This window comes from Nuphar pumila, chromosome 13 (assembly GCF_984573655.1).
Source record: "Nuphar pumila chromosome 13, dmNupPumi1.hap1.1, whole genome shotgun sequence".
Classification (NCBI taxonomy): domain Eukaryota; kingdom Viridiplantae; phylum Streptophyta; class Magnoliopsida; order Nymphaeales; family Nymphaeaceae; genus Nuphar; species Nuphar pumila.
This window is the reverse complement of record NC_143261.1, coordinates 28211621-28283709: the sequence shown is the minus strand read 5'-3', so window position 1 is coordinate 28283709 and position 72089 is coordinate 28211621. Positions and strand designations below refer to the sequence as shown.

Here is a 72089-nt window from a genome sequence, read left to right as displayed (position 1 = left end):
ACAATTGTCTTGCAACCAGTTCTATAAGAGATCGTGATTTGTTTTTTAAAAAGGTGTTCCATTACGATCTGTACAACCATCCCACCAAAACCCATCAAATAATCGAGCTTTGTCTAAACAAATGATATGTTTCATCGTGATTTACACAATGACTGATTCATAAATGGTAGAAAAATAAATAAATAAATTGACACGATGTTTAGACTTAGTAAAGAACAAATCGAGTTAACTTCAAAGATACAAATGTCATTGTACAAATATGTCCTTTCATGATTTACACAATGACTGATTTATAAAAGGCGGAAAGGAAAAACAATAAACAAATTGACACAATATTTAGACTTAGTAAACTATAAATTGAGTTAACTTCAACGATACATTACAACCACATTCATTTACATGAGTATTTAGTTACAATGCATCATGACCAATGGTTTGGTTTAGATACAATACATAACCATCATCATCAACATCAACCACACGTCCAAACAGTAATGTGCTTTGAAATAGACATCATCATACCTTCAGTTTACTGAGTGGCCTTTGCTAGTCATTGGGAACGATAGAAAGCAAATCTATCTACCAATGAAGGTCCTTATCTCTTTGCAAGTTTTTTTTTGCAGCACATTTGTAACTCTTGATTATGCATAGACTTGTTCCCATGTGTTCCTCCTAACGTATAAGAGCTGCTTGAAGGATCTCTGGGTGGATCATGGAGAACTTTTGCATCCTTCTCTGTCTCATGCACCCTGCCACTTTTACCAAAGATATGCAACTACCCTTTGACATCCACTTCTACCAAATATCTTAACATCAAAATCCAAATTACCATTATACTTGAACACAAAAAATTCTCCAAATTATAAGGAATGTGTGATCATTGCAAAAATTTTCCTCTGGTTTCCTCTTTTCCTTCGCTTTCCCTTTCTAGCCTCTATTCCCTTCTCGAAAAGGAATAAAAGATAGAAAAGAAGAAGAGAAAATGAGAAAAGGAAAGAAAGAGAGGAACTCTTTTGCAAAAGGTCTCACTTGACCTTAATTTTGAAAATATTTTGAAATTACTCACCTTCATTTTTAAAAATTTATGAGAAAATGAAGATACAAGATTCGCTCATCGGTATAAGGTTCGACCCTTCCTGGCGCCTTTACCATGGGTAATTGAACCAAGGATCGAACTTATGCCTTTTGCTTTGCCTAAATATTGTCTAAGATTTTGTTTTAAGTCTAAGAATGTACAAAGAATCATGCTTGTGCAATGTAAATGCAAAGATGTATGCTTTGAAGAATAATTTTAGAATTTTTTTGTTTTATCCAAGTGATTTTGAAATAAGTTTAAAAATATTATGAAGAAATGGTTTTTGAGAGTTGAAGATTGACTTGGAAAAGTTAGATTTTGAATCTAGCTTAAGACTTGAAATAGATCTGGAGAAGGAGACTTCAAATTCTAAGTCTTGGAATAATCAGAGAATAGATCTTGGTTTTAAAGAAATGAAGAGAAAAGGAGGTTTGAAACTAAGATAAAATATTTGAAGTAAGAATAAAATTTTTAAAGTCAAGATGAGCTTTGATTTTGAATTTGAATCTAGAATTTTGAATTTTGAGATGAATTTTGAAAAGGAATTGAATTCCGAATTTAAAGTTTAAAATCATAATGGAATTTGGATTTTTAAGAAATCCAGATAAGATTTGAAAATGGAATTGAGTTTAGAATTGGAAATCAACTTGGAAAATGGAACTAGATTTGAAAGTCTGAATCCTAGATGGAACTGGATTTGAAATCTGGAATCCTAGATGAAATTGGATCCGAAATCTAGAATCCTAGATGGAATTGGATCCGAAATATGGAATCCAAGATGGAATTGGATTTTAAATCTGGAATCCAATATGGAATTAGAAGATGGATCTAGATATTGAGAAATCTTGATGAGATCTGAAGATGGATTTAAGCCATGGAAATCCAGAGGGGATTTGAAGATAGATCTGGATTTTGGAGATTTAGTTAGAATTTGGAATTGGATTCAAGAAATCCAGATAGAACTTGAAGATGGATTTTAGATTTATCACTAATCTTTAGAATTTCGATCCTTAATTTCAAAGTGATTTGAAGATTTAGAAACTCAAAAGATTTCAGAAAGAACTTGGATATTTTGAGAATTTGAAGTGAAGAATAGAAAACTTGATCAGGAGATGAACTTCAAAGTTAAATTTGAACTTTAAAATTCGATTTGAATTGATTTTGAATTTGAACTTTTGAATCTTGGAAATGAATCTGAAAATTCCAAATTGGGATATTGAAGTTTGAATTTTTGAAAATAAGATGAAATAGAAGGATGAATTGGGATTTATAGATAGGAATTGAAGATTGATTTGAGAAATGAAGAAGATATTTGAAGAATCATTTCAAAATCACTTGGATTTTTGAAGGAAATTTGAAATAATTTAAAAAATATGATGTAATTCTATCCTAAATGATAAATGAATTAAAGAATTTTGAAAATTGGATATTGAAAAATACATTTCATTCTTTAAATGAATTGAAATAAGATTGAAGAGATAATACATTCCTCACTATGGTCATAAAATGTATTATAAGATAATCTATATTTAAATGCAGATGAAGAATAAAACATATTTTGGTACCTTTATAGAGTTTGAAATGAAATCAACTCTCAATGTATCCTCACTATGGCCATTGATATATATTTTAAGTTAATTTCAAGTTAAACTCTGATAAAGGAAGAAAATATTTAGAAAAATATGATAATTTTTGAAGAAAACTGAGTGTGGATCCTGTGTTTTCTCATACAAGATAAAAATCTTAAGTATTGTCCACATTTTGACTATGGCCATCAATGTGGGTCATTTGCTTAGGATAAATTACCTTTTATTAGAATGGTGCACTTGTCATTCGTGTTTCACCATGTGAAATTTTGAAATAAAAGAGAAAATTAATATGAAACAGGTAATATTTATATGCACATACATTCTAATCTAATACAGGAAATATAAAATTCTCATTAACAACTAGCTATTACAACTTTGAATTAAATTAAAATTAAAATTTCCTAAACTAAAAGGGAAAATGGCCTTTTCTACATAATTTCTGCAAAATTCCAAGTTAGCACAAATAATATGGAGAAGGAATATCATATGGGAAAACTAACATGTATGTGTATGTCTAAGGGATAAATGGGGAACATGTATATCTGAAATACATGGGTAACATCTTAAGTTGATGGAAAATGGATATGATAATACCTATATAGTATGCTAAACTATTGACAATATATATATATATCTATTGAAGGTATATGCACATTAATTCCTAAGTTAATGAAAAACATACTTGGGAAGATGTATATGATAGTATATGCATGTAGGTGGGAGGCAATAGATAGGTAGCATAAAAATGGATGATATGCTAGAGGCATGGGTACTAAAGTGCAATTGCATTTAGAATGTAAGTGGGTGCTGTAGTGCATGAACATACAAATCATGAGAATGCTTAGACTAATGAAGGAAGGCACAATGGGTAAGATGTCATGTGGCAGATGCTCTAAAATGAAGTGATGGGTAATATCGAGTGTAAAGGGAAAGGCTAGCAGGTGGCGGCTGGTAGTAGGGGAATGCATAATATAAACAGAGCGCTGGAGTATAGCTGCAAGGGTATGTAGAGTTGCAGTAGAGTGGAGTGGAAGTCTTAATGTGCTGGGAACTATGTGATGGCTATGAAGATAGAGTGAGCAAGTAAGCCTTTGAGTGAAACAGTGAAGTGATATAGGTGTTGGGATGATGGAGTGTAGTAGGTGGTGGATAGCAGTGAGTAGTAAAAAAAATGATGTTGTGACAGATAAAGTGGGGTGTTGCTGCAATGTGGTGACAACAATGATATGCAACAATGTTGGTACGTAGCGGAGGTTGATGTTATGCAATATCTGATGCCGGTGAGTGGTGGAGGTACAACAATGCAAAAACGTGCACCTGCTACTGCAAATGGGACTGTAGCAGCAGGTGCACAAGTGTTGGGTGTCTTGGAGTGATAAGTGCTAGAAGCAGCAGGTGGTGCTGTTGTGCAGTAGAGATGGAGAAGGTGTCGATGGAGGGTGTATGATTGTTGCTATAGTAGCAGCAGTAAAAGGAAGGTAGCTGGAAGAGGGTGGCAGCACAAACCATTAAGGTAATAGTTCCAGTTGTTCTTTATCTATAAAAGTGGATGAACTACTGTATTTAAAAATGCCTAACAGGGTATATAACAGGAAACTAATCAGTAACTCATGCATGTGATATATTCAACTTAGTGAGGTTCATTCATTAACTGATCTTGGCCTTACAGAGTTGGACTACATTTCATATCAAAGCACTGTATACATACCTCTAAAGTCCTAGCAAGAGTGCACCAACTTCAACACTAGCTTGGTAAGGCAGTATCTCGTCTTTGGGTGCAGCGGCACCCAGCTACATACCGGGTTGGTGTTTGGGACCGGCCAGCACCCTGTGCATCTGCTATGCATGTGTGGTGCCCAGGTTCTGAGCACCCGAACCAACCCCCCTGCCATTGCGACAACCCCGGTGAATCGGGAAACCTGCTGTAGCCGTGGTAGGTAGGTCGGTCCAGTCCAACACGACCCCAGCCTGCACACCTTATGTGTCAGGCTAGCAGCATCACCCCTAGTTTGAGCCACTTTGGCTCAGACCAGGGTGTGGTCATTTCAGACCAGAGCAAGTTTGGTCCCACCTGGACCAGACTTGGCTCACCCAATGTCTAGTTGGGCGCCCAGACAGTCGCTGTTTGGGGCAGCCTCTCTGCGGTCCGCAAGGCAGCGGCACGACTGCCCTACAGCCACGCTCCTTTTCACCATTCGGTTGGCATCTTGTTAGGGTGCTATTGCGCGGCCTGCAGCAAGCCTGATCCCTGGCGTTGGTGAGCGTTTTGGCCTGCAAGTAGGGTTGCAGCCTCTGTCATTGCGTTAAAACATATAAGTTTTTCTTCTTGTGCTTTATAACATTAAATGCAAATACAAAAAGGCATACAATATGAGTTGCAAATGCAAATGCAAATGCTTGCTACAAAATAATCACAAAACATGATATGACATAAAAACATCAATGCTATAGCATGAATGAAAACTTGCCACTTGCACATCATGTCACTGAACTCGAATGGATTGATTGAATCATGCTTATATTCAAGTGTCTTATGATTATTGTTGAACTATGAATGTGCAATGTTACTGTTTGCATAAGTGTCTCAAATGGACTCTTATATGTTTCATATCACATAGATGTATTTGCATATTTGTCCCTTGACTCATCCCGAATGACAAGGGGACATGAGATTCACAGTATGGTGATGACACGTGTTTGTAAACCTAGATGCATGCTTGGAACTCCATGGTGAGTTGTGTTGGGCGTTGGGCCCACTTCGTGAGTAAAGCTCACTTGTGCTTGTCATGTCATAAACCCCTAAATAATAAATGTATGATGGTCGCATTCACATGCGAAGTACTCTTGGTGACCGTGTGAGGCTTGAGCACGTGAATGAGTGGGCTAGACTTAGTTGTGTTGTTAGTATTGCTCTGCGAGGAACACAGGGTCAGATGGGACTAAGTACCTCAAAATGAGGGAATGTATACTAACTGAAGCCCTAAAAAGATAAATCGCTCGGTCACCCATTCACAAAATGGTTCACCTTGGAGAGAGTAGATGGTATAACCCTGAGTGATCGGTCAATTTTATGACATGTTTTAAGGAGCAAAGACATCCTTTGACCTCTAGTCACTCAGAGTTAGGGAGTTCAAGGTGATCTATTGAGGTGCCTCAGCTACTGTAGTAGTGTGCATTACAATCCGTTACCTATGTGAGGTTTTCTCTCGGCCACAGGTCACCCGTATGAGGTTTACTTAGTTTGTAGGTACTCCGGTTATCACATAACATAAAATAATAAATGCAGTGGTATTTTTCATAGAATGCGAGGTTCCTTTGCGTACCCAAAGGAGTAATCAAGACAAAACAATTAAACTAACTTGCTAACTACTGACTTATAAATTAATGCTTATGTCATAGTTCATTGCTTAATTGCTTAACTGCTTACTTGATTGCATGCTTAATTTTATTATCTCAGTATGCTAGTTACTTAAGGATATCACCTATTGCCCCTCTTACTTACTGTTCTTTACTTGTTACATTTACACTTGTTTAATTATTGCAAATGTTTCTTACTGGTCCATCATGCTAAAGTTACTTGTGTGGTTATAATAATTAGCCATGTTTGTTGTTGAATATCATGCTATTACTGCTCATGTTTTCCATAAATGGATAGTTGTGGATATTATCTCACCAACTCACAAGAGTATTGAACTCGTTTCATGGGGATAAAGGTGATGATTGCTAGAGGTGCGATCGTGACATGCACGACAAAGATTTTGGACAGACGCGGTCTTGGCAGTTGGTTTTGGGGAAATCTCTAGTTTTGGGAGACATTTTGTAAATGAAATGATGTACATTTTATTTGGTCTCATTTTGTAAATCAACAGTGAAGGAAAGTTTCTTTTTGTTGATCATTCTGTAACTCGCTCGAAATTTCCAACTATTTTTCTCTTATGGTTTTTTCGCTTGCCCAATGTTTTCAAAAAAAAAAAATCTTCTAAAAATCTAAGGACTTTCTAAGTTGAGATTTTGGGGCATTACAATTTTGAGATTTACAGGATTATGATTTTGGGAATTAGAATTTAGGGTTTAGTCGTAAACTGAGACAATATGTAAACTAGATAAAGTAAAAATCGAGGTAACTTCATAAATATAAATCGATTTACAACTTGATACCGATTTGAGTAATAGTTGTAAATCGATTTCACTCTAACGATTTGTCATATAGTGATTTACGTTGACGAGCTTTGTCTATGTTAACGATTTGTTCTATCGCGATTTACACAATGACTGCTAAAAACAGAAAAGAGAAAGAAAAAATAAATCAACATGATGTTTATTGAAAAAATACAAATCTAGTTAACTTGATAAATACAAATCGACTTATAACCAAAAGACTTAAGTTTCATAATATAACAATATTTGTCCTATCATGATTTGTTATTACGAGCTTTGTCAATGTGAATGATATGTCAAGAAAAACATGGGACAAATCAACACGATGTTTAGACTTAGTAAACTATAAATCGAGACCTAGTTGCAAATTGATTTCACTGTAATGATACATGCTATCACAATTTAATTGATACGTTCTATTGCGTTGACTAGTTCTATAAAAGGCAGATGAAACAACATTTTTTAATTTAATTAATGCGTAATATAATTTATTTGCGCACATTTTTTGAAAACAAGCGGTATGTGAAATAACGTTTCTTTTATATATGAATGACATGTCACACAAGTTCAGGAGGGTGTCGCTTTGCTTTGCTTCGTGATTAAGGAACAGATAAACTGATGTTTCCTTTATAAATGATGTGTTCATGAATCGAGCATAAAACCTAAGTTGTATTTTGCAAAGGGGGTATCAATGTCAAGGAAGGAGACGACGATAGCTACACGGCCAATGATGGTGAGGAAGAAGACAACGACAGCTACACGACCAACGATGGTGAGGAAGGCATATATTTTCTAAACCTCATGACGAGTTTCTTCAAAATTAGTCTCTTTTATGGCATAAATTTGATTTATGTTGTGTACTATAGAAAGAAATTTCAATATCATTTATTGAATATTCTGCTAATGTCAGTGGAACATCCACAAAAATCGGTGCCTGAAAACTTAGCAAAGAGCTCCAAGATAACATCAAAGGGCTGCAAGACGAATTTGCAGAAAGAAACACTATCAATAATTTTGTACGTATGAAACCACTATCAGTTATATATTTATGTATGCCATGGGTATGTATGTTAACACGTGCATATTTGTTGCAAAAAGACTATATCTGATTTCGTCATGTATATTCAAAGCAACACAACAACCAATACTAGACGCGTCATCACCCCTTATTTCATGGTATATCGGTTCTCTTATATGTTTATTTTCTTTTTTGATTTACTCTTGTTTATTGGTGTTTTAACCTTACTATTATCATTGTTTCATTCAACAGAGTTTTGTCCGCCAAATGTCATACTTCATTGGATTTCAAGATAGACTACCATTCTGGGGTAACGATGGTCACTACGGAAACTTTTGATCAAGTGAAAAGGTAAGTGAAGAAACCTCTTGTCCAAGGTTTAGGCATAACAGTCCTAACATGATTTGTACTATCGATTTGTAAGATATTGTATCGATTTGCAGATATTGATTCCTACACCCAAACTGCTCAGCATTGGATCTTATACGTGATGAATTTACAGAAAAAATGACTATGGTGCTACAACTCATTGGACTTTCACACTGGTGTATAACGTGACGTTATGCATTTGGTAAGTTTCCATCTATAAGTGTATCGTATCATGCACGGTGGCTTAAAATTTACTTGCTTCTGCATTAACCACAGGAGGGATTCGTCAAAGATGTTTTTGGGTGTCGACATTGGCGAGTGAACGTTTTGCTCAACACACAGTGCTCCTTTATAAAATAATGGTGTCGATTGTAGCGTATTTGTAATGAAGTATATTGAAGCAATATACAATGGATGAGAACCTGATTTCGACGTTATATGCTCTACACTTAAATATGTTTTATTATCCTCTATTATTGGGGACTCAATTTATATATTGGTGTCACATTACCTTTTTGTTGCAGGATGATATACCTGGATTCCACATAGAACTATGCAAAAAATTGATGGAGTTTCTAATTGCGGAAGAGAAAAAAACTTAGCCAATAAGAATACCTAGAAGGCAATGAATGACGCAACCCCCCGGGAGTAATATGATGTACAAAGACTTCTAACCAATTTTGTAGACTGTATATACAAATTTTGTAAGACTGTGTATACAAATTATGTAAGTCTCTCTGGGTTGAAATAAAATTTCAATTTTAGTAAACGCGCCAATAAGTTGGAACCACACAATTGTAGCGTATTTTTTATTGTTATATTCTGTGTAAACTTTGATATACTTCATGACAAATATGCCACAGTCGTAGTCCCCTCGTTTGTTTTAGATTGAGCATATATAAGGCTTTGTATGCGTTCATGCCTGTGGGCTAGTGCAGAAAGCTTCGAGGCAGAGCTCATGAAGCTGCATAAGGTATGAATCTCAATAGGCAGAGAAGATGGAGCCCACACGACTGTAGCATATTTCTCATGAAGCATATCAAAGAAAAGAGGAAGAGAGGTTAAATATATTAGGGTTTTAGACCTGGAAAATGGGTCGGGTCGGTGATGGACAACCTGAACAATGTATTATTTTTTTAAAAAGCGTAAAACACTAGTGCCACTGAACAAATCATTGTAATGTTTGGCCTTCGTAAATGATAATCCTAAAAGTGATTAGCATTGTGCACAATGGAAATCGTAATTTGCTTTTACAGACTGGCTATTATGATTTACACAATGATTGATAAAAGGTTGAAACGATTTGTACATATGAAGGCTACGTGCTATCGCGATTTGATTTTACGGGCTATGTCTATGTCAACGATATTTCCTATCACGATTTACAAAATGACTGCTTCAACAGTACAAATTGATGTCCCATTTAGAATTAGTAAAGTACAAATCGATGTAACACTAGTGCCACTAATCACTGTATTCCTTTTTTAAATAGATTAGGGTTTTTGTCTTGGACGATACAATTTGAGTTAACTTCTTAAATACAAATCAATTTTATTTACAAAGACAAACAAAGACATATTGTTCTTGCCATAACTTTGTAACTACAAATCTACATGATTTACAACCACATTCATATACAAAAAATATTAGTATTTAGTTACAATACATCACCACCAATGGTTTGGCTTAGATACAATACATGACCATCATCATCAAAGAAAACAACTATCATCACCAGTATGTAACCCACGTCCAAATAGTGATGTGCTTCTAATGCAATCCCCATCCAAATAGTGATGTGCTTCTAATGCAATCCACATCCAAATAGTGATGTGTTTCTTAGAGATTCTAGAAATGGTGCACTCTTACGAATATGCTTCACAAACTTCAGCTTAGGCACTGTCCCCTTGAAGGAGCCGATGGGCTACATGATAAATCGCTTTTACGATATAGGAACAAAGCTACATAATGTATGGGATACGAACACGTGGAGAAGATGAAGCTCACAACATATTTGTCATAAAATATATCGAAGATTAGGCAGATATTTTTTTAACTGCGAAGTATGGTTTGTGAACGATGGAGGGTCTGACAGTAGAAATAGATCAAATAAATGGTCATCAACATCACCCCCTATCTATCATGCAGAATATTTGTGGTTGCTTCGGTAAGCTTCGATATACTTCATGACAAATACATCACAGTCGTATGTGTCACGAATATATCGATATATACACAGAAGATAACCAACATAATCATCACCAAATGAACACTATTTGTACAACAACAGACGAAGGTGGAGAAAAAGAAAAAGACGAAGGCGAAGGAGAAAAAATAAGAAGAAGAAGAAGTTGCATTGTCGCAGAAAAGAGGAAGAGAGGTTAAATAGATTAGGGTTTTAGACCTAAACAACGGGTCAGGTTGGGTAGGGTTTTACATAGATCTATATAAGGGTTTTACATTTGCAGGGTTTTATAAATGTGTACACAAATCGACATGATGTTTAGACTTAGTAAAGTACAAATTGATTTAAGTAACAGTTACAAACCGATATAAGTAAATCAACATATCGATATCGTTGTCGCGGTAAGTAACAGTTATGTTGGCGGTAACTTCATATTAGGGTTTTATAAATATATCGATATCATTGTCGTGGTAACTTCATAAGTATAAATCGATGTCCTGATAATTATTTTTGGGATTCTATAATTCTTAATTTGTTATAATTCTATAATTCTTTTCTGTAACGTAACATTCTATAAGTGTATAAATCTATTTTAATAAGTGTAGAACACAAATGCCACTGAACAAATCGTTGTAATAATCAACCTTCATAAATAAAAATTGAACAAGCGTTTACCATTGTGTACTGTGAAAATGTCACTGATTTGCTTTTACGAGCTGTGTTCCTATCACGATTTACACAATGATTGATAAATGGCTAAAACGATTTGCACAAACATTGATAAATGGCAGAAATTAGGGGTGGCAATCGGGTCGGGTTGGCAGGTTGGTGGGTCAACACACCTCAACACGAACCCGACCTGTTTATTAAACGGGTCAACTGTGGCAAACACGAACCCGATCTATTTATTAAACGGGTAACCCGACACGACACAGTTAACCCGTTTAATAAACGAGTCAGGTCGGGTAAACGAGTTGGCGGGTCGGGTCGGGTTCGGATTCATTATTGAGGCCTGAATGGAACATACTGAAGAAAAAATGCACATTATTTTATACGAAATCAAATTACCAACACCATGTCAAATATTATGGGGGCATAGTGCAATCATGACTGTTGGTTGTCCAAGAATCCAGATAGATAATCAGTATCAGCCACTAATCGAAGAACAACACTACGTCACCAGTAATGTGTAATGAGATTGACGTCGTCTGGATAGCAAACCAACGATCTAGATGTGATCCAAACCATCAATCCCCCTTCTTTTAAGAATGAAGGTTGATTTGGCACGCCAATCAGAGTGCTTTTGTCTCTTTTTTTAGACCCGCAGTTATTATTCAATCGTACCACTAGGCTTTTAAACCTGCAGCATCCCACCACAGGGAGACATGCACTGACAACTCCTTTTTTATTGCAATCGATGCTACTGCTACTCACTGCTTAAGCAAGACAAAGGTAGTAGTAGGTATAGACCATCAGATTTGGAAATCGAACCATCTAGATGCAAAGTTGTCCCAATTTTTAATGGATTGTTTTACAGAAATGCAATACTTAAACTGGTAAACGGGTTGGCGGGTCAAGTTCGGGTAAATGGGTTGACCTGCCTACCTAACCCGTTTATTAAACGGATCAGCCGGGTTGGCGGGTTGGCATACCCCTAACACGAACCCGACCCGTTTAATAAACGGGTTAGGCGGGTCGACTCGTTTAAGACACAAACCTGTTTAAGCCAAACTCGAACCTGGCTAAGAAGCGGGTTGGTGGGTCGGGTTGGCAGGTCGTGTCAGATTTTGCCACCCCTAGCTGAAATGATTTGCACAAACATTGACCATGTACTTTTACCGCAATTTGTACTCATGCACAGTACAATTTTCATCCAATTGTGGCTGACATAGATGTCATTGTGTAAATCACGATAAGACACTACATGGTATAACAAAGAAAGATACCAAATAAATCACCATAGAGGTGATTTACTAATAGTTTAAAAATTATGCTACAGCGATTTAACAACGATCATGCACATGTAGTAAATGTAACAACTTTTTGCTTTTAAGACAGTTTATTTATAGGATAATGTTTTGCGTAATGATTCAACTACAGTATATGTATAACAATTTGTATATGTGAAGGCTAGATGAGAACGATTTTCACTAATTGTATAAGCACTGAGCAACGACGATTTACCTATGGTATCAAAATTGTAGCTCTGTAGGCTAGATGAGACAACAATTTATACATGTGAATGATATATATTACAACAATTTATACATGTGAAAGATACATTATTAAACAAAATTCGCACGTCATTCCTGTGTTCCATAGCTTTTTGGATGAAGCCATTTTTATGAACGGTGATCCACAAAAATATTAACGATTCTATTTTTGTAGCTCACGATTCATGAAAATGGCTTCATCCAAAAACTTTTTCTTAATAAGACCATCCAGTGTATAAGCATATTCACCTACTATTTTGTTAAACTCTTAACAAATCCGACAATATGAAAATTGGGTCATGCAAAGAGGCATAACAACTAACTTTATGGTATGACTTAAACAGAATTCACACATGATTTATGTGTTCCATAGCTCGCTTTTGAATTGATCCGAGCCTATCATGAAACAGAACAATATAAGGCACTACATTAAGTTTCACAAGAAATGCAAACATCCTCCGAACATTAATTACATACCAAAAGACTTGTAAAACTAAAGCTATAGTTTCAAAAAAACTGGTCGGGATGATTGAAGGTTTCAACATTGTAGTGCACGTCTGTAGGGTATTGCTGCATGTTGGAAATTACACAAGTTAGATATTGATAAGCTGCACGTAAAGCAATTTACATGGGAAGCAATATAATGTATTACATACCTGTTCATGCGAAGGGCTTAGTTGCTTTTGCTTAGAGGTTGGTTGTTTCTTAGACCTTTTCTTGCCAACCAATTCTAGTACACCATTTGTCCTCTAACGACTGCGATCAGAGGCAGGTTTTCTATTGCTACCCTTCGTTAGCTGAATTTTTCTATCATAATCTACAATGTTGACTCCTGACTTGTTGAAGATGATGTTTACGCTTCAGCGCAACTTCTCATGAATGTCAAGGGAAGCATGTTTTTTACCTTCACTGTTCGCTCCTATTTTCTTGGACTGGTCTTCATAAGCTACAACAGACTGATGGTGAATTAACTGCACATTTTCAAGTAACTCTCTTAACACTTTTTTCATGCATACGTAGACCTCTTCACTTTTCGATGCCAAATCTGCAACATGCATAAGTGACCTACATAGTTGTTGGTAATGAGAGGCTATGTGGCACTTCTCATTAACACCAAATTGACTAACATTATCTGTATCTAGTAGTTCAATCTTTGCTTGTCTCATCCATCTTTGCATTAAATATGACTCAGGTATTTCTTGGTTCTTTTCTTGATTAAGTGCCTTTAATGCATGTCAACATAAAATACCTTTGAATTCATACATTTTATACGTGCATTCAAATGTTCTGTTGTCAACATTGTACATAACATGTGCTTCTTACCTTTTCAGATGCTCTTCGCCCTCCCATACAATATGGTATTTGTGCATATTCTCGATTTGCATGCATTCATCTATGTTGCAATTCATGACCTGTATAACCTCCTTCTTAATCCATTCAAATACATTTAGTGTATACAGATCTGCAGGTCGCATCAATATTTTTATACCCAAAGTTACAAGGTGTGTATTGAAGCATTTCACATCTTGTTCAAGCTCATTTTGTCTAAGACCATCTACAAATAATTCATATTTTTCCATGAAGCAAAATATTGTCAAACATGAATACAGAGTTTTCTTCAGTATGGCATGCATAGATTCAGCTCTTTGTGTGCTTATCATACCTGCACAAAAATATTGTCTTTCATATGCCAATGTCCACTTCTCTTTTTCTGCATATAAATTTTGTAACCACACACAGTCTTCAAGATTATACATCTGAACCATTTTCTCTCAATCAGACATAAAGGTGACCTCGTCTACGCTCTCAAGTACACACCTTGTAAACTTTTTGTCAAACTCTGTCTTCTGATTAAATATGTATCATATGTTCTTTGCTGCATTTTGAAAGATATGCCACAAATATAGGTGATGGTGTGCATCTGGCCATACATGAGACACTGCAGCCACAATTGCGTGATCACCATCTGTAAGTACAACTTCAGGTTGCTTCCCATTCATTGCCTATGTAAATACTCTGAACAACCACTCAAAACTTTTCTTGGTCTGATCATACAAAAAAGTGTCGCCTAATATATAACTCTGTGAGTGATGGTTCACTCCAACAAACTGCGCAAATGGCCATTGTTCAGTATTAATCTTCATTATCGTATAAAAAATAAACACATCATTGAAGCATTCATAATCAATTCTTGACCTTGAATCAGCCCAAAACATATTCACAGCATATCCATCTTCATCCAGTTGCATTGCACTAAAGAAACCAGGGTCAATGCTTGATTTCTTCTGTAAGTAATCAACCAAAGAACATATTTTTCCATTCTTCATGTTATCTGTCATCTTCATTCTCAAGTGGTTTCTTAGATCCATAGGTGTGAATGACACATTCTCGCGTCCACCATCTATGTGTGCGTACAAATTATATGTCTTGGTACAATATCGACGCTATCAGCAATTGCAGCATGTGCTTCAGTTACTTTATGATGTGACCTTAACATAGGAGTCATAAATGAAGCTGCTAAATCATGGTTATGATTATTGATTAAAGTACAGACTACATATTTCCCATTCGAAAGTCTTCTTAACACCATTCTCGTTGGACATCCACATCTTGAATCTGACTTGCTCCTTATTGGATTTTCATTCGACTTCTTCCAACCTTCCTTAGAACAAACATATGTCTTTCTCACCACGACACCCTATGCATTTTTTGACCAAGAATACCTTCTAACACTGAAGCCAAGTTTTAAGGCATAATCATTGTAAAATTTATATGTAGCTTCCTCATTATTAAACTGTATTTTTTCTACGGGAACAAAATCAAATGTACTATCATGTACATTCCCAGTGTTTGCACCTTTATCAAGTGTACTGTCATGATCGTCTACCTCATTATCGAATTGCATTTCTTCTGCTGGAACATTCAAGTCAATAGTGAATCCAATGTCTGCACCCTTCTTATCATGTACATCATTAGTTTACATATTCACTTCTTCAGGTGTGTTTACTTCTCCATAACTTTCCAATGATTGAGATAGATTTTCTTCACTGCAACCAGATGATAAGCTCACCATTGTCATAAGCAAGATATCAATTTGTGTTAGCCAGCACATACGTTTACTATGATTTATTCAAGATGCATATAACAATGGATACCGATAAGGTTAAGCAAGTCAAAGAAACGATTGAATGAATTATAGTATAAAAGCAACAACGGTTTGTTATTTGCTTATACTATGCATCGAGTTGTTACTTATCATGCCAATAAAAAAACAATTTGTCGTATATGTGTGTTGACGATAGCGATTCATGTGACAATGATTTAATTATGTCTACGATGCTGTGAAGCGATTTTAATGAAAATCGCTACCACAAGCGTGCAATAATGTATTTTTGCATGCACATGTTTTAAATTTTTTTTACAAATATCTTACAAATCGATATACATATTGCATAATATATTACAAATCGATATGACAATTCAGCATAATATCTTACAAATTGACACTACAAAACACATATCTTACAAATCGATACGGAAATTCAGCATAATAGCTTATAAATTGATATTAACAAACAAAACAATATCTCACAAATCGATAGTATGTTACTACAACCGTGATTTGTGATACATTACATATACTGAGTGAATGAATGATACCGAATGGGGTAGAAGCCATTCCTCGCATCTGTAAACAAGTATTCTTGTCAACAGGTCTCAACGTCTTACAAATATCTTTAATTTTCAAACCGTCGAAAATATAAGATCCACTTGCAATAACAAAACAATGCCTTAATGACACTCATGACGACATACGTTCTTCAACAATAGCATGATGTCATGAAAAGGTACTCACGATGCCTTAATGGCACTTGTTGGAATGTTTGTGTGTCATTGTTTTTTTCATACTGCCTAATGAAAATGAAAAAGAATAGAAGACTGTAAAAAGAGATGGCCAACAAAAGCCCCTATGATGCCCACCAATGAACGAATCCGGCAATGTGTTGTAACCCAAGGCAGGAACGAGAAGGCGACAATGTGTTGTAACACAAGTTAAAAACCAAGACTGGAACCTGGACTCGAGACGACGGCAAAGGCTTTTTCGGTGACAGCAGACGATGGTAAAGAGTGCATCGTCAAAGGGAGCTCCTGTTACAACATGAGCAGATGGTGCAAAAGTTTACTGCTTATGACAAAAACAAGACATTTGGACTTTAAAGAGTTAACATCATCCTAGACTTTATGGATGGAGGACATTTTTGTCCTTTTCTCGAACCGTTGTTTTCTTTTTTTGGATGAAAGACATTTTTGTCCTTTTCTCGAACCGTCGTTTCATGGAGAGAATTGTGAAAAAGGGTACTTAAGTCTTTGCAATTGCACCGAACTCCGATGCTAAGTGATACCGACACACACGGGAATACGAGCCCCACATTATATACATGGTGTTCGTTCAAACCCCGAACATGCACTGTAGCTTCAGGGGAGAACACGCAACACCCTCCCCCAACATATTATCAGTATAAGTACTGGTTAGACTATTCCAAAGTACTTTTCAACAAAAGGGGGGCATGGCTTGAAAATTGAATGTATCAAGACTCAAGCATCGAAGACTTTACACCAACCACTATTACATGGTCACCTGCAACACTTAGTCTATACCAACAACATCATTCATCATACAAACTTCAAGGATATTGACCTAATTACCAGGCCACCACTACCACCATTGTCATGGCCTCCCTAGCTCATTTCCTCAACATTGTTATTGTTGTCGCTGCGGTTTATGTATCAGTTTCAGGTGAGGACATGCTCTTTGCTGGCGATAGCCTTAACAACAATGAGTTCATAGAGAACAACCGCTTCAGCCTGATAATGCAGACTGACTGCAACCTAGTGTTATATGTTGACTGAACCAGGGCAGTTTGGGCTTCAAACACCGTCGGTAGCGGCACGTCCTGTCGAGCTAGCCTACTCAACGACGGTCGACTTGTCATTGTTTCCGGAACGACTCAGTTGTGGGCTAGTGGGTCAGCCTTGGGTCCAAATAACTACAAGCTTGTTATGCAGGCTGATGGGAATGCTGTGATCTATGGTGCACCTGTCTGGGCTACCAACACCGTTTAAAACTGAGTCTTGGTTGATCATATTCATTTAGTTTGTCGAGTCATGTGTCCATGCACATGTACTACATGAAATAACAAATGCTGAAATGCACGATACATGTTATGTGCTTGATGTCAAAGTTTTATAGGACAAGTAACTTTAATTTTCTGAAGATTGAATGAAGGGAAGCTTTTGGATATAGGGTAGTAAATCTTATAGTTTTTTTACGGTTCTAAAAATGCAATTTAAATTCTTGGTCATGGAATATTATCAACAATTTTATTAAATACAATATGAAAGTATCTGCTCTCAAGCTACTTATACGCGAAGCCAAGCACTTCAAATATGAGAGAGAGAGAGAGAGAGAGAGAGAGAGAGAGAGAGAGAGAGAGAGAGAGAGAGAGAGAGAGAGAGAGTTTAATGGTGATTTCCAAAGGCAAAAAGAGCACTGCAGCAGAACCAACCCATTTCCCACCTACTCCACATCTGTAAATCCATGAGAGAATTGAAGCAAATCCTTGCCCAAGCCATCGTTTCGGGATACTCTCTGGATGACCATTTCTCCTCCAAAACACTTACTTTTTGTGCGATTTCAGAACATGGTGATCTCAATTACGCCTGTGGGATCTTCCACCAACTCATCCATCCCGCTGCCTTTGCTTGGAACTCCATCATCTGTGGCTTCTCGAAGAGCAAGACCCCAATTCGAGACATCTCCATGCATACACAGATGTTGGTCTTTGGAGTTTCGCCGGATAATTTCACCTTCTCATTATTCCTGAAGGCGTGTGCCCGTCTATTGTCTTCCTGCTTCGGCGAACCTGTCCATGTGCATGTCATGAAGAACGGTCTTGCATTCAACGTGTTTATTCAGAATTCTTTGATGCACAAATATGCTTCCTGTGGTGATATAACGAGTGCTAGGAAACTTTTCGACGAAATGCCTCAACGAAACCTGGTGGCCTGGAACACCATGGTGGACAGCTATGCCAAATGTGATGATGTGGAGAGGGAACGCTTCGTTGTTGATCAGATGATCAAAGCAGGTTATATGTTCCCCCCCAGGGCAGTTAGCTATATCTCATGTTCGGGGGTCCCAAAGAGCACCACGTATGTAAGCATGTGCGTCTCGTATCCCCATGTTTGTCAGCATTAATTAGCGTTGGAGTTTGATGCGATTGAAAAGACTTAAGTACCCTCTCCTCCATTGGTGCAAAAAAAAATGACGATTCTTGAAAAGGAGTGGTTGTAAAGACTTAAGTGCCCCGAAGATGATTATTTAAGACCCAGTCTCTGCACTGCACGATTATTCGAGAAAGAAATCTCCTCTGGAGGAGGCCATGAACAACAACCCTCTCACTCTCTCTCTCCCTTCTATTTCTGCTTCTGTGCACAACTAGCAGAAGATCCTACATTGCTCCATCAAGCACCGACTGACCTGCACATTGACTGTTGTGGAGCCTGATTCAGAGTTTTTACCCTTACAGGAGGAGAGTTTGGGGGCTCATCCCAGCGTGGGTAGCATCATTCAACTAAATGAGTTGTAGATCCTGATTCAGAGTTTTTACCCTTACAAGAGAGGGGTCTGGGGGCTCCTCCCAGCGTGGGTAGCATCATTCAACTTGAAGAGTTGTGGAGTCTGATTTAGAGTTTTTACCCTTACAGAAAGGAAGGTTTGAGGGCTCCTCCCAGCGTGGGTAGCATCATTCGACTTAAAGAGTTATGGAGTCTGATTCAGAGTTTTTACCCTTATAGAAGGGGGGTCTGAGGGCTCCTCCCAGCGTGGGTAGCAACATTCAACTTGATGAGTTGTGGAGCTTGATTTAGAGTTTTTGCCCTTATAGGAGGAGGGTTTGGGGGCTCCTCCCAACGTGGATAGCATCGTTCAACTTGATTCGTTGTGGAGCCTGATTCAGAGTTTTTGCCATTACAAGAGAAGGGTTTGGGGGCTCCTCCCAGCGTGGGTAGCATCGTTCAACTTGATTCGTTGTGGAGCCTGATTTAGAGTTTTTGCCCTTACAGGAGGGGGGTCCGGGGGCTCCCCCCGGCACGGGTCCCGGGTGTCGTGGTAAAAAAATGCATAGGGTGTCGTGGTGAGAAAGACATATGTTTGTTCCAAGCAAGGTTGGAAGAAATCAATGGAAAATCCAACAAAGAGCATGCCAGAATCAAGATGTGGATGTCAAGCGAGAATGGTGTTGTGCAACTCAAATAACACAAAATAATAAGGGTCTAGTTTTTAGTTAAAACGGGAAATGAAATGACAATAGAAATTGCTTAAAATTTACAAAAATAAACTAGACTCAATAACGAAGATACCACTTTTTACGGATTTGAAATATGACTTCCGGTTAGGGAGATATGGCCCTGACAAGTTTGTCCTAATTCGGGTAGCGATTTACATCGATTTGCTTACTGAATAACACTATAAATCACTGTAGCGATTTGCGGAAGACACTAAAAATCGCTATAGTGAGATCCAAAAACACTATAAATCGCTATAGCGATTTGCGGAAGACACTACAAATCGCTGTTGAAAAGCTGGATAACATTATAAATCATTGTGGGGCTCGTTGAAGACCCGAAAATACTACAAATCGCTGTAGGAAAGCCCGATAACACTACAAATCGTTGTTGGAAGGCCCCAAAAAAATTTGATCCGGGCCGGGGGGAGCTCCCGGACCCCCCTCCTGTAAAGGAAAAAACTCTAAATCAGGCTCCACAACGAATCAAGTTGAATGATGCTACCCACGCTGGGAGGAGCCCTTAGACCCCCCTTCTGTAAGGGTAAAAACTCTGAATCAGACTCCACAACTCTTCAAGTTGAACGATGCTACAGTCAGTGTGCAGGTCAGTCGGTGTTTGATGAAGCAATGTAGGATCGTCTGTTGGATGTGCACAGAAGTAGAGAGAGAAGGGAGAGAGAGTGAGAGAGTTGATGTTCATAGCCTTCTCTAGGGAGAACTCTTTGCCTCTCTTGATTTCTTCTCTAGAGAGAGAGAGAGAGAGAGAGAGAGAGAGAGAGAGAGAGAGAGAGAGAGAGGGTTTTACAGTGTTTTACGGAGAAAAAAAAAGAAGACTTTGAAGAGTCAACATCATCCTCGACTTTTTGGATGGAGGACATGTTTGTCCTTTTTTTGAAAGGAGAAAGAAGAAGAAGACTTTGAAGAGTCAACATCATCATCGACTTTCTGGATGGAGGACATGTTTGTCCTTTTTTTGAACTGTTTGTTTTTTCTTTTTTGAATGAAGGGCATTTTTGTCATTTTCTCAAACCATCACTTTATGAGAAGAATAGCAAGAAAGGGTACTTAAGTCTTTGCAACAACACCAGAGTCCGATGCAAAGTTATGTCAACATACATGGGAATACGAGCTCCATGTGCTTGTATACGTGGTGCTCATTCAAAGCCCCGAACACAGACGTGGGATTCAATGAATCATCGGGGGGGAACATACACCACCCTCTCTCAAATGATAGAGTGGGATGTGGTGACGTGGAGTGCGATGATTGCGGGGTATGTCTCGAGTTAAATCTGGAACCGGCTTGAGATTTATCATATTGGACCCATTCTAATGTCCAAAAGCTTAGAAGCAAGTCTTCTACCAAGAGAACTTACAGAAAAGTGATCATGAACAATTTGCTTGGGAATTGATTAAATCAAAGCATCAAACCTGATAATAAAGGTGGACAAATCTTACTCAATGAGGGATGAGTACGTTGTTAGCTTTATTTTTCCCCAAACAAATGAATTTGTCAGTCTCTATAAGTATTCGAAGCAAATCTTCTCACAAAGAGTTAGATACCAGCACCCAAAAGCTATCAGCTATTAAACCTGTTTTAATAAACAAAGATATAGATTTCTTCTGAGCAATTGGCCAATTAAGCTTAACAAATTGTTGTGTGTGTAACGCTCAAACCAAATCAACTACAGTAGACCTATTTAGCAAAAGACTTTCATGGTAGGACATATTTCTCAGCTTTCAAATATTTCAGCAAACAATGACGTCTCAGCAAGGTTTAAGCCACAGAGAATGAAAGCAAGACGTCATCGACCACTCCACCTTAGAAATAAAATCCGAATGTGAGATTCATTTTCTCATAAAATTTTCTCACATGTTTCTAAATCACTTGAGCAATAGAGCACAAAAAAAAGTTATGAACACGATTCTTCCCCCTTTAAACAAAAAGGGCATCTATTAGGCAGTGTTACTTCAAATCCCTTCAATCTATCCTCAGTTAGAAGTCTTCCATGTCCAGCCAAGTAATCAGAACCTTTTGTGGGCCAGACAAACACAAATCACTCATGGGTTAGCACGTCAATATAAATGGCATCTCAAACAGCTTTTCGACTTACCCTTTCAGTGCAAATAAATCTTTTTCATAACAATCTGTTAGGACCAAGAGTATTCTGAGAATAGGCAACTTTCAATCATATTAGGCTACAAGTTTTCAAGACCAGAAATGGGAGCGTGATGCTCCATGCATAACGCCACCCCATCCTTTAACACATTTTTTTTTTCAAGTACCAACCTACGTCTTTCCCTCTCAGGAAGTTGTGAGATTAGCAGGAAACCCATCAAAGAATCCATCTAAAACTGGATGACAGTCACTTCCACTACGATCTGTTTCCAACCCTATAGAATACTCTTCCATGATTTGGAACTCACATCCCAGTTTGCTCCTTAGAAACTTTTAGTTTGAAAGTACTTTGATCGCGGTAAATTTGGCCCACATAAAACCCTCATAGAATATATCAATCACAAGCTTTTCTAGATAAACAAGATTTAGCTCCTCAATCCTACTATGTCCAACTCCACCTTCCCTTTTAGGTTTGCAAAGCACCTCTCATGCCTCCTGTCAGATTCCAAATCCTGAACATGGTTTATAATTGTACCACCATTTTAACAATGTGTTCATGTTCAGTAACAGCTATAAAATAAAAACCTGACTTCCCATGCTTTCAAACAGTGATGAATTTTAACAATAAGCTGACATAAAAATGTATTCAACTAAACCACACAAAGAGAGCCCAACTATTTCAACGGAAGGTTGCTCACCTACCATCCATCTGGACAATTGTGAAACTTGCGTTCCAATTAAACCCGATTTGGATAGTCTGCTGTAGTTAAACCAAGTCAAATGGGGAGGGCTAGGTTTGGTCATGGATCTGAATTGCATATTCATGATCCAAACCACACGTCTCCAACTTGGGTTTGAATTGAACCCAATTTGGATAGACATTTGACATAGGCCTGCTTTGGGAAGTTGGGTCCTATAATAGGGATTGTGGCTTTGGACCATGCGATAAGAGGTTAGATCAGACCCACTGACACCCTTAGGGACATGGCGATTCGTGAATCAACCAGGAGATCCTGGAATGGCTCCCGTTTTTTTTCATATAGGAACCATTGATGAGCCCAATATCGAGAAGAAGGCAAGATCCAAAGCATATTGGACCCAACGTGGCCTGGTTCCCACCCTAAGAAGTGTGGACTCAAACGGGTTGGATATGTGTCCCACCATGCTTTACTTTATCCAACTTTTAATTTGAAGAGACTCGTTCTGAATCTGTGTCCAACTTGGGTCTCACAATGAAGTCCTAGATCCAGTTGTGATTTGAGTCTCCAATGTGGTATTGTATGTGTTCAAAATGGGCAAAATCTATTGAAGGTAAAATGATCAAGCCGTAAATAATTCTGATCCATATCCAACCATATTTGTTTACCCGACTATGACCACTACATCTGAAGAGATCTGACCATATTTGGTCCGTATCCTATCTGGAATCAGATATATAGTACACAGATCAAATAATATGACTCAGGTTCAGTTCAGACCCATGTTGAAACTGCGTGATTAATTTGCATCCCGACCAAGGGGTACAACTGATGTGCATAGTGGATCGGGTCAAATTGATTTCAGACCTGATGAAAAGGAAACCAATAATATTAGACCTCTTGAATAGGGGTGTCAATAGGTCGGGTTTGGTTCGGACCAAGGTGGAATCAGACTTGGACCAGATTTTTGGGTACAGTATCAGGTCCAAACCCGAGTTTAATCGGGTCGACTGAAGTTAGATTCCACAATGATCTGCTTAGTTCGAGAAAGATTTGGTTGGGTAGCAAGCTAGCCACCAGCAGGCAAGCTAGCTAGCTAAGGAAAGAAAGCAATAGGGGCCACAACGCTACATACACTCAGATAGCAGAATGCACACTGCAAAGAAAGCTCCTACCACGCTTACCACCCACACCCTCCCACTTCCCAGCCCCTAGCGCAATAAGAACTACATGAACCAAACATGGTAAAATGATATTTTTATCATTTTTACATTGAAAATTTGCGGGTCTTAATTGAAACTCGGGTTGGGTCCAGGTCTGGTATAAAATTTCACAAACTATACTCGAGTCCATGTATTAATCGGACCTTTGGGTCCAGACCCAAGTCTTAATCGGGTTTTCTTATTTATCACTATACCGGACCCTATAGGGTTTGGTTCGAGTCGGATCCAGCCAAACCAGGCCCGTTGAAATGCTTACTCTTGAGTAGGGGTGTCAACAGATCAGGTTTGGTTCAGACCCAGATGAAATCGGACACAAACCTGATTTGAGATGATGGTACCAGGTTCGGACTCAGATCTAATCGGACCCACCATAAGAGAAACCTTACCCTGATCCTATAAAGATTACATGAACCAGACCCGGTAAAATAATATAATTTTTTTTTATCATTTTTACATTGAAAAATTGTGGATCTTAATTGGAACTTAGGTCATTTCTGGGCCTGGTATGAAATTTCACTAACCATACATGGATCCAAATATTAATTGAACCCTTTGGGTCCAACCCGAATTCTAATTGGGCCTTCTTATTTATCACCAAACTCTTACCTTATAGGGTTTGGTACATGTAGGATCCAAGTTAAACCCGACCAATTGAAACCCCTACTCTTAAACTAGTCCAACATACACTACAAGAAAAATGCGTATTAGCGACAGACTCTATTCGTCGCTACGCCGTCGCTAATCCGTCACTAAATATGTTAGCGATGGATTTTGCGACAGATTAGCAATGAATAGCGTCTGTCGCATAACTCTAGTCGCTAAACTGCGACAGAATTTATCTGTCGCTAAGTAGCGACGGATTGGTGACAGATCATGTCCGTCGTTAATTTGCCGCTAAATAGAGACTAATCAGTCGCTACTATTTAGCGAGGGATACGTATCCATCGCTAATGTCCGTCACTAATTTGGCGACAAACATTAGTGACATATTTAATTTCGTCGCAAACCGATGACTGCTTTAAATTGGTGACGGAGTAGCGATGGATATTATCCGTCGCTAAGTTTTAAAAAAATTGTTAACACTTTTTCTTTTTTTTTGAAACTCGAGAAAATTTTTACGTTATACAATCATATAACCTGCTTATAAAAATAAAATACACATAAAAAATACATATGCAGGTGGAACAAATGTAACACAAGTTCTAAGTTAGGCAAACTTTGACAACCAAATACAGTCCTTGCCAAGTTATAATTAGTTACAAGTATGTCAAAGAAATTAAACAAATGAATCTAATCATCGTCAACATTTTGGGCATCATCATCTTCATTTTGTCAATTTGTGCCTCCCTCCATGCCTACATCAGCTCCTCTACGTTGATCATCTCCAGCATCCTACAAGAGAAAAAATGTTAGTATATATAAACAAAATATAATGAAATAAATTATATGCAATGCACTTAATCTAATGCAACAAAGTAAATGGTTGAATGACACAGAGAATAACAATAAACTGAAGGACATTAATAGAATTCAGATATGTGTTCTAAGACTGAAAAAAAAATGTACAGTGACTCAATCATGCAGATATGTGTTTTAAGTTTGTCAAAGAATTTCACAGTGATTCACACATGCATATATGGTTTATAAGGCTATCAAATAAATGTGTTATGTATCACAATCATGCATATATGTGTTACAAGACAGTCAAAAAACTCCCATAGTGATGAAATCATGCTTATATGTGTTCAAAGGTAGTAAAAAAACTTTATATGTGATTCAATCATGCCTATCATGTTCTAAAGCAGTCAAAAAAATTATAGTTATTCAATCATGCATATATGTGTTATAAGGCATTAAAAAACTTTCATATATGCTAATATCAGACTCATATATGTTATAAGGCATTAAAAAACTTTCATATATGCTAATATCAGGCTCATATGTGTTCTAAGGTTGTCAAAAAACTTTTATAGTGATTAAATCATGCATATATGTGTTATAAGGCACTAAGAAAAATTTATAGTGATGAATTCATGCATATATGTGTTGTAAGGTTATAAAAAAACCTTCATAGTGATTCAATCTTGCGTATATGTGTTATAAGGGTGTCAAAAAATTTGTATAGTGAATCAATCATGCATTTATGTGTTATAAGATGTCAAAAAAATTTATAGTGAGGCAGTCATGCATATATGTATTCAATCATGCATATACTATCTTGAAATCTAACAACATGAAACAAATGACATGAATCTTTATACCTGACGGGCACCAGAGCTCATGTTGAATGCATGCGAAGTTCCCCTGTCCTGAAAAAAGTTACACAACTCATTACGGACAATGTTGGAAATGACTTTATTTAAAAGTATTGCATTTTGTCCTCAAGACGCTGACATACATCATCCCAAGACATAGCAGCATCAATCGGGCGTTGGGAGTTGATGCTGGCGGAAGAACTCGGAGAGCCATGGCTGCAGGAGGCAACAACTGGTGTAGTGTTCATGTTACTTCCAAACCCGAACACACAACCCTTTTTGGGTTCACCAGTTGCAGTCACCCATGCTGCAGGATCAAAGGCAGATGCTGAGTGGAGTCATCGCCATATCGTTATACCATTTGCTGCTCGTATGACTCCTATAAAGTAATGATTAGAATATGAATTAATAATTTAGAATTACAATGTTTATGATAATGTAATTCAAAGTAACTTGTATATTACAATGTTTATTAATACAATAAATATATACAGATGTCGTTTTCGCCTTCTCTGATATAAAATCTCCCATGCTCTTACGTTTATGTGTTTCAACATACACATCCTTGTAAGGCACAATGTCTCTTTTTTCTGCTTCCTTCAATGTTATATATATATTGATGAATTATCATTCTCTTCTAATTGCTCTCAAAAGTCCTAGATCCACCTGTGTGTAGATGGACATCAGGCATCTTCGCTCAATTTTGTGCAGTCTTTGCTGAGCGGTTTCGAAATTCATTGCTCACCCACTTGTCGCATATGCCCTCCCAATAATCTCTCCTGATAGTAGAAGGCCCATGGCCCTTCCACTGCAGTGGATAATCTATCCCACCAGCTACTTCTCTCAGGTACTCTTTTCATTGTGTTACCGGTTCTGGAAGATGATTCAATAATGACTTCGTAATTTTTCGTATTACTTCTTGTTGGTCAAACCTCGCACTGCACATGAATTGATATACATTAACAATCGACTGTCGATATACACATTTTATAAGTTAAGTATTGGACAAGTGACAATGAAAAACTTACGGTCGACTATCGACATACACTATTTGAATTACTCATCGTGTGTCACACAAAGAAGACCCTGTATCCGACGTAAATGGGTCATGTGTAGCCGAAATAGCACCTACAAAACAATAAGTTAGAAATTTACACAATGCACATTTAAACTAATCAAGTATATAATTATTTAAATGATATACCTGTCGAAGCAACCCGTGAAGATGAAGGCTGAGACTGCCTACCACTGGGTGTTCGACGACTGTGACCTTTACGAACCATATTCTAACAAATAAAAAATGTTATGCAATACATTCAAATCATTCACATCAAATATTGCAACACATTAAAATATAAGATATCTTCATGGACCTACATTAAAACATAAGATATCAAATATTACAATAATTATCCTTAACTTGCAATACAATTAGATCAGTTACACAACTCTATATCTTCATGGATACATAATCAAATAAAAAAAACTTCATGCAAGACATTCAAATAATTCTAACATGTTACAATACATTCAATTCAGTAGTTGAAACCTACCGAAGATACATAATCAAATCGAAAATAAGTTCATGCAATACATTCAAATATTGCAATACATTTCAATACATTCAAATCATTCTAATCATTCAGATCAAATATATGTATGTATTACAAGATGTATTTCATTAGCTCAAGAATGATTCATCATCACTTGTTTGACTTTCATACTCTTTTTCTTCCTCCTCCTCCTCTTCGTCATCATCTTCTTCTTCTTCATTTAACGCTCATCCACTAGGTATATCAATTGGATCACATTCTTCCATGCATGTGTCATCGAACAATGAAGATATGACATGCATACCATGCGCGACATCGTGATCATAAGAGAAGTCATACATATCATCTGATTGATAGTAATCATCCTCTTTAACAATCTTGTAACTGATCATACTCGGGGTATAGTTTAGACTTCACCTTACAAACTGCCCACCATTCATTTCTATATGACTTTCTTGTATTTGGATATAAAGTAGAGTAAACTTATTGAGCTTGCGAGGCTAATATGAATGGTTTATATGTTCCAAACCTTGATTTATGATTCACCTCCACAATGCCTGAGGCTTTGTCGACTCTTATTGTTGTGGGATCAAACCAATGACACTTAAATAAAGTTAAGCTATTATTTGTGCCTAAGTAAGTCAACTCCATTATTTCTTCTATAACACCGTAGTAATCATGTTCATTTTCACCGTAGCTGCTATCCCTGATGCACACACCACTATTCATCATTGACTTGTTGACACCGTAGCCTTTTGTATGGAATCGATAACCATTTATGATGTACTCATTATAACAATACATAACTTTGGACGGACTATTTTGTAAATCACATATTCCTTGATCTCTAACCTCACCAAGGCAGACCTACAAGCATAAACAATGATTGTGATCACGACCAATTAAATATCTTATTGTTGTTTACAGGGAAAGAATGTATATAATCTTCATTACCAACTCTTTTAACCATGCCACAAACTTATTTTCACGTTCTTTTTGTACTTCTGCATCAGTGACATATGAAAGTTTTCTTCGCAACTCCAGATCAAATCATCTGCACTTAACAAAAACTTATATGACACTTCTTTTGACCTTGTGCTACCATTTCTCTTTGTCTTTGGCTTGAACCAAGGATGTCCACATGATAGACATGATATGCTATTTTCTTGATCTTTGAAATACAACATGCAGTGATTGGGGCAAGCATCTATCTTTTGATACCCCATACCTAGAGCATTGACCATAACCTTCGCACAATAGATATTTTATGGCAATTTCTTATCTTTGGGCAACATACTCTTCACAATAGAGCACAAACAATCAAAACATGATTGACTCAAATTATATTCTGACTTCAAATTCAATAGTTGAAGAACTGCAGATAAGATAGTGTGACTCTCGCAATCATTCCATAATGGCTCGTCAACAGCTCTAAGTAAGTCATAAAATGTACTAGTTGCATCATTTGTTGCTTCTTCCTTTACTCTAGTTGGTGCATCACTATGTCCCATAGTAGAACCCATTTCTGGTCTTACGGCATCAAATATCAAATCCACATATGGATTATCGTACACTACATTTACCTATGCATCAAAATTATTCCAAAATTCTTCATCATGAAGCGTCCAATTCTGATAACCACTAACAAAACTCTTCCTGTATAGGTGATGTCCAACACCATGAGGTTCTGCAAATCGATTGTTCTTACACATCGTGCAGGGGCATCTGATCTGACCGGTGCTATCCACTGTATTGACACTTGTCATTGCAAATTCAATAAAACTGTCAACACTATCTATATATTCATGTGACACCTCATTATCAACCATTCTACGGTACATCCATTCATGGTTTGCAGCCATTTTGTGGCACTTGAATAAAGTTAAGTTATTATTTATGCCTAAGTAAGTCAACTTCATTATTTCTTCTATAACATTGTAGTAGTCATGTTCATTTTCACCGTAGTTGCTATCCTTAACGCACACACCACTATTCATCATTGACTTGTTGACACCGAAGTCTTTTGTATGAAATCGATAACCATTTATGATGTACCCGTTGTAACATTACACAACTTTGGACGGACCATTTTGTAAATCACATGTTCCTTGATCTTTAACATCACCATCGCGAACCTACAAGCATAAACAATGACTGTGATCATGACCAATTAAGTATCTTATTGTTGTTTACAGGAAAATAATGTATACAATCGTCCTTACCAACTCTTTCAACCACGCCACAAACTTATTTTCACATTATTTTTGTACTTCTACATCAGTGAGATGTGGAAGTTTTCTTCGCAACTCCAGATCAAATCGTCTGCACTTAACAAAAACTTATATGACACTTCTTTTGACCTTATGCTACCATTTTCTTTTGTCTTTGGCGTGAACTAAGGATATCCACATGATATGCTATTTTCTTGATATTTGAAATACAACATGGAGGGATTGGGATAATCATATATATTTTGATATCCCATACCTAGAGCATTGACCATAACCTTCGCACGGTAGAGATTTTATGACAATTTCTCATCTTTGGGCAACATACTCTTCACAATAGAGCACAAACAGTCAAAACATGATTGACTCAAATTATATTCTGACTTCAAATTCAATAGTTGAAGAACTGCAGATAAGATAGTGTGACTCGCGCAATCATTCCATAATGGCTCGTCAACAGCTCTAAGTAAGTCATAAAATGTACTAGTTGCATCATTTGTTGCTTCTTCCTTTACTCTAGTTGGTGCATCACTATGTCCCATAGCAGAACCCTTTTCTGATCCTACGACATCAAATATCAAATTCACATATGGATAATTGTGCACTACATTTACCCGTGCGTCAAAATTATTCCAAAATTATTCACCATGAAGTATCCAATTCTGATAATCACTAACAAAACCCTTCCTGTATAGGTGCTGTCTAACACCATGAGGTTCTGTAAATCGATTGTTCTTACACATCGTGCAGGGGCATCTGATCCGACTGGTGCAATCCACTATATTAACACTTGCCATTGTGAATTCAATAAAACTTTCAACATCATCCATATATTCATGTGACACCTCATTATCAATTATCCTACGGTACATCCATTCATGGTTTGCAGCCATTTTCTGACACTTGAATAAAGTTAAGCTATTATTTGTGCCTAAGTAAGTCAACTCCATTATTTCTTCTAAAATACCGTAGTAGTCATGTTCATTTTCACAGTAGCTGCTATCCTTGACGCACATGCCACTATTCATCGTTGACTTGTTGACACCGTAGTCTTTTGTATGGAATCGATAACCATTTACGATGTACCAGTTATAACATTGCACAACTTTGGACAGACCATTTTGTAAATCACATATTCCTTGATCTTTAATATCACCATGACGGACCTACAAGCATAAACAATGACTGTGATCACGACCAATTAAGTTTCTTATTGTTGTTTACAAGGAAAGAATGTATACAATCGTCCTTACCAACTCTTTCAACTATACCATAAACTTATTTTCACGTTTTTTTTATACTTCTGTATCAGTGAGATGTGGAAGTTTTCTTCACAACTCCAGATCAAATCGTCTGCACTTAACAAAAACTTATATGACACTTCTTTTGACCTTGTGCTACAATTTCTCTTTGTCTTTGGCTTGAACCGAGGATGTCCACATGATGAACATGATATTCTATTTTCTTGATCTTTGAAATACAACATACAGTGATTGGGACAAGCATCTATCTTTTGATATCTCATACCTAAAGCATTGACCATAACCTTCGCACGATAGAGATTTGGTGGCAATTTCTCATCTTTGGGCAACATATTCTTCATAATAGGGCACAAACGGTTAAAACATAATTGACTCAAATTATACTCTGACTTCAAATTCAGTAGTTGAAGAACTGCAGATAAAATAGTGTGACTCTCGCAACCATTCCACAATGGCTCGTTAATATCTCTAAGTAAGTAAAAAAATATACTAGTTGCAGCATTTGTTGCTTCTTCCTCTACCCCAGTTGGTGCATCACTATGTCCCATAGCATAACCCATTTTTGGTCCTACGACATCAAATATCAAATCCACATATGGATTATCATGCACTACATTTACTCATGTGTCAAAATTATTCCAAAATTCTTTACCATGAAGCGTCCAATTCTGATAATCATTAACAAAACCCTTCCTGTATAAGTGATGTCTAACACCATGAGGTTCTACAAATCGATTGTTCTTACACATCGTGCAGGGGCATCTGATCCGACCGGTGCAATCCACTATACTGACACTTGTCATTGCGAATTCAATAAAACTGTCAACACCATCCATATATTCATGTGACGCCTCATTATCAACTATCCTACGGTACATTCATTCATGGTTTGCAGTCATTTTGTCCTATAATATTATAGATACTATCATCACCAGTTAAAAGAGAATCTTAATAATCCTATAATGAAAAAAATATCTAATTTATCTATTAATTCTTGTTTGATAATTGTTTATGAGCAATTTTTTGAATGTGTAATTTTTTTTTTGTAACACATCACATCATATTTATACACATCATGAGGATATTTAGAAATATGAAATCACATTTCATAAAACGATACATTTATTTGAAGCATGTTTTAAGGATACAATTTTACATGGAAGGCATAATCAAATGAAAAATAACTTCGTGCAAGCATGGATATAGACACATCAAACATTGCAATATATTCAAATCATTCATATCAAAACATATATCAAACATGTACCTGCAGCAAATACACTCCAATATCCCGCTAACTACTACCATGATGAACATAGAATATGTACTCTAAAAATAAGAGCACTTTTATTCTCATACATTAAAATCATGCTCAGCATGGTCTCCAAACTCCATCAAAGCAGTCCTAGATATCAAAAACTAAGTGAGTGTGTGAACAGAAAAGTATTGCATCCAATAAATTAAATAACATGCGATGCGCTTGCATCACTTACCACGGGTATTTATCCGATTTGAATTGCTTATGCCTTTGCATTTTTTTGTTATTTCTATTTGCATTACATTTTTAGCCACATGTGATGCTTAGCACTAAGCATCGCACAATTAGTTCAGCAACGTACCTGCAAAGTATAAATATACAGTACAATGCAGGGAGGAGGGCCGGGAGGTTACTTGTGAGGTCACCGGAGATGGGGGTAAGGCATCGGGGATGTTTGGAACATGAGCGAAAAAGAGGGGGAAAGGGGATGCCGAGACGGGCGTGTCGGCCTAGGTCGGGTGCGCGGCAGAAGGGGGTCGGCAAGGTTGCCGTAGAGGGAGGTGGTAAAAATGAGTTAGGTAGGAGGGTCGGCGGCGATGTTGTCGGGCCGGGGTGCGACAAGAGGTGGGCCAGGGGCGATGGGAGGCGGGCCGGGGGGCGACAAGAAGCGGACCGGGGGGCGACAGGAGTCGGGCCAGAGGGAAGACAGGAGGGGGGCGACAAGATTTAGGCTGGGGGGCGACAGGAGGCGGGCCGTGGGGCAATAGGAGGCGGGCCGTGGGGCGATCGGAGGCGGGCCAGGGGCCGACAGGAGGCGGGCTGGGGGGCGACGGGAGGCGTGCCGAGGCAACAGGAGGTGGGTCAGAGAAACGCGACAAAGATGAAACAGAAAAGAGAAAGAAAGATAAAAAATTAGCGATTAAATAAGAAATTAGCGATGGATTCATGATGGCCAAATTTTGTCGCTATTTAATGATGACTTAGCGACGAAATAGTTCTGCCGCTAATCCGTCGTTAAGTTACGACAGATATGGAGACAGAACAAAATCTATCGCTAATTCATCACAAAGTAGTGACGGATTAACGATAAAAAAAATTTTGTCGATAAAATCGTAAATAAATGATATTTTAGCGATGAATATCTTTCTCTCGCTAATCCGTCCAAAATTTAAGATGGATTTCATTCATCGCAAATGGCCGTCGCTAATTAGTATTTTTCTTGTAATGATACTATTAGTATCGGTACAGGTTAGACTATTCCAAAGTACTTTTCAACAAAAGGGGGCTATGGCTTGAAAATTGAATGGGTCAAGCATCCAAGACTTCACACCAACTACAATTACTTTGATGAAATGGTCAAACATGGCTTGAAAATTGAATGTATCAAGGCTCAAGGATCGAAGACTTTACACCAACCACTATTACATTGATTACATGGTCAAAGAAACACACCCCTACTCTTGGTCTATAAATTAACCCGCAACACTTAGTCTATACCAACAACATCATTCATCGTACAGACTTCAAGGATATCGACCTGATTACCAGGCCACCACTACCACCATTGTCATGGCCTCCCTAGCTCATTTTCTCACCATTGTTGTTGTTGTCGCAGCGGTTTCTGTATCAGTTTCAGGTGAGGACACGCTCTTTGCTGGCGAGAGCCTTAACGGCAATGAGTTCATAGAGAACGGCCGCTTCCGCCTGATAATGCAGACTGACTGCAACCTAGTGTTATATGTTGACCGAACCAGGGCAGTTTGGGCTTCAAACACCGCCGGTCGCGGCACGTCCTGTCGAGCTAGCCTACTCAACAACGGTCAACTTGTCATTGTTTCCGGAACGACTCAGTTGTGGGCTAGTGCGTCAGCCTTGGGTCCAAATAACTTCAGGCTTATTATTCAGGCTGATGGGAATGCTGTGATCTATGGTGCACCTGTCTGGGCTACCAACACCGTTCAAAACTGAGTCTTGGTTGATCATATTCATTTAGTTTGTCGAGTCATGTGTGAAATAACAAATGCTGAAATGCACGTATACATGTTATGTGCTTGATGTTAAAGTTTTATAGGACAAGTAACTTTAATTTTCTGAAAAAATGAATGAAGGGAAGCTTTTGGATATAGGGTAGAAAATCTTAGTGTTTTTACGGCTCTAAAAATGCGATTTAAATTCTTGGTCATGGATGTGTGTGTACTTTGTTAAAGTGTATAATCAACTCCATCGAGATCGAGTGAGATATGCGGTGATGATGGAATATTATCAGCATTTTGATTAAATACAATATGAAAGTATCTGCTCTCAAGCTACTTATACGCGAAGCCAAGCACTTCAAATATGAGAGAGAGAGAGAGAGAGAGAGAGAGAGTTTAATGGTGATTTCCATAGGCAAAAGAGCACTGCACCCGAACCAACCCATTTCCCACCTACTCCACATCTGTAAATCCATGAGAGAATTGAAGCAAATCCATGCCCAAGCCATCGTTTCGGGATACTCTCTGGATGACCATTTCTCCTCCAAAATATTTACTTTTTGTGCGATTTCTGAACATGGTGATCTCAATTACGCCTGTGGGATCTTCCACCAACTCATCCATCCCGCAGTCTTTGCTTGGAACTCTATCATCCGTGGCTTTTCGAAGAGCAAGACCCCAATTCGAGCCATCTCCCTGTATACTCAGATGTTGGTTGCGGGAGTTTCGCCGGATAATTTCACCTTCCCGTTCGTCCTGAAGGCGTGTGCCCGTCTACTGTCTTCCCGCCTCGGCGAACCTGTCCATGTGCATGTCATGAAGAACGGCCTTCCATTCAACGTGTTTATTCAGAATTCTTTGATGCACATGTATGCTTCCTGTGGTGATATAAAGAGTGCTAGGAAACTGTTCGAAGAAATGCCTCCACGAAACTTGGTCGCTTGGAACACCATGGTGGACGGCTATGCCAAATGTGGTGATGTGGTGACATGGAGTGCGATGATTGTGGGGTATGTCCAGAGCGAGGACTACAGGGAGGCCTTGGCCGTATTTGAAAGGATGGAGGTGGTGGGTGTCAAGGCTAATGTAGTCACCATGGTCAGTGTGTTGTGTGCTTGTGCCCATCTAGGTGCACTTGATGAGGGAATGAGAGTACATGCCTACATAGAAGATAATGGGTTCAAATTGACAATTGAATTGTGCACTGCCCTTGTTGACTTGAGGAGGCCATGAAGGCCTTTAGAGCAGTCCCACCTTATCAAACAGATGTGCTTATTTGGAATGCCATTATTGGTGGTTTGGCAATGCATGGATTGAGTACGGAATCACTTGAATTGTTTGGAGAGATGCTTGAGGTAAATGTAAGACCAGATGAGATCACATATCTTGCTCTGTTATGTGCGTGTGCCCATGCAGGCTTGGTGGAGGAAGCGTGGTGCTTCTTTGAGGCACTTGAGAGATATGGGATGACTCCTAAGATTGAGCGCTACGCTTGCATGGTTGACATCCTTGGTCGAGCTGAGCATGTGGATGAGGCATATGAATTTATAAATAGGATGCCCATTGAACCAACTGCACCAATGTTGGGTGCTTTGCTCAATGGATGCAAGATACATGGAAGGTTGGGTGTTGGTGAAGTCGTTGGGAAGCGCTTGATTGAAATAGAGCCTGCTCATGATGGTCGGTACATTGGTCTGCCAAATATTTATGCTGTTGCTAATAGATGGGATGATTCCAGAAAGATGAGGGCAATGATGGAAGACGGGAGTTAGGAAGGCTCCAGGTCATAGCTGCATTGAGGTGGATGGTAGTCTTCATAGATTTATTGCTCAAGATAAGACACATCCTCGTGCGGGAGAAATATATGTAATACTAGACTATATATCATGCCAAAGAAAGTTGGAAGTGGATCCATGGAGAGACCATGATGTACAACTCAGAATATAAGGGGGTGAAAAAGCATTGAATGATGTTGAAATCCATGGGGGCAGGCCTCATGTCATTCTTGAAATCTGCCATTGTTGTCCATGAGGATGGAACATGTAAATATTTGTGGATGACATACAATTGCAGAAAGCCAGACAGTTGGCAGTGAAAGCGTTGAGCTCATCCTTGAGCCACAGTAGCAAGGATCAGACAGAGAGTTCGTGGGTGGTGCTTTCCATGTGAACATATTCTCAGACAATGCATGGTGTTCTATGATACATGGATAATGGATTATTGTATTTGGATCTAGCAAATTATCCTGGTGACTTGCTTTATTTGAAAGACACGTTGCAGAAGTGCGAAAAGGTGAATGTTATCTAGCCTCCGCAAGCAACATGAAGGATCAACTGACAGATTGGTGTGGGTACCACTGGGGAACAGGAAGATAGATCCAGAATTATGTAAAAAATGCTAGAAGTCATTGATGACCACATTGTTTCCATTAATACCAGAGAGGAGCTCTGTTGGATATTTGTCAAACAGCATAGTTAACAGAATTTGACAGGTTAATATGCATGTTTTCAATAATCATCGTCAAGCTTTCTCCTTTTATTTGGGTTAGGCCCGTGAGTTTTTTATTTTTCAGTTTTCAAAACTGAGTACCTTCACTTTTTCCTTTGTCCCACTTTCATTATATCCCACAAAGTTTTTCATTTTCTTATTGTTTTCTCAACTTATATAAAGGAATTTGTAATACGAGGCATGGAATTATCATCTCTCTTTACCTCATACAGGCAATTGAGCTTTTTGTACCAACGCACCGAAAGGTCACACTCCTCTCAGATGCTCATCATCTATATTTGAGTAGTGAAATGGTATCAGACAATTGAACCTACAATTCAAGCAACCTGGAACTTTCAAATAGAAAAGGAGCATTTTAGAAATTAAAGTGTTAAATGGAGTTCTCAAAAGGCTGAAGGTACCTTTTCCACGGTATGGAATATCCTTAACTGATAAATATTGTGATATTGTCAAAGATATTGCAAAGATATCCTGATATATTTGTTCGAACTAAAATATCAGGATTTTATTGTGATGTTATTATGTTTATAATAACAAAAATTTGAGAAATACTGAGTTTTGTAAAGTGTTGCTGTTTTGTAGCTTTTATTCCTCACTCATATTTCGCAATAGCTTGACCATTTAAGACGGTCGCATTCAAAACATGGCACCCTTTGTTCACTGTTCTTTTCTCTCTCTCTCTCTCTCTCTCTCTCTCTCTCTGCAACAACAATTAGATCATTTCATTGGTTCTAGTCGTCTTGATGTACTGCATATCCATTTCTGGTTATTTATGCCCATAATTCACAGCTTGCCCAGTTTGGGTTTTTAAGATGATGATTTTACGTAGCCATCGACTTCTCATTACAAGAAAAACTCTAATTAGCGACGGAAATTTGCGATGAATTTTTTTCGTCGCAAATTTACGATGGATTAGCTAGAGAAAACTATCTGTCCCTAACATTCGAATTATTTGTGGAATTAGCGACGAAAAAACTTTCATCACGAATTTGTCACTAATTAGCGACGGATTTGCAACGGAAAAATTCCGTCGCAACTTCGTGACAGAAATTTTTCGTCGCAAATTCACGACAGAATTTTGCCGTCGCGAATCCGTCACTAAATTTCTCATAAATCCCTAATGTGAGCCTCCTTTCTTTTCTTTTCTTTTCTCTCGCAATACTTATCGTTAACTTGCAATACAATTAAATCAGTTACACAACTCTATATCTTCATGGATACATAATCAAATAAAAAAAACTCCATGCAAGACATTCAAATAATTCTAACACGTTACAATACATTCAATTCAGTAGTTGAAACCTATCGAAGATACATAATCAAATCGAAAATAAGTTCATGCAATACATTCAAACATTGCAATACATTTCAATACATTCAAATCATTCTAATCATTCAGATCAAATATAAGTATGTATTACAAGATGTATTTCATTAGCTCGAGAATGATTCTTCATCACTTGTTTGACTTTCATACTATTTTTCTTTATCCTCCTCATCTTTGTCATCATCTTCTTCTTCTTCATTTAGCACTCATTCACTTGGTATATCATTTGGATCACATTCTTCTATGCATGTGTCATCGGACAATGGAGATATGACATGCATACCATGTGCGACATCGTGATCATAAGAGAAGTCATACATATCATCTGATTGATAGTAATCACTCTCTTTAACTTGTCTTCCTTTAACTGATTATACTCGGGGTATAGTTTAGATTTCACCTTACAAACTGCCCACCATTCATTTCTATCTCACTTTCTTGTATTTGGATATGAAGTATAGTAAACTTATTGAGCTTGTGAGGCTAATATGAGTGATTCATATGTTCCAAACCTTGATTTATGATTCACCTCCACAATGCCTGAGGCTTTGTCGACTCTTGTTGTTGTGGGATCAAACCAATGACACTTGAATAAAGTTAAGTTATTATTTGTGCCTAAGTAAGTCAACTCCATTATTTTTTCTATAACACTGTAGTAGTCATGTTCATTTTCATCATAGCTGTTATCCTTGACGCACACGCCACTATTCATTGTTGACTTGTTGACACCGTAGTCTTTTGTATGAAATCGATAACCATTTATGATGTACCCATCGTAACATTGCACAACTTTGGACGAACCATTTTGTAAATCACATATTCCTTGATCTTTAACATCATCATGGCAGACCTACAAGCATAAACAATGACTGTGATCATGACCAATTAAGTCTCTTATTGTTGTTTACAGAGAAATAATATATACAATCGTCCTTACCAACTCTTTCAATCATGCCACAAACTTATTTTCACGTTCTTTTTGTACTTTTGCATCAGTGAGATATGGAAGTTTTCTTCGCAACCCCAGATCAAATCGTCTACACTTAACAAAAACTTATATGACACTTCTTTTGACTTTATGCTACCATTTCCCTTTGTTTTTGGCTTGAACCGAGGATGTTCACATGATGGACATGATATCTATTTCCTTGATCTTTGAAATACAACACGCAGTGATTGGGACAAGCATCTATCTTTTGATATCTCATACTTAGAGCATTGACCATAACCTCCGCACGGTAGAGATTTTGTGGCAATTTCTCATCTTTGGGCAACATACTCTTCACAATAGAGCACAAACGGTCAAAACATGATTGACTCAAATTATATTCTGACTTTAAATTCAGTAGTTGAAGAACTACAAATAAGATGTGACTCTCGCAATCATTCCACAATTGCTCGTCAACAACTCTAAGTAAGTCATAAAATGTACTAGTTGCATCATTTGTTGCTTCTTCCTTTACCCTAGTTGGTGCATCACTATGTCCCATAGCAGAACCCTTTTCTCGTCCTACGACATCAAATATCAAATCCACATATGGATTATCGTGCACTACATTTACCCGTGCGTCAAAATTATTCCAAAATTATTCACCATAAAGCATCCAATTCTGATAATCGCTAACAAAACCCTTCTTATATAGGTGATGTCTAACACCATGAGGTTCTGCAAATCGATTGTTCTTACACATCGTGCAGTGGCATCTAGTTCGGTCGGTGCGATCCACTATACTGACACTTGCATTGTGAATTCAATAAAACTGTCAACAACATCCATATATTCAGTCGACACCTCATTATCAACTATCCTACGGTACATTCATTCATGGTTTGCAGTCATTTTGTCCTATAATATTATAGATATTGTCATCACCAGTTGAAAGAGAATCTTAATAATCCTATAATGAAAAAAATATCTAATTTATCTATTAATTCTTGTTTAATGATTGTTTGTGAGCAATTTTTTGAATGCATAAATTTTTTTGTGTAACACATCACATCATATTTATACACATCATGAGGATATTTAGAAATATGAAATCACATTTCATAAAACGATACATTTATTTGAAGCATGTTTTAAGGATACAATTTTACATGAAAGGCATAATCAAATGAAAAATAACTTCGTGCAAGCATGGATATAGACACATCAAACATTGCAATACATTCAAATCATTCATATCAAAACATATATCAAACATGTACATGCAGCAAACAACTCCAATGTCCCGCTAACTACTATCATGATGAACATAGAATATGTACTCTAAAAATAAGAGCACTTTTATTCTCATACATTAAAATCATGCTCAGCATGGTCTTCAAACTCCATCAAAGCAGTTCTAGATATAAAAAACTAAGTGGGTGTGTGAACAGAAAAGTATTGCATCCAATAAATTAAATAACATGCGATGCGCTTGCATCACTTACTCACCACGGGTATTTACCCGATTTGAATTGCTTATGCCTTTACATTTTTTTCTTATTTATGTTTGCATTGCATTTTTAGCCACATGTGATACTTAGCACTAAGCATCGCGCAATTACTTCAACAACGTATCTGCGAAGCACAAATATACAGTACAATCCAGGGAGGAGGTCCGGGGGGCTACTTGCGAGGTCGCCAGAGATGGGGGTAAGGCGTCGGGGATGTTTGGAACATGAGCGAAAAAGAGGGGGAAATGAGATGTTTGGACGGAGGTGTCGACGTAGGTCGGGTGCGCGGCAGAAGGGGGTCGGCAAGGCTACCAGAGAGGGAGGGGGTAACAGTGAGTTAGGTAGGAGGGTCGGCGGCGATGTTGTCGGGTCGAGGGGGGGGGGGACAGGAGGCGGGTCGGGGGGCGACAGGAAGTGGGTCGGGGGGGCGACAGGAGGCAGGCCAGGGGGTGACAAGATTCAGGCCAAGGGGCGATGGGAGGCAGGCCGGGGGGCGACCGGAGGTGGGCCGAGGGTCGATAGGAGGCGGGCTGGGGGGCGACGGGAGGCGGGTCAGGAGCAACAGGAGGTGGGCTGGAGAAGCGCAGCGGAGATGAAACAGAAAAGAGAAAAAAATGGAAAAAGTTAGGGATTTACGAGGAAATTAGCAATGGATTCGTGATGGCCAAATTTCGTCGCTATTTGGCGATGACTTAGCGACAAAATAGTTATGCTAAAATCGTAAATAAATGATATTTTAGCGACAAATATCTTTCTCTCGCTAATCCGTCACAAATTTACGATGAATTTCATCGGTCGCACTATTAGTATCAGTAGTGGTTAGACTATTCTAAAGTACTTTTCAACAAAAGGGGCCTATGGCTTGAAAATTGAATGGGTCAAGACAAGCATCAAAGACTTCACAGCAACTACTATTACTGTCACGGGCTAATTTTCCAAGGCCAAATTTTTCGCATTTCAAGCCAAGGAAGGCCCGTGCGGCACTAGGCCTTACGGCCTAGTCAGCCTCACAGCACGTGTTTCCCACACGTAAACTTCTTACCCAGCGGAACGTCAACTTAACAAACCCTTCTTTTCAAGAAATCCTTCCGAACATGGTTCATCGTGCATCTGATCGCCACTTACGTGCCTAGCCGTCCCATACCGGCTAGCACCTTCAATGACCAAGCCAAACATGCCTTACAGCTCCCACAAGCAAGCGCACGTTGACAAGGGCTGAAACGTGCCTTCGCAGCACTACCGACTTAACCAACATCCAACACGGGTCATGGGGAGCATAACACATCCCAAAGCCTTTACTGATGCATGTCATGCCTCCAACCATCATTGCAAGCCACCTTTCCTCAAGCCCAACCATCTGAGCCAACAACGCACATATGCCTTAGCCTCGCGTGCCAGGGAGCAGATCGCAGCCCCATGGGCACGCCCCCAACATAACCTCACCACCGAAGGGACCAGGTCTTTCGACCCCCAGTCCGAAGACCAGTTGATGATTTCATGCCATAGCGATAAGCACCACCCAAACTCATTCGCTGGCGCTGTGCACTCACTTGCACAACCCCGTGCCACCATGCACGGTTGGGACCGCACCGCCGCACCAAGAGTCGCCTACCTGCGCACCCAAGGCCTTTGCCTACGTCCCATGGGGGATTTGCACTACACACGGACACCCCCATGCACTCCCAGTGCTGCCCGTGCGATATAGGGGGTGCCTATGCCAAACTGCTGCAACATGTGCCAGACAGCTCAAACAGGAGGTCCCCTATATAGGTATTTTAGGAGCCAGGCCCTTGCCAGCAAGAGGAACCCGAATAACACTTGGGGAACCATAAATTTCTCAACTTCAGAATTCTTCAAATCCGCCTTCACCCACGCGTTCCCCATAGTCCATTTACACGGTGAATCTTCGATCTTGGCCCCAAACAACTTCAAATGCTCATTGGATTATCGCCTCAAAGATTGTGCACGCAACTGTGCCCACACTGCGCACATTGCTGCACATGCCAAGCTCTGACCATGCTCACCGCAACTACGTGCCCACCGCATGATGTGCTTCGCACGCCACATGCACAACGCATGACAATGGTCTGTGCAACACACGACACCACTGTTATGCATGTGCACCAAACTCTGCACACATGGGCAAGGCCTGTTTGCCACGGGGTTGGCCCGACTGCCTCATGCACGCCGCAACCAACCAATCCATCACTCTTGGGGCACTTCCACCGCACTTCACACACATCCATGCATCTGTTGCCGCATTTGCACTGCACCACACCAGGCACATGCCACACTCCTTGCACAGCCCTGTGCCCCACTCCAGCACACGACACCATCTGTGGCATGCACGTGCCTCTTATGAATGTGCACTGCACCTTGCCAGTGCACATGTCACACACTCCTTCCACTGTCTAGTGCCAAGCTCAGGCACATGACGCAATCAGTGACATGCACACACCTTTTTCAGCACCTGCATTGCACCAACCCGTGCACACGCCAACTCCTTTGCACAGCCCAGTGCCAAGCTCAGGCACACGACACTATCAGTGGCATGCATACGTCTCTTCAACCCCATGCACCGCACCAAGTCCCATACCTATGGCACGTTGCAAGGCTCTCCGAGATTTCAGGTGCAACATTCTCCCCCACTCAAGCCATCGTCGTCCTCGACGATCTCTTCGCTTAACATCTATGGAGTTCCGTTCGACAACGCAATTCATCCGGATGATGTGCACCTTACCATTTAGCTCCTTTTCTCTTTTCATAATCACGGGACCCCAGCGTAGTCCCCATTCTCAAGCGGGTCTCCCATGCCCGCACGACATCTTGCCGTCTCAGCACGCTTCACACGTGTGCCCTCATTGCACACCACCAAGTTCACACTCGGGCGCCCCCATTCACCCCAACTTCACCACTCGACCATGCGGTTCACACACAGACCGCCAAAACAAGATGAAGCCCATTCTGGAGGTTACACTCACTTGGCTCCCCCGTAAGCCCTCATTGCCCACTCATTGGCTCGGTCACTTCAGGTTGCGCCACTTCGGCCATACTCGGTCTGCACACCACCTGTCATCCTGACTGTGGTCCGTGGAGAGTATGCCGGCACACACGAGCGACAACCGAGGCACTCCCTCTCGCGTTGCCCTCAACCAACTCACTTGACTCCCCTGTAAGCCCTCATTGCCCACTCATTGGCTCGGTCACTTCAGGTTGCATCACTTCGGCCATACTCGGTCTGCACACCACCTGTCATCCTGACTGTGGTCCGTGGAGAGTATGCCGGCACACACGAGCGACAACCGAGGCACTCTCTCTCGCGTTGCCCTCAACACAGAGCGCCAGTCGAGCTTCTCCTCGCACTGCACTCACCAAACACAGAGCGACAGTCGAGCTCCTCCTCGCACTGCCCTCACCAAACAAGGCACCCTTGAACCCAAAGGCGTGCCTACACTGTGGCTTCAACCCGCACTTGTCGCAACTTTCGAACACACTGAGTCCCATACCTCAGCGTGTCTCTAGCAACTCCAACAACGGTCCACCGCAATCCACTGCGACCTTCTGTCGCGCATAAGCCCTCATTCATAGGGCACTTTCTTGGTGGTTGGTGAGCTCGCAATAAGCAAACACTGCCCTTTCAGTGTTGACTTGACCCAAAGGATTCATTCCTTTTTAAACACACATTTTGTACGCCACTGTGCCTCGTAAAGCTTTCGAGGCATGAAGGAAAACAACGATCTTTCTTGCCCACACAGAAACTGCACATTGTTGTTCTGAGCTGACTATATAGTTGGCCCTCCACATAGCCAATCCCACTCCAACAAACCAGCCTTCATGTTAACTCCACCATGAAGCATCATAATTCGACTTCGGTGCTCCGAACATGCTTTGGCAACATGAAGAGAAACCCGGCCAAAGGCTCTCCAACATATCAACCACTTAGGCACTCGTATGCTCTGCTTTGATACCAGTTGTCACGGGCTAATTTTCCAAGGCCAAATTTTTCGCATTTCAAGCCAAGGAAGGCCCGTGCGGCACTAGGCCTTACGGCCTAGTCAGCCTCACAGCACGTGTTTCCCACACGTAAACTTCTTACCCAGCGGAACGTCAACTTAACAAACCCTTCTTTTCAAGAAATCCTTCCGAACATGGTTCATCGTGCATCTGATCGCCACTTACGTGCCTAGCCGTCCCATACCGGCTAGCACCTTCAATGACCAAGCCAAACATGCCTTACAGCTCCCACAAGCAAGCGCACGTTGACAAGGGCTGAAACGTGCCTTCGCAGCACTACCGACTTAACCAACATCCAACACGGGTCATGGGGAGCATAACACATCCCAAAGCCTTTACCGATGCATGTCATGCCTCCAACCATCATTGCAAGCCACCTTTCCTCAAGCCCAACCATCTGATCCAACAACGCACAGATGCCTTAGCCTCGCGTGCCAGGGAGCAGATCGCAGCCCCATGGGCACGCCCCCAACATAACCTCACCACCGAAGGGACCAGGTCTTTCGACCCCCAGTCCGAAGACCAGTTGATGATTTCATGCCATAGCGATAAGCACCACCCAAACTCATTCGCTGACGCTGTGCACTCACTTGCACAACCCCGTGCCACCATGCACGGTTGGGACCGCACCGCCGCACCAAGAGTCGCCTACCTGCGCACCCAAGGCCTTTGCCTACGTCCCATGGGGGATTTGCACTACACACGGACACCCCCATGCACTCCCAGTGCTGCCCGTGCGATATAGGGGGTGCCTATGCCAAACTGCTGCAACATGTGCCAGACAGCTCAAACAGGAGGTCCCCTATATAGGTATTTTAGGAGCCAGGCCCCTGCCAGCAAGAGGAACCCGAATAACACTTGGGGAACCATAAATTTCTCAACTTCGGAATTCTTTAAATCCGCCTTCACCCACGCGTTCCCCATAGTCCATTTACACGGTGAATCTTCGATCTTGGCCCCAAACAACTTCAAATGCTCATTGGATTATCGCCTCAAAGATTGTGCACGCAACTGTGCCCACACTGCGCACATTGCTGCACATGCCAAGCTCTGACCATGCTCACCGCAACTACGTGCCCACCGCATGATGTGCTTCGCACGCCACATGCACAACGCATGACAATGGTCTGTGCAACACACGACACCACTGTTATGCATGTGCACCAAACTCTGCACACATGGGCAAGGCCTGTTTGCCACGGGGTTGGCCCGACTGCCTCATGCACGCCGCAACCAACCAATCCATCACTCTTGGGGCACTTCCACCGCACTTCACACACATCCATGCATCTGTTGCCGCATCTGCACTGCACCACACCAGGCACATGCCACACTCCTTGCACAGCCCTGTGCCCCACTCCAGCACACGACACCATCTGTGGCATGCACGTGCCTCTTATGAATGTGCACTGCACCTTGCCAGTGCACATGTCACACACTCCTTCCACTGTCTAGTGCCAAGCTCAGGCACATGACGCAATCAGTGACATGCACACACCTTTTTCAGCACCTGCATTGCACCAACCCGTGCACACGCCAACTCCTTTGCACAGCCCAGTGCCAAGCTCAGGCACACGACACTATCAGTGGCATGCATACGTCTCTTCAACCCCATGCACCGCACCAAGTCCCATACCTATGGCACGTTGCAAGGCTCTCCGAGATTTCAGGTGCAACAATTACATTGATGAATTGAAAATTGAATGTATCAAGGCTCAAGGATCGAAGACTTTACACCAACCACTATTACATTGATTACATGGTCAAACAAACACACCCCCTACTCTTGGTCTATAAATTAACCCGCAACACTTAGTCTATACCAACAACATCATTCATCATACAGACTTCAAGGATATCGACCTGATTACCAGGCCACCACTACCACCATTGTCATGGCCTCCCTAGCTCATTTCCTCACCATTGTTATTGTTGTCGCTGCGGTTTCTGTATCAGTTTCAGGTGAGGACACGCTCTTTGCTGGCGAGAGCCTTAACAGCAATGAGTTCATAGAGAACGGCCGCTTCCGCCTGATAATGCAGACTGACTGCAACCTAGTGTTATATGTTGACCGAACCAGGGCAGTTTGGGCTTCAAACACCGTCGGTCGCGGCACGTCCTGTCGAGCTAGCCTACTCAACAACGGTCAACTTGTCATTGTTTCCGGAACGACTCAGTTGTGGGCTAGTGCGTCAGCCTTGGGTCCAAATAACTTCAGGCTTATTATTCAGGCTGATGGGAATGCTGTGATCTATGGTGCACCTGTCTGGGCTACCAACACCGTTCAAAACTGAGTCTTGGTTGATCATATTCATTTAGTTTGTCGAGTCATGTGTGAAATAACAAATGCTGAAATGCACGTATACATGTTATGTGCTTGATGTTAAAGTTTTATAGGACAAGTAACTTTAATTTTCTGAAAAAATGAATGAAGGGAAGCTTTTGGATATAGGGTAGAAAATCTTAGTGTTTTTACGGCTCTAAAAATGCGATTTAAATTCTTGGTCATGGATGTGTGTGTACTTTGTTAAAGTGTATAATCAACTCCATCGAGATCGAGTGAGATATGCGGTGATGATGGAATATTATCAGCATTTTGATTAAATACAATATGAAAGTAACTGCTCTCAAGCTACTTATACGCGAAGCCAAGCACTTCAAATATGAGAGAGAGAGAGAGAGAGAGAGAGAGTTTAATGGTGATTTCCATAGGCAAAAGAGCACTGCAGCAGAACCAACCCATTTCCCACCTACTCCACATCTGTAAATCCATGAGAGAATTGAAGCAAATCCATGCCCAAGCCATCGTTTCGGGATACTCTCTGGATGACCATTTCTCCTCCAAAATATTTACTTTTTGTGCGATTTCTGAACATGGTGATCTCAATTACGCCTGTGGGATCTTCCACCAACTCATCCATCCCGCAGTCTTTGCTTGGAACTCTATCATCCGTGGCTTTTCGAAGAGCAAGACCCCAATTCGAGCCATCTCCCTGTATACTCAGATGTTGGTTGCGGGAGTTTCGCCGGATAATTTCACCTTCCCGTTCGTCCTGAAGGCGTGTGCCCGTCTACTGTCTTCCCGCCTCGGCGAACCTGTCCATGTGCATGTCATGAAGAACGGCCTTCCATTCAACGTGTTTATTCAGAATTCTTTGATGCACATGTATGCTTCCTGTGGTGATATAAAGAGTGCTAGGAAACTGTTCGACGAAATGCCTCCACGAAACTTGGTCGCTTGGAACACCATGGTGGACGGCTATGCCAAATGTGGTGATGTGGGGAGTGCGCGCTTCCTGTTTGATCAGATGACAGAGCGGGATGTGGTGACATGGAGTGCGATGATTGCGGGGTATGTCCAGAGCGAGGACTACAGGGAGGCCTTGGCCGTATTTGAAAGGATGGAGGTGGTGGGTGTCAAGGCTAATGTAGTCACTATGGTCAGTGTGTTGTGTGCTTGTGCCCATCTAGGTGCACTTGATGTGGGAATGAGAGTACATGCCTACATAGAAGATAATGGGTTCAAATTGACAATTGAATTCTGCACTGCCCTTGTTGACATGTATGCCAAGTGTGGTTCCATTGAGGAGGCCATGAAGGCCTTTAGAGCAGTCCCACCTTATCAAACAGATGTGCTTATTTGGAATGCCATTATTGGTGGTTTGGCAATGCATGGATTGAGTACGGAATCACTTGAATTGTTTGGTGAGATGCTTGAGGTAAATGTAAGACCAGATGAGATCACATATCTTGCTCTGTTGTGTGCGTGTGCCCATGCAGGCTTGGTCGAGGAAGCGTGGTGCTTCTTTGAGGCACTTGAGAGATATGGGATGACTCCTAAGATTGAGCACTACGCTTGCATGGTTGACATCCTTGGTCGAGCTGGGCATGTGGATGAGGCATATGAATTTATAAATAGGATGCCCATTGAACCAACTGCACCAATGTTGGGTGCTTTGCTCAATGGATGCAAGATACATGGAAGGTTGGGTGTTGGTGAACTCGTAGGGAAGCGCTTGATTGAAATAGAGCCTGCTCATGATGGTCGGTACATTGGTCTGTCAAATATTTATGCTGTTGCTAATAGATGGGATGATTCCAGAAAGATGAGGGCAATGATGGAGGACAGGGGAGTTAGGAAGGCTCCAGGTCATAGCTGCATTGAGGTGGATGGTAGTCTTCATAGATTTATTGCTCAAGATAAGACACATCCTCGTGCGGGAGAAATATATGTAATACTAGACTATATATCATGCCAAATAAAGTTGGAAGTGGATCCATGGAGAGACCATGATGTACAGCTCAGAATATAAGGGGGTGAAAAAGCATTGAATGATGTTGAAATCCATGGGGGAAGGCCTCATGTCATTCTTGAAATCTGCCATTGTTGTCCATGAGGATGGAACATGTAAATATTTGTGGATGACATACAATTGCAGAAAGCTAGACAATTGGCAGTGAAAGCGTTGAGCTCATCCTTGAGCCACAGTAGCAAGGATCAGACAGAGAGTTCGTGGGTGGTGCTTTCCATGTGAACATATTCTCAGACAATGCATGGTGTTCTATGATACATGGATAATGGATGATTGTATTTGGATCTAGCAAATTATCCTGGTGACTTGCTTTATTTGAAAGACACGTTGCAGAAGTGCAAAAAGGTGAATGTTATCTAGCCTCCGCAAGCAACATGAAGGATCAACTGACAGATTGGTGTGGGTACCACTGGGGAACAGGAAGATAGATCCAGAATTATGTAAAAAATGCTAGAAGTCATTGATGACCACATTGTTTCCATTGATACCAGAGAGGAGCTCTGTTGGATATTTGTCGAACAGCATAGTTAACAGAATTTGACAGATTAATATGCATGTTTTCAATAATCATCGTCAAGCTTTCTCCTTTTATTTGGGTTAGGCCCATGAGTTTTTTATTTTTCAGATTTCAAAACTGAGTACCTTCACTTTTTCCTTTGTCCCACTTTCATTATATCCCACAAAGTTTTTCATTTTCTTATTGTTTTCTCAACTTATATAAAGGAATTTGTAATACGAGGCATGGAATTATCATCTCTCTTTACCTCATACAGGCAATTGAGCTTTTTGTACCAACGCACCGAAAGGTCACACTCCTCTCAGATGCTCATCATCTATATTTGAGTAGTGAAATGGTATCAGACAATTGAACCTACAATTCAAGCAACCTGAAACTTTCAAATAGAAAAGGAGCATTTTAGAAATTAAAGTGTTAAATGGAGTTCTCAAAAGGCTGAAGGTACCTTTTCCACGGTATGGAATATCCTTAAGTGATAAATATCGTGATATTGTCAAAGATATTACAAAGATATCCTGATATATTTGTTCGAACTAAAATATCAGGATTTTATTGTGATGTTATTATGTTTATAATAACAAAAAATTGAGAAATACCGAGTTTTGTAAAGTGTTGCTGTTTTGTAGCTTTTATTCCTCACTGATATTTCGCAATAGCTTGACCATTTAAGACGGTCGCATTCAAAACATGGCACCCTTTGTTCACTGTTCTTCTTTCTCTCTCTCTGCAACAACAATTAGATCATTTCATTGGTTCTAGTCGTCTGGATGTACTGCATATCCATTTCAGGTTATTTATGCCCATAATTCACAGCTTGCCCAGTTTGAGTTTTTTTAAGATGATGATTTTACTTAGTCGAGTGCTCATTACAAGAAAAACTCTAATTAGCAACAGAAATTTGCGATGATTTTTTTTCATCGCAAATTTACGATGGATTAGCTAGAGAAAACTATCCGCCCCTAACATTCGAATTATTTGCAAAATTAGCAACGAAAAAACTTTCATCACGAATCCGTCACTAATTAGTTACGGATTCGCGACGGAAAAATTTTGTCACAACTTCGCGACAGATCAGCGGCAAAATTTTTTCGTCGCAAATTTGCGACGGAATTTTGCCGTCACAAATCTATCGCTAAATTTCTCATAAATCCCTAATGTGAGCCTCCTTTCTTTTCCTTTCTCTCGCCTCGTTGCTCGCCCTCCCTTCTCTCCCTTTCAGAGATCCCCCTCCCTCTCTGGTGACCTCCTCCCTTCCCTTCTCCCCCTTCCGACGACCTCCTCCCTCTCCGGCGACCTCCTCCCTTCCCTTCTCCCCCTTCCGCCGACCGCCTCCCTCTTCGGCCACACCGACCGACGCCCATTCCTCTCCGACCACAAGGACCGACGCAATTTCCCCTTCTTTCCTCAGCAACCCCACCGACGACCCACCACCTGTTGCTCTGGCTCCGGCAACTCGACCGAAGTCCACCAACGACCACGTCGGTGAGCTCGCCTCTCACCAACGACCACGTCGGTGAGCTCGCCTCTCGTACCCTCGTGCCTCCCCCATGTCCATCTTTCCAACCTATTGGCAGGGGACCCCCCCCTGCTGCTGGTATTTTCCGGTAGGGGGGGGGGAGCCCCCTACCCTTATTTAAGCAACAATGGCAAGGGCATCTGCCCTCCCATCCATTGTGTTTGATCGACCGACAGGGAGCGGAGCCCCCCTGCTGCTGGTATTTTTCTACAGGGGGGCGGAGCCCCCCTGCTCTTGTTTAAGCAACAACGGCAGGGGGATCCCCCCTGCCATCGTTTTTGTTCGATCGGCAGGAGGGCCTGCACCCCTACTGCTGGTACTTTTTGGCAGGGGGTTTCGCCTGTTTTCTTTTATTTCTCCTTGTGTCTTTGTCTTTGCTCGGCAAGAGTAATGTGCATTGGAGGTGTGTAACAGAGCAAAATATGCAATGCTTAATGCTAAGCATCGCATGCACCTTAAAATGCTATACAAAAAGAAACAAGCAAAATGCAAATCGGGTAAATACCCGTGGTGAGTAAGTGATGCAAGCGCATCACAAGTTATTTAATTTCTTAGATGCAACACTTTTTTGTTCACACACTCACTTAGTTGTGGATATCTATGACTGCTTTGATGGAGTTCGAAGATCATGCTGAGCATGATTTTAATGTATGAAAATAGAAGTGTTCTTATTTTTGGAGTTTAGATTTCATGTTAGTCATGATAGTAGTTAGCGGGATATTAGAGTGTATTTGTTGCAGGTACATGTTTGACATTGTTTTGATATGAATGATTTGAATGTATTGAAATGTTTGATGTGACTGTATCCATGCTTGCATGAAGTTATTTTCAATTTGATTATGCCTTTCATGTAAAATTGTATCATGAAAACATGTTTCAAATGAATGTATCGTGTTATGAATGAGTTTGCACATAAAAACGAACGATAAGTTATCAATGCTTCAAATGAATGGTTTTGCACATGAAAATATTAAGTTATCAATGCATGCATCATAGTTCTTGTGATTGACTGACATCGTATATATATATATATATATATATGTGTGTGTGTGTGTGTGTGTGTGTGTGTATGATATATATATCAAATCATTACATCCATCATGAATACATAATAAATTAGATATTTTCTTCATTATAGCATTCTTATGATTATCTTTTAACTGGTTAGGATAATATCTGTAACATCATAGGACAAAATGACTGCAAACCGTGAATAGATGTACCATAGGATAGTTGACAATGAGGTATCACTTGAATATATGGATGGTGTTGGCAGTTTTATTGAATTTTCAATGGCAAGTGTCAGTATAGTGTATCCCACGGGTCGGATCAGGCGCCCCTGCACGATGTGTAAGAATAATTGATTTGTAAAACCTCATGACGTTAGACATCACCTATACATGAAGGGTTTTGTGAGTGATTATTAGAATTGGATGTTTCATGGTGAAGAATTTTGGAACAATTTTGATGCACGAGTGTATGTGGTGCACGATAATCTATATGTGGATTTGATATTTTATGCCGCAGGACCAGAACTGGATTCTACTATGGCTCCTACTGATGTACCAACTGAGGTAGAGGAAGAAGCAAAAAATGATGCAGCTAGTAGATTTTATGATTTACCTAGAGATACTGATGAGCCACTTTGGAATGGTTGCGAGAGTCACACTATCTTGTATGCAGTTCTTCAACTAATGAATTTGAAGTCTGGGTATAATTTGAGTCAATCATGTTTTGATTATTTGTGCTCTATTGTGAAGAGTATGTTGCCCAAAGATGAGAAATTGCCACAAAATTTTTATTGTGCGAAGGTTATGGTCAACGCTTTAGGTATGGGGTATCAAAAGATAGATACTTGTCCAAATCACTGCATGTTGTATTTCAAAGATCAAAAAAATAGCAGATCATATCCGTCATGTGGGCATCCTCGATTCAAGCCAAAGACAAGGGGCAATGGTAGCACGAGGACAAAAGAAGTGTCATACAAGTTGCTCTGTTACTTCCCTCTCACCCCTAGATTGCAATGTTTGTATATGTCTTCGAGGACAGCTACACACATGAGATGACATGCAAATAAAGTTCGACATGATGAAGACAAAATCACACATCCTGTTGACGCGAAAGCTTGGAAGCACTTTGATCATACTCATCAGACCTTCATAATAGAAGTGAGAAATGTTAAGCTCGATTTATGTGCAGATGGATTTAATCTATTTGGGGGTAGATCAACCCCATACTCATGTTGGCCAGTATTTGTCACCCCATACTCATGTTGGCCAGTATTTATCACCCCATACAACCTTCCTCCAAGCTTGTGTATGAAACATCAAAATCTTTTCTTGTCTCTATTAATCCCTAGTCTGATGTCTTTGGGCCAAAATCTTGATATATATTTAAGGTCATTGATTGATGAACTGAAAATACTGTGGGATGACAGTGTTCTCACGTACGATGCCCACAAAAAATAAAACTTCAATATTAAGGTTGTTGTTATATGAACAATTAGTGACTTCCCTGCACATGGTATGTTATCTGGTTTGAGCACACATGGAAAGTTGGCGTGTCTGTACTGCATGAAGGATACAAAATCTTTTAGATTAACACATGGAAGGAAACCGTGTTGGTTTGATTGTCACCATCGATTTTTACCCAACGACCATCCATTCTGACGACAAAGGAATGTATTCAAAGTAGGCACAACTGAAATAGAAGGTCCACCTACACGGTTGTTAGGCATAGAGATTTTAAGACGATTGTGATACTTTCTTATGGACTGACAAATGCCCGTAGTGTGAGGTCTTTCCTTGGATTTGGGCAGGATCATAATTGAACAAAGAAATCTATATTTTGAGAACTACCATATTGGCCGACCTTATTGATACAACATAATTTGGATGTGATGCATATAGAGAAAAATGTGTTTGATAATGTGTTCAATACGGTAATGAATGTCAAAGGGAAAATGAAGGATAATCTGAAGGCCCGTATGGATTTAAAAGTAATATGTAAAAAACCAGAATTTGAATTCAAAGAGTATAATGGCAAAGTATTGAAACCAAATGCAAGGTATGTGCTTGGACCAGATCAAGTAAAGCATGTATGCCAGTGGTTGAGACAGTTGAGATTTTCAGATGGATATGTCCCTAACATTGCTCTGGCTATGAAGATAGATGAGGGACAATTATATGGGTTGAAGAGCCATGATTGTCATGTTATCATTCAACGATTGATTTTTCTAGCATTCCATGATATGTTAGACAAACCTATATGGGGATATTATCCGAGTTGAGTCAATTTTTTAGAACATTGTGTGCATCGAAAGTTGTAGTAACTGAGGTAAAGAATTTAGAGGATTCTATCGCTAGAGAAGATATTTTCTTCAGCATTTTTTGACGTTATGGAACATGTGATCATACACTTGCCATATGAACTTAGGGTTGGTGGTCCTATGCAATATCGATGGATGTACCCATTTGAAAGGTAATTTTTTCTTTTATATTTTTCTCTCTAATGCTATTAAAAATTTATTGTATTACGAGATGTATATTGTTGACAAATGCATGTTTGACCTCAAAAAAAAAGGTTCGGAATAAAGTAAGAGTGAAGGGTTTAATTTGTGAGGTGTACACTTTAGAAGAGATTTCAAATTTCTCATATATGTACTTTGAGTCTCACATTCCAACATGTTACACTTGCCCATCTCGTAATGATGATGGAGAAAAAGTTATTGTAGCTGACAAACTATTGATATTTAAATCACTTGGGAATGCCTTTGGCAGTTGTTGGTCAAGACTCTTGAAAGATCGAGAGCAAGATGCAACACAAATCTATATCATTTTTAATTGCTCAGAGAATGACCCCTACATCGAGTAAGTACACATAATATATTACATTATGTTCTCTACGTACATGGTTCGGTAATGTAATTATTTGTTAAGTGCAGACGATTTGATCTGGAGTTGCGAAGAGAACTTTCTCATCTCACTGATTCAAAATTACAAAAAGAACATGAAAATAAGTTTGTGGTATGGTTGAAAGAGTTGGTTGTGAAAGATTTCAAGCTAGTATATGCATGATTGAATACATATATGCATGATTGAATCACTATAAATTTTTTTGACACCTTTAGAACACATATATGCATGATTGAATCACTATACAATTTTTATGACACCCTTATAACACATATACGCATGATTGAATCACTATAAATTTTTTTTGACAACCTTACAACACATATAAGCATGATTTCATCACTATAAAATTGTTTGACTGTCTTATAACACATATATACATGATTGAATCACTATGAAAGTTTTTTTACAACCTTAGAATGCATACAAGCATTCTTTCATCACTATGACAACTTTAAAACACATATGAGCATGATATTAGCATATATGAAAGTTTTTTTACTGTCTTATAACACATATATGCATAATTGAATCAATATGAAAGTTTTTTGACAACCTTAAAATACATATATGCATGATTGAATAACTATTAAAGTTTTTTGGCTGCCTTAGAACACATATGAGCATGATTGAATCACTATGAAAGTTTTTTTACAACCTTAGAACACATATGAGCATGATATTAGCATATATGAAAGTTTTTTTACTGGCTTATAACACATATATGCATGATTGAATCAATATGAAAGTTTTTTAACAACCTTAGAACACATATATGCATTATTGAATCACTATAAAAGTTTTTTGACAATCTTAGAACACATATAAGCATGATTTCATCATTATGCAATTGTTTTACTGCCTTAAAACACATATATGCATGATTGAATCACTATAAAAAAAATTTACTGCCTTAGAATATATGCATGATTGAATCACTATAAAAGTTTTTTGACAACCTTAGAACACATATAAGCATGATTTCATCACTATAAAAGTTTTTTGACTACCTTATAACGCATATATGCATGATTGTGATACATAACACATTTATTTGACAACCTTATAAACATTATATGCATGTGTAAATTACTGTGACATTTTTTTGACAACCTTAGAACACATATCTACATAATTGAATCACTATGAATTTTTTTTGTCAGTCTTAGAACACATATCTGAATTTTGTTATTGTCCTTACTTTATTGCTAGTCTATGTGTCATTTAGCCATTTACTTTGATTGCATTAGATTAGGTGCATTGCATATAATTTATTTTATTATATTTTGTTTATCGATACTAACATTTTGGTTCTCTTGTAAGATGCTGGAGATGATCAGCGTAGAGGAGCTGATAGAGGGATGAATGAAGGGGTAGATCGAGACAATGAAGAGGATGATGCCCCGAATCTTGGTGAGGATTAGATTCATGTGTTTAATTTATTTCACGTACTTGTAACTAATTAGAACTTGGCAAGGACTGTACTGGGTTCTTAAATTTGTTTAACTTATAACTTGTGTTAAATTTGTTTCACCTGCTTTGTATATGTATTTTTTATGTGTACTTTATTTTTTATACACAGGTTATATAAATTGTATAATAAATTTTTTTTCTCAATATTCATATTTCAAAAAAAATTATTTAAAATTTGTGATGGATTAACGACAGATATTGTTTGTCGCTAATATCCGTCGCCAATTTAAATGAGTCGATGTTTTGTGATGGAATTTAATTCATTGCAAATCTCTCGCTAAATTGGTGACGAACATTAGCGACAGATATGTATTCGTCGTTAAATTTTAGCGATGAAATACATTCTTTCGCAAAACCAAATCAGTTCTTATTTGGTGACGGATTAGCGATGGTTCATGTCTGTTGCTAATCCGTCGCTAATTAGCGACGAATTGACAACAGATAAATTATGTCGTATTTTAGCGACCAAGATTATGCAATGGACGATTTTCATCATTAATCCGTCGCTAAACACGTTAACGACGGATAGCGTTTGTCACTAATTCACATTTTTCTTGTAGTGTCTCTCAGTTGACCTGATTTTCCAAGAAATTTTGCTTTTTATAGCCTTTACAACAAGACGTTCAGGGATATGGAGACCTTGACAATGCCTTAAAAATCTTTTTTTGTTTTTGAAAGGCAAGCTGGGTTAGGCAGACCCCCACCAGTTACACAACATACTATTGGTTTTGAACTTGCCACGTCCCAAAACAAGGTGACTTGCACTAACAGCTCCTACCAGACAAGCAGAGCCCCCGTTGGTAAGGCCATAAAAATCTATCAAGTCAAAAACTCTGGAACTTGCACCATGTGGGACTAGATATGGCTGATTTATGATATAACCATCCAACACGTGTGATGGTAGGAGGTGGGGTTTGATTAAAAATTTTTTATTTAGTTACAGGGAGAAATCCAAGGCCTGGGAATGGGTAGATCATGGATCGACACCCCAAGGGAAAAACCCCGTGGATAGGACCCTCGCCCCAAGGGCCTATGTTAGGCGTCTTGTGCAGGGAGGTCACTGCCACAGGGATTGAACCTTAACCACGCCCGTATGGCAGTGGTGGAGCCAGGAGTTTTTCGTTGGGTGGGCAGACCTCGGGTCTCGGAGACAATGCTATGGTCTTGAAGGACGATCCATTTATTCGGATCAATGGCGGAGCCAAAAAAAAAAATCGTTGGAGGCACAGTCGAAGAGATAAAACTTAAATAAGCCTTTGAATTATATTGAAATCGATTGGTTCTCAATGTAAAAAAAATCAGCAATATTTATCACAATATACTCAAATCATTTGAGATCAGTCTTGCATACATTCAGCTCAAATAAACAGCAAGAAACCAGAACATTAAGTTGCTTTCCGAAAGCAGCTTCTAAAGCTTAAAACGCACAATCCAGAACCCGGTTGAATGCAGATTCGAACTCGGGGAGTGACAGACGCGGGTCCAGATTAGGTGGAAGCTTAGGGTGTATGTGATACCGCTGCCACGGGAAGACATAAACGTGTCAGCACCACTTGCTGATTGCTGTCCTGGGTGAGTGCTCGCTACCTAAAACAAACTGCATCTAAATGACAACACACCACAGACGATAATATCCAGAACAGATTGCTGGATTAAAAGTAAACATACACTTATTTTCTGTTTCTCACACACCAGACAAATTAAAACACACATAGCGGTAGGCATTAGCATACAAGAGTTAAAATCAGATTCTTTGTTAGTATTTTTTTTTTTTCGTTTCAAATTCTGGGGTGGGCGACTGCCCACCCCTGGCTCCGCCACTGCCGTATGGTAGCCAAGGCCCATCCCCACTAGGTCAAACCTTGCCTTGATTACCTTGGACCTCCAATTAGCGACGAGAGAAGAAACTTAAGTGTTAGGAAGAAAATTTCAGGCTTTAGAACCCTATGTTCCACGTTAGAAATGAAATTCCGAACAACCGGGTACATCCAATCACAGACGCTTTTAGCTAATTCACCTCCTATAACAATGAAACCAAGATCATTTGACCACTGCAAAATGTTGCATAGGGCTCACACGCAGAGTCAGTAACCACTTCTTAGCGTCTCTCTGAATATTTGGCCACTAGAGACACCTTAAGAACAAATAGCCCTACCTTTTGCACTCTCCTACCTGTGTGATTGAAGAGAGTGCATCCATCGAGCATCATTTATCGTCTAAAAAGTTCAAGGCATTGATTTCATTCATGTCGGCTGAAAGAAATAAACAGGCTCTTCGTGTGCAGACATGCATTTTGTTGGCCGTAGTGACAATCAATTTCTGGTATTGCATCCCTCCATGAAAGGCCATCCAGTATTGATCGTCATCTATCAAGTAGTAACCCAAAAAGATATGCAAACTAAAGAATCAAGTTCACACGAACGGGGGCTCCGCTTGTCTTGCAGGAGCAGTTAGTGCACGTCTCCTTGTGTACTTGGGCCGTTGCAAGTTCGAATCCCAATGGTATTAGTTATATAACCGGTAGGGGTCAGCCTAATCCCAGCTTTCTCTGTCAAAAAAAAAAAGAATCAAGTTCACAAGCTCAGGTGTATGCCCAAGGAAAACACTACCTTAATTTTCCCGCCCCTGAGAACTTGTGTAACAAGATACAGTGAGGGTTTTGTGGAAGCACAAGGCATCAAGCCTACATGATTATGAATCATTCACAATACAGCACAAAGTACCTGGCCTGAGGCAATATGGAGTAGCATAAAGCCACGTGAGTTGTTTCATGCACGCATGGTTTAGTAAAGGTACTTGGTTGAGTAATCCTTTGGTGCGATCACCAAACCTCTGCCTTTCCTAGCTCCGCGATACACCGTCTCAACAATGTCAACGAATTCTTGCTTGTCCTTCAGAGACCAGTTGATCTTGTTGTTGTTACCGGTGCCCAAGTCGAGCATTATGTGCTTGTTCCTAAAGAAGAACATCACGGTGGGTCATACAGGTCGTACATGGTGTTAAAGTCGGGCACCTCCTTAATATCAACCAGATAAATAACTGCAAAATTCTTCATGGTTTCAGCAACAGAAGCGAGCACCTCGTCCATCTGCAATCAATACATATGAAAGTGAGAACAGGAAAGCACCCACGGGCGATGTGCTTACTATCACTGGTGACATCTAATGTTGAGAAACAATTAGTGAAAGCCAAAATACTGCTTGTTTGACTGGAACACCACAGTCAATTATTCAGTGATTTTCCTTAAAGCAGTACAGTGTTCATTCACCTCTTAATCTAACAGATTCCTCTCACAACAGCCCAGACAGCCACAGCAGAGCTACTTACTTTTATACTTGGGAGAATTCACTCATAGCCTAGCACAACAGGCTCAAGGACATAGCCTTAGTGTAGCTTTTTATTTTCATATTGGGACTGCTGAGTGCCATAACACCATAACAGTATTAGCTGAAAACTAATTAGCATGGCAACTCTACCTACTGTGGTGGCCTTGCCTGGAAGAGAAGCCCAGGTTGATTACTAAGATCATTACCTTCAGATACATAGAAAAAGTAACTGAATCTTAGGATCTTCCATACTTCCAAAGGCTAGATTTATAGCCTATGCCTATGTTTTACATCCTTGATTCTTTATCATTTTACAGATATTTACGTTGAACATTGCTTCACAGATGCTGCAAAAAGGCACGTGAAATGCCACTTTCAGGATTTATCAACATGGCATATCAGGAAAAATTCAAAGGGCATATCCTAGAGAGTTTCATGACCCCGCTTAATAACGCCTTAATAGTTTATCCATCCCCAATTCATGCATGAAAGTCTATAAGAAACAGTGGAAGCGATCTTGTAGAATCAATGTCTTACACTGATTAATATATCATGTAGAAAATTTTACAAAGCATGCCTAACATTCGATGTATTTACAAAAACATGCCTATCTTTTAAGTATAAACTCCCCCGCTTAAGTTGGGAAAATAATTCTCAAACACATGCCTCTTAGGTCTACCATGGTTAGTTATGTACAAATGACTGTGTTACCCTCTACCTTTTCATCATTTAAGAAAAAGTAAAAATTTGGGTTTCTTTTCTTTCAATAAACAAAGAGGGTTTCTTCTTGCATTTCGTCTGAGCAAACATATGCCTATGTAACATGGACTCTTCTAATAGAGAAATGCACCCAGATCGCACCCGCACCAATGCCGGTACAATACTTGGACACATTTTCCTTTGTCTCAGGTGAAGCCTGTTAGATAAGATCAAGAGGGGTTAGGGTTAGAGGAGACTCAACAAAAGAGAAAGAGAACAAGTTAAACTATTCAATATCGAGAAAGAAGAACATCACACTAAAAAGGGTCGACCCTCTTGAGTACATAAAAAAGAAAAGACTGAAAAGACTAGTATACCCCCTTCATAATAGGGTATGTACATAATAGTCAAATAAGGTTATTTTACACTACTCTGTCCTATACTATATTACATAGACTTTCAATACTCACTTTCAAACTTGAAATGATGCAAAAGGAATCATTCCAAGTTTGGAAATGAAAGAACTGAAATGCAAAGGAGAAAGACTTTTTGTAAACATATATGCAATTTGATTATTTGAGTTGACATAATCAAAAGTTGTAATCTCATCTTCATAAGCCCTTCTTGTATAATGATGATCTATTTTAATGTGATTTGCACGTTCATAAAACTCTGGATTCTTTGCAATATCAATAGCGCTCATTGTCATAATATATCTGAATTCTTTTTTCACATGGAATTCTCAATTCCTTTAGTAGCCATTGAATCCAAATAATCTGAGCCACAACTTTAGTCATCGCTCTGTATTCAGCTTCTACAGTGGACAGGGCAACCCTTTGCTGCTTCTTGCTCTTTCACGAGACCAGGGAGCTTCCAAGAAAAATATAAAACCCTATGGTGGAAAGTTGATCTTTAGTAGAGCCTCCAAAATTAGCATCACAGAAAGCTCTCAACTCTTTTCCAGATAAAGAGGAGAAAAGCATGCCATAGGTAATAGAGTCGCAAACATACCTGATGATCCTGAGTACAGCTGCCAAGTGAACTAATCTGAGAGCACTCATAAATTGACTCACTACATGAACTGCATAAGTTAAGTTGGTTGAGATATAGTCAAATATAAAAGGCTCCTAACTAATTGTTTATATACTATAAGATCCTCTAGCTCGACACCATTATTTGCCCTTATCTTCAAGTTTGCCTCTATGGAAGAATTTACTCGTTTTGCATCACCTTTCATTCTTGCTTTTACCACCAAACCCAGAGCATACTTATATTGGGACAAGTACAATCTCCTTAAAGAGTAGGCTATCTCAAGCCCAAAAAGGTACTTCAACTACCCTAAATCTTTCATCTCAAACATATTGGCTACTTCTTGGTCTCATCAATCTTCTTTATGTCATTTCTAGTGAGAATCATATCATCTACATAAAAAAGCAATATACATTTTCCAAAAGTTGAGGAAGACAAACAAAGCAAGATCATGATGACTCTGCTCAAAACAAGCGATCTCACTACTGAGCTAAACTTCTCAAACCAAGCTCGAGGTGCTTGTTTGAGACCATATAGAGCTCTGCAAAGCTTACATACTTTGCCTTATGGATCTGAGTATCCTTGTGGTAATGCCATATACATTTCTTGTAAATCCTCATTCAAGAATGCATTCTTGATAGCTAACTGCCAAAGATTCCACTGTTCCATGGTTGTTACTGCTAGTAATGTACGAATTGTGGTCATATGAGCCACATGAGCAAAAGTTTATGCAAAGTCAATACCAAAATGCTTAGTACCCCTTAGCTATCAATATGGCTTTATAACTCTCCAGTGACTCATATGCTTTTGTCTTTACCTTGTACACTCATTTTTTGCCAATAATATTTTTATTGAGGAGGTTTTACTAGTTCCCATATCTGTAATATTTCAAATGCATTTATTTCATCAACCATAACTCTTTGCCACTTCTCCTTTCCTACTGCTTCTGTATAAAAATGGATTAAGGCTATGAAAGCACGATGATGATGTGTAAAAGACTTATAGAATAAAAAAAGATATAAAAGTACATAGGGTTTAGAACTTTTACGTAACTGGCCAAAAGAAGAAGTAGAAGGTAACTCTAAGTTTTGTTGTTGTTGTCCTTGATCAACTATTGCAGAAATGAGATCAAGATTGACATCTTCAATTCCTTGCTCTTCCACTTGATCTAAAAATAGAATTTCAATCACATCTTCACTTCTCTTTGAGTACGTCTAACCAAACCTATCTCCTCTAGCTAGAACTTTTTCTTCTTGACTCTCCTATAATAAAATAGATTGAATCCAATAAACATGCAAGAACACACTTTCAATCAAATAGAATACTTGATTGAATCATCAAACCGCTCACATAAGGGTCTAACAAATTTGTTATTGTATAGAGACACTAAAAAATGAGTTAAAGATACATGGCCACAGGAGGCCAATTTATAATACACAAGGAGCCAAGAGGGTGCAGCTTCATATGGCTATTGGGGTTGCACCCAACGGTCACAAATAATACACAAGGAGTCAAGAGAGTGCAGCTCCATATGGTTGTTGGGGATGCACCCAATGGTCACATTTGTGATTGTTGGGGCAGCTCCAACAGCTATATGGAGTTGTCCCGTCACTCTTAAACAAAGACAAAAAATAAAATAAAACAAAAAAATATCAACTCCTAATAGGTTGACGCCCTTTACAGTGAAAAGATTAAAATAACCTTGATGGATATATATATACCCCCTCAAACTCATGGTGGGACAATCGAGAATTTGCCAAGTAGAAAATGAAATCGAGGTGACAGAAGCGTTTTAGTAAAGAAGTCCAAAAGTTGGTACTCTGAGAGAACGTAAGGCAATGTGATGGTCTTCTTCAGAAATTCTTCACGAATATAATGGTGATTCATTTCAATATGTTTTGTCCTCTCATAAAATGTATGATTGCTTGCAATATAGACCACACTCTTGTTGTCACAACATAGTCTGAAGGGTTCTGCAATGTGAATTCCTAGATAATGTAGTAGTTGCCGCAACCATACTAACTCAAATGTGGATGTGGTTGTTGTCATGGCACGATACTTAGTTTCTGTAGAGAAAAGTGGCATTCTTTGATGCTTCTTACAATGCCATGAAATTAAGGAATCATCTACAAACACACATAAACCAGTGGTTGAACATCCATCATTTACATCCCCTCCCCAATTAAAATCAAAATATGAAATAACCTCTAATGAGGAAGAGAATGATAAAAATAATCCATGATTAATGAATTTCTTAATATATCTAACAATTCTCATTACAACACTCATATGCGCTATAGTGGAAGCATGCTGAAATTGACTAACATAATGAATAGCATGAGATATATCAGGACGAGTAATAGAAAGATAAGATAAATCTTCAATCATTTGTATGTAGGGAGTTGGATCTTGTAGATGTTCGCCATCATCTTTCTTTATTTTAGCATTTATAACCTTCAGAGTATCAACTCATTTTTTATCTGAAAATTCTGATTATTCAATGATCTCTGCTACATACTTAGTCTGTGACAAAAAATAACTATGAGTTGAGTAGGCAACTTCTATTCTAAAAAAATAACGCAAAAAAACAAGATATGTCATATCAAAGTTGGCTTTAAGCACATCTTTGATATGATTAACTCCTTGCATATCACCTCTTGTGATTATCATGTCATCTATGTAAAGTAGTAAGATCACCATCTCTGCATTGGAAGACTTAACAAACAACCCAGTGTCAGTAAAACAAGATTTAAAATGAAGTTGTGTCATCACTTTACTGAAACTATCATACCAAGCTTTGGGAGTTTGTTTTAAGTCATACAAGGCTTTGCGTAACCAAAGAGTTTTCATATGTGCTAAGTTCAAGCCTAGCGGAGGGTCCATGTAAACCTCCTCGTCCAGATTACGATTCAAAAACACATTCTTCGCATCCATTTGAAATATAGGCCATTTTTTATTTGAGGCTATAGCAATGAGAGTTCTAACAGTTGTCATTTGAGCAACTAGAGCAAATATCTCATCGTAATCAATTTTATATTCTTGGTTGTATCCCTTGTCTACTAACCTAGCTTTGTTTCATTCTAATGTTTCATCGTATTTGGTTTTTATCTTGTACATCCATCTACATTCTATAGTTTTTCTTCTATTAGGTAATGTTTGGATTTCTCAAGTTTTTGCTTTTTCCAAGACTTATAATTCCTCATTCATGACCTTAATCCATTCTAGATGATGTTTAGCATCATGATAAGATTGTGGTTCAGAGTATGAGTGTATGGTCATTAAGTAGGATCTATACCTTGGTTCAAAAGAATCATAAGATACAAATCTACTATGGGCTTTTGAAATTCATATAGATTTTCTAAGACTAGAAGGATCTACTTCTTGATTTTGAGAATATCTTTTTAAAGCACATGGTGGATGATCTTCTATATGTATAGCATAAGTTTGTATATCATTATGAGATGGGTCTATATCATTGAGACCCCTATTCACACTCTTATTTGCATTATGTGTGTCTTCATTTCTACTCTCATGTGTGTCATGAATATTTTCACATTGTTAATATTCATTGACAAGATAAAAAAAGAATGAGTAGTCACAACTTTCTTGGATTTTTTCCTTGCAAAAACCAAATTTATTTTCAAGAAAAATGATATTTCGAGAAACATACAATTTGTTTCTTTCAATGTCATAACATCTATATCTCTTTTGATTTTTGCTATAGCCTAAAAAAATATAAGGGATTGCTTTTAAAGAAAATTTGTCATTGACAAAGCATTTGCATCCAAAGACCCTAAACTCTTTATAATCGAAAGATGTTTTAAAAAGTTTTTCAATAGGAGAGATATTTTTAATGTTTTTTGAAGGCATTCTATTTATCAAATAGACTACTGTAAGGGCGGCTTCGACCCAAAAAACTTTTGGAATATTTCTAGACACAAGAAGTGTTATAGTAGTTTTAATAATGTGTCTATGTTTCCTCTCGGCTAGTCCATTTTGTTGAGGAGTGTATGGACAAAATTTCTTGTGAACAATCTCATTTAGGCCAAGATAATTTTCAAATTCTTTTGACAAATCCTCTCCCGTTATCGGTTCTAAAGATTTGAATATTAGTTTTAAATTGATTCTTAATATAACAATGAAATGTTTTAAAATACTCAAATACTTTCAATTTTTTTTAGAAAAAATATCCAAGAATATTTACTATAGTTATCTACAAACATAACATAATAGGATACCCCTGTCTGTCCCCATATATTCGAATGTACTAACTCAAATAGGTTCTTAGTTATAAAATATCTTGGTCCAAAGGGCAAAGACTTCATTTTGCCAAGAATGCAATTTTCACACACAAAATCTCTTTCTTTATAATTTGAAAGAAATGAAAATAAGTGTAATTTGGTCACACTAGAATGTCCTAGTCTTTTGTACCAAATTTTTATATATTTTTTTCATAAAATTATAAAACAGTTGTTTTGGTAACTCAAGATTGTTCATGACATAGAGATCTTCTCTTCTATGGCCTCGCCCAATCGACTTTCCGAACTGGAGATCCTGTATTAGACAATCATTAGATGAAAATAGTACTTTGCAACCATGGTTCATAATTTGAGAAATTGATAAAAGATTTAAATTTAATTTTGGTATCACTCTAATATTTGGTATGTGAAATATTGGATGTTTTTTAAAAATCTCAAAAAATTTGATTTTCAAAGTTGTTTCATTGACAGTTGAAACATAAGAATCGTTTGGGTTAAACTTGCATTCGGACAATATGGACTCATTTGGTATCATATGAAAAGAAGCACTGGAGTCAAGGATACAAGAAGTCTTACCATGTTCACCACTTGTAGATATGGTCGCTCTCGAGAAAGAGGAAGCTTGAGCTTTAAGCATGGGTTGTAGCGCCTCCATTAGTTGAGCCAAAGAGAGCGAGCCAATGTATTTAGAGTCGTCTATATCACTCCTTTCAAACAAAGCAACTCTTTTATCTTCTTTATAATCATCCTTATTTCTTTTGGGACAAAAAGGCTTGATATGTCTCAGTTCATAACAATGATAACAAATTATCTTTTCACCTTTTTTTATCACCCCTCTTGTCATTCCTTTCATAGTTGTTGGGATTTCTTTCATTCTTATTTTTTATAAAATGAGGAGGTTTGTAGCTTCTACTATGATTACTGGGCTTTGACATGGCAAACGCAGATTCTTCATCTTTTAAAATGGAAGGCTTTCTTAACTTATTCTCCTCCATCGTCAATTCTTCAAGAGTTTTCACTATGGAAGGAATACCTATGAAGTTGAGTCGACTTGGTTCCTTCAAATTTGGGTCTAAGCCCATTAATAAATTGGTAGAAATGCTCCATTTTAATTTGATTTTCACGAAGTTCTACGTCTTGTGGGCAATGCCGATTTGGCTCAAGAAGAGCCAATTTATCTCAAAGAAAAGAGTGTATTGTAGTATTCCCTAATGCTCATCTTTCCTTGAGTCATGTTTCTCACCTTGTTTTGAACATTACATATGTGTGCAATATCTTTAAGACTATACATGTCTTTAAAATATTTCTACGCATCACTAGCAAAATCAAATTTTGCCAAGCTAGAATATTTGTGGATGTCCACACTATTGATGAGCCATCCAATTATTTTGGAATGACCCATCTTCAACTCTTTCCATATTTTCCATTTTCTCTCCTTAAAGAGCAACTTCCTTCTCATTCTCAATTTTTGTAAGAATGAGCTTAGGCTTTTTTTTTATACCGTCCACCAAACCCCATAGTCATTTTTCCTATATTTTGTGTTTTACTATGGATGCATACACCACATAGTTTGTATCATTTATGCGTACGGGAATTAAGACTATTACTTCCCTCTTATTCTTCATTACTTTACGATGCGAAGAGAAAAAATAGAGAACGAGAGAGTAGAGAGAATAAGAGAAAGGGAAAAACTGTAATGCTTGAGAGATGGCATGCTTTCCGATGCAACAATCCACGATTTATTGTATCTGCTAAGCTAACTCTTGATATTGACATGATCTTTCTTCTAAAAATTGCTTTTGGACCACCAAAGCTCTGATACCATGTAATAAAATAGATTGAATCCAATAAACATGAAAGAACACACTTGCAATCAAGTAGAATACTTGAATCATCACACCACCTACACAAAGGTCTAACAAATTTGTTATTGCATAAAGACACTCAAAAATGAGTTAGAGATACAAGGCCACAAGAGGCCGATTTATAATACACAAGGAGCCAAGAGGGTGCAGCTCCATATGGCTGTTGGGGCTGCACCTAACGGTCACATTTGTGACCGTTGGGGCAACTCCAACAGTTATATGGAGTTTTCCCATCAGTCTTAAATAAAGACAAAAAATAAAAAGTGAAAAAAACAAAATAAAATACAAAAAGAAAACAAAAAATATCAGCCCCCTAAAGGGTTGAGACACCTATTATAGTGAAAAGACCGAAATACACTTGATGGGTATTTCGGTTTACTAAGATATATATATAATTAACATCTACATCCTCTCTCTCTCTCTCTCACCTTCTCATTCTTTGAAGGAAATAAAAGAGGCAAGTTAGACTCATTTTCTATCTTTTCTCTATACTGACTAAAGTATAGCATATTTTCTTGAAAAAAAAAACATGTCTAGATACCCACACTTTCTTTCCAACCGGATCATAGCAACTGTATCATTTTTTACCCTCAGAAAAACCAAGAAACAACATTTGACAGCTTTAAGAGATAACTAGCAGAACAAAATATACACAACCAAACACCTTTAACCTATCATAGTTTGAAACTTTTCCATACAGTTTCTGAAAGAGAGATATACCTTTAAGTACTTCAGAAGGCATGTGATTTATCTGATAAATGCTCGGTTGAACTGCACCACTCCAAAATCCTTTAAGTACTTCTCCACCAAACAGAAGAGCTCTTGTTGTTTCCAAGATATGCTTATTTTTCCTCTCTTCTACATCATTTTGTTCAAGAATGTAAGGATAGGATTTTTGGTGAACCACTCCTTTCTCTTATAGAAATCTTTCAAACACATAGTTAATGCCACCAGAGTCAGTATGCAGAGTTCTAATGTTAGCTGCAAATTGGTTTTCAAAATTGATTTTCAACCATGTCACAAAAGTTTTTAAAAAAATCAAAAAGATCACTTCTATTTTTTATAAAGTATATCCAAGTAAACATTATACAATCATCTATGAATGTCACAAAATATGATAATATTTCTTTTGACACAACAGGAGAAGGACCCCATACATCAAAATATATCAAATGATTCTCTATCACTAAACTTGAATAACAGAGCATGACTCTTGGCCAATCTACAACTCATACAATCTTTAATATGATTTGACAAAACTAGTTTGGATTTTCCAAAACTTCTCGAGGATACTAAACTTTGCAAACTAGAGCTAAAAATACGCTCTGGTCTCTGATACTACAAAACAAACTCATCCAAAACTAAAGCTTCATATCCGGTTCTAACTTTCTTCTGCTACCTCATATCAATCCAGTCCAGGTAGTACAAATCTCCTTTCTTATGGCCAATCCCAATCTTCTTCCTTGGCAATTGATCATGTACAACACAACCTACAAAGGAGAATATAACATTACAGTTAAGTTTGGTAATTTGACCTATAGAGATAAGATTAATGGCAAATGATGAAACATGATAAACTTGAGAAAGATTAAATTTACTACCAGGAAAAGAGTCACAAGTAATTGAATCTACTTTGGAGATAGACATACAAGAACTATCTGCAATATAAAAAATGCCATTGTAGGGACGACAGTTAGCTAAGACAAACTCATGAGGTGTCAAATGACATGAGGCCTCAGAGTCTATTAGCCAACCAGAGAAAGAATTTGAGATACCTGAGAAAGCAGTACAAGAGGAAGAGGCAAGAGCGGCGGAGGAAGAAGGGTCAACGACAGACTGAGCAAGAAGTTGCAGTTGTTGGATCTGATGTTGAATCTTCTGCTGAACATGCTCTAGTCTCTAAAGCTGCCCACTACCCATCATTTCACCAGTGATTGAAACAGAACCATCTGACTACTCATCTTTGGGCATTACACCCTCACTCTCAGTAGACGCTACATATGCATTACCTTTTTAAAAAAAAATGAGGCAAAAATTCTTCATACGACCAAAACCCTTACAATAGTGACACTGAACAACGCTTAAGTCACATCTTCCTCCAAATCTCATCTCCCATCGTCCTCTAGTTCTTCCACCACCCATCTACCTAGATACATCCATGACATTATCCCCAAAAGAAAATGTTCCAAGAGACCTTATCTTAGTCTCTTTCACAATCAGCTGAGCAATGACTTGGGTCACAGATGGTAAGTGAGAACGATGCAAGATGACACTCTTTGTCCCATCAAATTCTAGTCTAATAGCCATGAGAAACTCAATGACCTTTTCTATCTCCCTATGCTAATCAAGAAACTTCAAACAAGTTTGACATGAAGTGCAAGACATGCATTTTGTACACTTCTCACATTTCTTTTATCCCTCCATCAGTGCAAGAGCATCCCAAATCCTCTGCAATATTAGAATAAAATTATTCTATTGACTTGCTTCCTTGGTGCATACTTCTCAACTCTTCAGTGAGTTGATAATGTCGTGACCAGTTCTCTTGCTTATAAACTTGAATGAGATAAGTTTAAGCTTCTTTTGCCTCATGGAATTTCAAAAGGTTCATGACAATTCTCAGTTTCACAGACCCAAGCATCCAAGCCTTGATTGTTGCATTGTTTATGACCCATTCCTCTATAGACTTATCAAAACCCTCATTAGATACTTTAGGTTTTATTTTTTAACCATCCAAATAACCTCTCAATCCTTTTTCAATAACCACTGCTTCTAAAAAATCAGCCCAATATGCATAGTTTGTCTCATTTAAGTTGACAGACACAATTTGAATCCCTTCTTTATCCATGATACTACCCACAATGAGTATCACCAAAAAAATAAAAAAAGATTAAGCTTACCAAAATTCAACAAGAAGCACTTCAAGAGTCAAGTGGAAGGCACAAATGAGAACTGCAAAAATGCTTTTTAAACCTATGAAATATTGAATTTAACAAGGCACAACCCAAGCTCATCAACCAAGAGCAATCAACATTTTAAAAACGTTGAAAAAAGCTTACTGCAAGCAATGTATGCCCTAACCTTTATTCAAAACCTCTCCAAAACTTTAAAACAACTAACACAACCTCTTTTTCTAATCTTCTATGTCAAAAATAACCTGATAGACTTGATTTGAGCTTTAAAAAACCAAAAAACTAAGCCAAGTTCAATGCTTTCCACAAATTTGGACTGAAACTTTCAAGAAATCTAGAAAATCTTTAAAAAATACAAAACAAAACCAGATTCAATGGGGTTTGATTTTTAGAAATCTTAAAATCAAACCCTAGCAAGTGGAGAAACCAAACAAACTAAAACTAGTATGAATAGACTGGTCATTCCTCCAAGGATGACGTTAGTTGATGTCAGACTGTACTGACTTATCCTCCTTCCTGATTCAAAGCCTCCTCTCCCCTACGCATTCTAGCTCTGATACCAGGTTAGAAATCAAAGGAAATAAGAGCAAGAAGGGTTAGGGTTAGAGGAGACTCAACAAAAGAGAGAGAGAGAGAGAACAAGTTAAACTATTCAATATCAAGAAAGAGAAACATTACACACTAAAAAGGGCCGACCCCCTTGAGTACATCAAAAAGAAAAGGCAGAAAAGACTAGGATACCCCCTTCTTAATAGGGTATGTACATAATAGTCAAATAAAGTAATTTTACACTAATTTGTCATATACTATACTGCATAGACTTTCAATAAAGTCAACCAGTGCATGCATCGCCTCGTGTGACGTGCACGTCATTGCATAACAATGCGCATTAGTGTTGCACTGCACGCGCAACCTCATTGGTGCTATTTTTCTATAACATGATCCCTAGCTGCACCTCATCTAGTGTGCGCAAGGTGCAAGAACGAGACTGCATCCTACCGTTGCTGCAGCAAGTTCACTTGCAATCATATCTCAGTCTTTTAGGATGTGAACCTCCCTCAGTCAGTATTCTTATTATCTGTCGATTGTGTGGCAGAAGATTGTATTAAGGCTGAGTGTAGCCTAAAAGATGACAACCTCCCTTGTATTTAGTGTGTGATGAGTGTTCAAGTTTTATCTTGTTTTGAGAACTTGTAAACTAGTCACAGGCTAGACAAAACCCCCTTCTGACCTTGTAATAGTGTAGTGACATAGTGAAACTCAAATCACAAGCACACACTTCACAAGTGGCGCCACACACATGATCAAAGAAGAGTGTAGAGCTTAAAAAAATAGCTCAAAAAGATCAATCTTCCGCGCTTAAGGTTTTGAGAGACCTCGGTCAAGGTCTTTTGCCTTCTCAAATAGATCCTAAATCTAAGGTCCCACCAAGTGGTATCAAAGTCAATGAAGGTCATAG

At 38.8% G+C, this 72089-nt stretch overlaps 2 protein-coding genes and 4 pseudogenes across 2 annotated transcripts; 5 read left to right on the top strand and 1 right to left on the bottom strand.

The window, feature by feature from the left end:
* Positions 1-18206: 18206 nt before the first annotated feature.
* On the top strand, positions 18207-33014 carry LOC149818200 (pentatricopeptide repeat-containing protein At5g08305-like). Its single transcript, XM_089986165.1, has 2 exons — positions 18207-18756; positions 32932-33014. The coding sequence occupies exons 1-2, from the start codon at positions 18207-18209 to the stop codon at positions 33012-33014; spliced, it is 633 nt and encodes a 210-aa protein (XP_089842291.1).
* A 1982-nt stretch (positions 33015-34996) lies between these two features.
* LOC149818199 (pentatricopeptide repeat-containing protein At5g08305 pseudogene) lies at positions 34997-35755 on the top strand (annotated as a pseudogene).
* Positions 35752-36294, top strand: LOC149818198 (pentatricopeptide repeat-containing protein At2g29760, chloroplastic pseudogene; annotated as a pseudogene).
* Positions 36295-46705: 10411 nt separating this feature from the next.
* On the top strand, positions 46706-47104 carry LOC149818197 (mannose-specific lectin pseudogene; annotated as a pseudogene).
* Positions 47105-47506: 402 nt separating this feature from the next.
* Positions 47507-49792, top strand: LOC149818196 (pentatricopeptide repeat-containing protein At5g08305-like). Its single transcript, XM_089986164.1, has one exon. It carries the CDS (start codon positions 47507-47509, stop codon positions 49121-49123), a length of 1617 nt encoding a protein of 538 aa, XP_089842290.1. The 3' UTR covers positions 49124-49792.
* Positions 49793-59326: 9534 nt separating this feature from the next.
* On the bottom strand, positions 59327-59631 carry LOC149818195 (thioredoxin-like protein YLS8 pseudogene; annotated as a pseudogene).
* Between the last annotated feature and the right edge of the window lie 12458 nt (positions 59632-72089).

Coding starts and splice junctions, on each gene's coding strand:
- LOC149818200 (XM_089986165.1), top strand. CDS start 18,207: ATGAGAGAATTGAAGCAAATCCTTGCCCAAGCCATCGTTTCGGGATAC. Junction 18,757..32,931: donor TGATCAGATGATCAAAGCAG/GTTATATGTTCC, acceptor ATAAATATACAG/TACAATGCAGGGAGGAGGGC.
- LOC149818196 (XM_089986164.1), top strand. CDS start 47,507: ATGGTGATTTCCATAGGCAAAAGAGCACTGCAGCAGAACCAACCCATT.